The sequence below is a fragment of the Caretta caretta genome, chromosome 20 (assembly GCF_965140235.1).
Source record: "Caretta caretta isolate rCarCar2 chromosome 20, rCarCar1.hap1, whole genome shotgun sequence".
NCBI lineage: Eukaryota > Metazoa > Chordata > Testudines > Cheloniidae > Caretta > Caretta caretta.
The window spans coordinates 16,659,942-16,730,246 of NC_134225.1; the positions used below are offsets into that span (position 1 = coordinate 16,659,942).

The 70,305-nt window shown below is 54.2% G+C and overlaps 1 protein-coding gene across 2 annotated transcripts; it reads right to left on the bottom strand.

Moving 5' to 3' along the window:
- Positions 1–25,540: 25,540 nt before the first annotated feature.
- LOC142069674 (syntaxin-binding protein 2-like) lies at positions 25,541–45,407 on the bottom strand. Of its 2 annotated transcripts, XM_075121652.1 has the most exons (20): positions 45,264–45,407; positions 44,597–44,662; positions 42,709–42,758; positions 41,672–41,753; positions 40,995–41,071; positions 39,946–40,024; positions 39,107–39,210; positions 37,816–37,964; positions 37,399–37,483; positions 34,350–34,480; positions 34,099–34,206; positions 33,044–33,101; positions 32,470–32,535; positions 31,663–31,743; positions 31,188–31,326; positions 29,760–29,866; positions 29,154–29,243; positions 26,810–26,895; positions 26,247–26,404; positions 25,541–25,710 (listed from the first exon to the last, which is right to left on the bottom strand). In XM_075121652.1, exons 2-20 carry the CDS (start codon positions 44,631–44,633, stop codon positions 25,631–25,633), a joined length of 1,767 nt encoding a protein of 588 aa, XP_074977753.1. In that variant the 5' UTR covers positions 44,634–44,662; positions 45,264–45,407; the 3' UTR covers positions 25,541–25,630. The 2 variants fall into 2 exon arrangements, with proteins under 2 accessions (XP_074977753.1, XP_074977752.1); XM_075121651.1 differs by lacking the exons at positions 25,541–25,710; positions 26,810–26,895 and having other exon boundaries at positions 26,311–26,404; positions 32,470–32,586; positions 45,264–45,403.
- Between the last annotated feature and the right edge of the window lie 24,898 nt (positions 45,408–70,305).

A 70,305-nucleotide genomic window follows, 5' to 3' on the forward strand; every position in this document is an offset into this window, starting at 1 on the left:
TGTGAGTGGGGTGGGGTGGGGTGGGTCCCTCCAACCTTCATCTGAAGCGTCAGGGATTGACCATAGCAGGAGATGGGACACCTGGTAGGGTGGACCAGTGCTCTAAGATGGTTCAGAGAATCTGTTTCCTTAGCTGTCCTGCTCACATGCTCAGGGTCCAACTGATCTCCAGAGTTGTGGGTGGGAAGGAATTTCCCCCTGGTCGGATTGGCAGGGACCTTTGAGTGGGAGGATGGGGCACTGATCACCTGCTAGGATAATCTGAGTATATCTGACCTAATCAATTCTTGACCATTGCAAGGGCCTCAGGCATTGGTGGAACCTCAGTCTCTCCTGTCCTCTGCTGATGGCACACAACAGTTTTGTCTCCTAAAGACTGAAATGTTTTCGTCCAAGACAAGTTTTGGGGTTCAGGGTAGGGTTGCTAGGTGAAATTTAGTGGCCTGTGAAATACAGGAAGTCAGACTAGATGATCTAATGGTCCCTTCTGGCCTTAAACTCTAGGAAACAATGAAATAGCTGGTGTATGAAAAAAACCAGGATTTGATCTCCCATGTATCTCTTCGCTCTGGGCAGAAGTTCTCCAGGAGACTTAATATTTCACAAGAAATCTGAAATGCCGTATTTATCTGTCTCCATTGTAACAGCATTCCAAGCATGAAGGAGGAACTAACAAGATTTCCCCTTCCCAGGAAAGACTGCCCATCCGTTATGCAAATTGCATCCTTCAGTTGTAACACCCAGATGCAAACGGAATCATAACTGTAACCTACACTGCCCATCCGTGTGGGATGAGGAGCACGAGTGTTGCTAAGAAATGTGACCCCATGCTTTGTACTCTTGCAGTTAAGATATTAGCAGAGCTTCATTTAGACAGCTAGAGGAGAAGTCCTTCTGCCTTTTTTGTTCTAATTTCCCCTCTCTCTGATGGAGTTGGCTCCATGGATGCAGAAGACACAAAATGAGGGCCCATAACAAACATAAAACAACTGGGAGAAAAGAAGGAAGACCTCCCCCATAACATTCCCTAGAAACTCAGATTCTCAGGAAAGTTTCCAGGTCCAGAGGCTGTAGGCCAACTCCTCAACTGGTGTAAATCAACACAGCTACAAGGAAGTCAACAGAGGGACACTGGTTTCCAGCAGCTGAGGTTCTGCTCATACAAAAGGAGAACATTACAGCTAATCTGTATGCCTATGCTTTCTAAATGTGTGTGTGTGAATATAGAATGGATATAGAGAATACAATGCTGACCCTTACCTCTGTCGGTTACCTCCTGCTCACTCACAAATTTATTCATGTTTTAATCTTTCCTCAACACTTCCTCCAGTCCTTTCTCCAAAGAGCTCCAGTACTGATAGGCAGCTGGCCTCTCAGGCTGTCCTGTCCTGTCCAGGATAGCCAGTTCAGATTATGCAAGCACTATTATGACATCGCTGTGACTGTGACATAGCACATAAACTGCTGCTGACCAGGTAGGTGCTGTGATGACATGGACAAGAGCCTCAAAGGTATTTAGGCTCCTAACTTGCACTGAAATCAATAGATGTGAGGAACCTAAATACATTTCAATATCTGGGCCCATCCATGTACGCAGTCCAATAGGTGGCTAAATTTGCTCCAGTGTAGAATTTCTCATTCGCTCTAAATCATTTTGAATTTTGGTTCCGTCCCTCTCTCAGTTTGCCACACTTTCCAATATTGGTTTTACTGGCAAATCTGCTCCTGGTTGAATGGATAGAAAATAAAAGCACCGAACAAAGAAAGAGAAGAAACTGCCTTGGAGAATGCACAGTGACACTTGAGTGTGGTTGGTTGGTTGGAATGCACAGTGACACTTGAGTGTGGGTGGTTGGTTTCCTTTGCTTTTTAATTCGGTTGATTAAAAAGCTTGATGAAATCTTATTGGACTGTATTACAAATATTGATTTTATATTGTTTTACAATGAATTGAAATTTATTCTTCATTTCCATGTCCCGCCAAACAAATCAACTAAATTATTTTTTGTTGTGTTTAATACAGTGTGGTGTCATATGTATGGCCATATGTAGAGGCCACACTTGATTTTGGAGATGATGTTGCCTTCAAAGCATTCAGGGTGATGACACTCTTTGCAGTAAACCATATGGAAAAAGAATTCCAATGACATGTGTCCTTTGCTATGTATAAGTGATTTTGTGCCTTACCCTTTCTGATTTTGCCCTTACACGGACATGCTATTCTTTTGTACTCCTCCTTAGTAATTCGTCCATGTTTCCCCATTTTGTAGGATTTCTTTTTGATTTTCAGGTCATTACAAAACTTCTGATGGAGCCATTGGCCTCTTACTATTCTTCCTGTCTTTCCTTTGCATTGGCACTTGTGCCTTTAATATTGTCTCCTGGAGGTTAAACTGCCAGCTTTCCTGAACTCCTTTATGCCTTAGACTTTTTCCCCATGGGTCGCTACCTACCAATTCTCTGAGGATGTTAAAGTCTGCTTTGGCAGTCCTTCTCCTGTCATTCTCACTCCTTCCTTTCCTTAGAATCATGAAATCTATCCTTCCTGATCCCTTTCACCCAAATCACCTTCCACCTTCACATTCACCACCAGCTCCTCCCTGCTGGTCAGAATCAAGTCTAAAATGGCTGTCCCCCTGCTTACTTCCTCCATTTTCTGAAACAAAGCATTGTCCCCAGTACATTCCAGGAACTTATTGGATAATTTTGGGTTTTACCGTATTCCTTTTTCAGCAGATGTCTGGGTAGGTAAAGTCCCCCATTACGATCAGGATTTGTCTTTTGCATATTTCTGTTGTTTGTTCTAGAAATGCCTCGTCTCCCTCCTCTTCCTGATTTGGTGGTCTGTAATAGACCCCCTACCAGGACCTCACCCCTGTTTATTCCCTCTTTTATCTTTACTCAGAGACTTTCAACTGGTCTGCTTCTCACCTCCTTCTGGACCTCAGAACAGGTTTACAATGCAATATGTCCTCTCTTTTTTTTCCTGCCTGTCCTTCCTCAACAAGCTATAGCCCTCTATACCAATAGTCCAGTCATGAGATTTATCCCATCAAGTATCTGTGATGCAGTTAAGCTCAGTTAAGATTCATGCACTAAAACTCCCAGTTCTTACTGCTTATTCCCCATTATTATTACTCCTTGCTTGTGTGTACAGACATCTAAGACGTTAAGCGGATGTCCCCATGGATTTCCCTCTTGTTTCTCTGGTAATTCTACTGCAATTTTCCACATCTACTTCTCCCCACACAGCTAGTTCTCTATTAAGGCCACCTTTTTTTTACCAGATGTCAGGTTCACATACTTCCATTTACCGTGACTAATCTCTTAAGCTAGCGGGGATGGCCACGCTATAAAAATATTTCTGTAGATCACCATGTGATTATTTGCATTGCAGTACTGCCTCACAGTCCCAGTCACAGAGCAGGATCCCATTGCGCTAGGACCTGTACAAACAGAGAACAAGATGGTCCTTAACTGTCATTAATTAATTAACACATCTTAACAGCACAACAAACAGACAAGAGGATAATAAAGCAAGCAGAAAAGCCCCCTTTGACCAGGTACCAGCAGATAACTAATATAGTGCTACCTATTTCGGGAACTTTCTTCCTGAGTCAGGGTCTGATGTGACTCAGCCCCTGTTCCATGCCATTGTGTAAACTGGGGACTCGTACATTTGCACAAGATGGAAAGTATCCAGTGGCACACAGTTGAGGCCTACTCCATTTTTAGTACATAAACAGCAGGCCGCTCTGCAAGAAGCTAAGGGCATGGTCAGCACAGAGAGTTTGCCTGTCTCTGTGCTGGTGTTCTGCACCCCTCACAGTCTACACCTGGCTCCATAAAGTCGGGCCTTTCAAAAATGCAGCATCAGGTAGGAGCGCAAGTAATTGTAAGAATGCTTGCTCATTGCAGCTGTTAACATCCGGGCAAGGCATCCACATATAAGTCCACTACGGATGGACCAGTGATGGGAAGAGTGTTCATGCATGTGACAAGTAACACCATGAACTATGTCATGCCACAGAACAAATTAAGATCAAGAACAGAACAAGAGTATGTGTGGCAAAACCATGACAAACACTGTGCAGGCATCAAGGAGCTCATAAATTAGCACATCATCACCCAAACACTGCCACAGCTTGACTTAGAACTTGGGCAACAGTAGACCCTCAAAAGGAGGAGGCCACAGCTTTACACCCGTGGTCACTGTGATGTTAACTGGCTGCATTTGACAAGAGCTGGATCAGAGGCTGACTTTGAGTGTATTTACAGGGGGCAAGGTTTTCACAACACAAGCCTTGTGCACACACGCAAATAGTGTTCTGCAGCAGTGCAAGTTGAGCTGCAGCAATGAGCAGCGGGATCCTGCTTGGGCTCGTAATTCATACACTTCTCTCACGAATGAGGATCAACAGATTAACCCATACTGAATGCAGCTTGACAATATACCATCACTTAAAACACATTACAGTCAGAGAGGATGATAAATATTCCATTTATACACATTATGTACAAGGCCCGAAATGACTGAGGATGCAAGAAAACAAAGCTGGTAAATACAGAAAATGCATTTGTCATAAATATAAAGGGAAGGGTAAACCCCTTTAAAATCCCTCCTGGCCAGAGGAAAAATCCTCTCACCTGTAAAGGGTTTAGAAGCTCAAGGTAACCTCGTTGGCACTTGACCAAAATGACCAATGAGGGGACAAGATACTTTCAAAAGCTGGGAGGAGGGAGAAAAAACAAAGGGTCTGTGTCTGTGTCTGTCTGTCTGAAATCAGTGGAAGCTAGGAGCCTAAATACCTACTGTAGAATTTGACCCAATAACCACAATAATACTAATTTGCATTTCTAGAGAGATTTTCTTCTTCAAAGCATTTTACACACATGTTTTCTAACTCTCTGCTTCAAATAAAAGCCATTATTGACAGACAATTATATTTTCCCGTCACAGCACAGACAAATAGGAGAGTGAAGAGAACACAGTTTATTAATGGGATTTTAAGCAGGTTCTCGTATGGAAAATAATTAAAGATCCAGCACTCAAAAGATGACTCTGCTTAGCTGTGTGCCTTGTGGCTTAAAGCAGAATTCCAAGAACATTACTTCGCTTTTTGAAATGGTTTCTCAATTCATGACAACTCAAAATATCTGCTTCCGCCTAGTGGTGCGGGTTTGCATAACATGTGTTGTTTGTATTCCCTGTTTTCGATATCTTTGCCTAAAAGATAAAATACATCCGAATCTACTGAGACAATTCACACTTCTGCACAAAGCCACAACAGCACTAAGAATGTATATCTTTGTTAGCAAATAGGATCATTAGGGAGAAGGAAAAGGATAATCTCAGAAAGAGGCTCTCTCTTTCTCCTTCACTTTATTCTATCTAGGTTTTTCTACTGTTCTCATCAATGAAGTATCTGAGTAGCTTCCTCTAGTACATTAATAATATGACTCACATCTGTCATGGTCATATCTTTTATTGGACTAACTTCTGTTGGTGAAAGGAGTGCACAGAGTTCTCCTTCAGGTCCTTGAAAGGTTATTTCTTTCACCAACAGAAGTTGGTCCAACAGAAGATATTACCTCAGCTAGGGTGACCAGATGTCCTAAGTTTATAGGGACAGTCCAGATATTCGGGGTTTAGGCGCCTATCAATCCCACCCCACCCCCATCACGATTTTTCATACTCACTATCTGGTCACCCTATCCCTCCCCCACCTTGTCTCTCTAATAGCCTCGGAATGACATGGGAGTTTGTTCTCCTGTCACAGGCTGTCCCCTGAGAAAGCTCTATCTACTGCACAGACAAGCCTCATCCTTCTAGTAGAACACTTCATGGTGCCTGAGAAATAGGCCCTGTCAGCCACACCCCTAATCCCAGGGATTTACCTGATATTTTAGATATACTGGGCCCTGGCCACTGAGCCCCTGGAAGAGAAGGACTGCGACCTGGAACCTGACTTGATGTGTTCACGTTGCAGAAGTATGTACACAGTGTCGGAAGGCAAACAACAAACAACACTTCAATGGTCACTGAATGAGGGGCCTGTGGAAAAAAATACTACCATTGTGCAATTCAAGACTGTGTCAAAATGCACGTGCACAGTACTCAGACTCCCTGAATCCTGGCATTTCCGAACTTTCCATTGCTCAGTTTTGCAAACTTACTAATTGTTATTTTCATGCAGATTTTTATGTATTTGTTGGGCGTCTAAAGATATAAAAATACAGACATCGGTTCATATCATTGTCGTGCAAACATCCCCATTTCATTGTTTGTTTTTAAAGAAAAAAGTACAGGACTAGGTTCTGGCAATTTCTGTATTGAGCTGTAAAGAAAGATATTTTTAAGGGTTTTGAACTGTCGAAACAGAGGCACAGAGATTGTCTCACACAGGGAGGAGTGGGTGATGCAGTGCACACTTTCCCAAGCCAGCAGAGCTGCTGGACCCCAAGAGATTCCCCCTCTATTCCTGAGTCAACCTTTGCCAGAAGCAAGCAGACAGAAGGACAAAAGTAGCTCTCCATTTTAATAAAGGCTCTTGTAACTTCCTGGGTAAACTGGTCCCTTCCATTCTTTAGCTGACTATTACTCAGGCTCTTTTCTTACTGGCAAACTTGAATTTTGATTTTTCTACGTCATGGCCAGTCTTTATCATCTCTCTTGTAAACTTGAATATGCCAATCCCTGAGACGACATACTTTCTTGTTTTTTCCTGATTTGGCAATCCTAGCTTTGGGGATTGAGCTCCCATTTAAGGTACTTTTAATGATGACCCCCAGTCCTTTATTTCATCTATCAGGATGTTCAAAGAGAGCAGCTACCCTTCACTGAACGCCACTGCTCTGACTTTGGATTCCCTTGTAGAATGTGTGGGGCTGGGGTAGTTGTCTCAGCTGGATTCTTAATCCAGAGGAAAGACGCTCTCCCCTGTTCAATCAAGATCAGAAATGGCACATAGATTTGGGAGAAAAAGTACATTTTATTTTTACTCTATTTTCTTAGTTCTCAAAAGGAACAGTACAACAAAGATAAAAACATTGTGAATAATCAATATAGGTATTGATGTATCTCGTCTGAAATGGGACAGCTGCTCTTCTACTCTCGGGATGGATGCTATGTCAATAGATAAGATAAAAAGACAGGCCTAACTGAGAGACTGAACCCATATGAGGGCCAAATTCTGCTCCTCGGTTACATGAGTATGTCGCTCCCCGACTAGGGCCCAAATCTGTGTAAAGAAGAGTACATCTGGTCCCAAGGGAGTATCGAACAACTTCCAAACTGTATAAGAAGGGTGGTTGAGTCTAAACTAGAAAGACAGTTCCAAATATGGACCGCAGTTCAGGAAAGCAGCCTTATTCATCCCAGCATATGATGTAAGAAAATTCTGAAAATGTGGATCTAAGATCATGGTCATAATTTAAAAAAATTAATTGACACAGCAGACACCATTCACATTTGAAACATAAAGTAGCTTAAAACTGTCCTAGCTTGAAGTGGTGTGAAACTGCTTCAGGAAATGTGGTCCTCTTACAAGTGTAGATGTGAGGTTGCACATATGGTAAAGCCATGTATACAGAATACATGCTGATCTTAATCCTACAAATTTCCTAAACACTATACAGAATATCTAATTGCTTATTTTTAAATCCTAATCAGAGGAAAATTAAAATGATTTGTGCAAATAATTGAATTCTAAGGATTGTGTAACAACAAACACTCTTATTTTCTAGATCTACTGAGAGCTAGCTCTGAGAGAACAAAACAGTATTTTCAGTGTTTATGGGTCTTTACTGAAGCAGGTCTATTCTTTATCGAAGAACAGGAAAAGAAAAGAATTCACAATATTGTTATCCCTTTTGACATGAGTAATTCGTGAATATTTTGGGTCTTGTGAGTTGTCTCCACTGGGGGAGAAATGGATGATGGAGTCAGGTATTTTTTTGACACAATCCTGCTTATTTACAAAGAATGTACACAAAGTTCTATTTCCCTAACGACAGCAGGAATAGTTTCTTGGCTCACAATTCCAAGCCTCTTTCTATCCAGCAGTCTACCCTAAAGCGCGCGTGCTCTCTCTCTCTCTCTCTCTCTCAACTTTTTCTGAGATCACACTACAAATACTTCTCTGGGGCTCCTTTGTGCTTCTGCGGTGTCACACTCCCTCTCTTCCTCCCCCCCGCCCGAACCCCATCTCCCTGCATTTGCATTCAGACCCTAGTGAAAGCCCCTTCCACTGTATGGCTCAACTCCTAGTCCAACTTTACTTGATGGTGACTTCTATTAAGTCAGCCATCTGTTCCACAAAAGAGCTTGATTGTTTTTACATTGATCCTGAATAAAGGACAACTGGTAAGCCCACCAGCTTCAATAAGGCTTCCCCTTTCCCCAGCATAACTACCTGTTTTCATGTTGTTTTTATAAATCTGTATCTTGTACATGTCCGCAAAACCCACAGCATTCTTTTATTTTTACGAACCTGAAACAGGATATTGAATGCATAATTTCAGTTACACCAATGTAAATCTGTGGTAATTCATTAGAATTAGTCCATATTTATCCTGGTGGCAAAATAGGTTAGCACGTCACTAGAGAAAACATGACACTTTTTGATAATTGTTATTGTTGCCGGCACCCAGTGCCGAGAGGCTAAACAACAGCTGAGGTTGGTTTGCTACCCGCTGTGCTACACCCAATAATCACAACGGGGTGGAGAAGCAGAAAAGTTTATTTGCAGCTGCAAAAAGGTCCAGGGAGAATAGAATCTCCAATCCTGCACCCAGAGCAGGAAGTTACACAGGCTTTTATACATCCTTTTTCCCAGCATACCTATCCAATAGCAAGCTGCCCTAAGTATCCATATAGCCAGCCAATCCAGTTCCCAGCTAGTGCCCTTGTCCTCTGTATCATTTGTTAAACTATACATAAAGCTGCTTTATTCAGCATTGTTCTTCCATATCTGCCCTGTTTGGCCTTGTTTAGTTTCAGGCAGTCTGACTCTGCAACATATTGTTGCAGATCCTCAGCATAACTGCTGCGAGTGCCTCCAGACGCGGGGGCCAAGGACACTTGGGCCTAGTATGCAGAGCTGCTGCGAGTGCTTCCAGGCGGGCAGGGGGGCAAGGGCGGGGGAAGTACACCTGGACCTAGTGCGAGGGGGCCTCATCGACACTCGTGGTCTTCCATCCCCTCGAGTTACCTAGTGGCCATGCCCCAGTGTCCCCACTGAACTCCCACATCTGAACTCCCAGCCAGAGCCCGTACGTGCTCCACCACTAGAGGCCCTGATGCAGCAAGCCACCCCATACAGCAAAACAAAACTACTCCCCACATGGCATTAGGATGGCAAACGATAATAGAGAAAGATAAGAACTTGCTCTAACAGGGGTTCTCCAACTTCATTGCACCACGACCCCCTTCTGACAACAAAAATTACTTCGCGACCCCAGGAGGGAGAACCAAACCCTGAGCCCGCCCAAGCCCTAGCTCCCCCGGGCCAGAAGGGGCCAAAGTCAAAACCCAAGGGCTTCAGGCCCAGGCAGGGGGCGGGGGGAGCTGTAACCTGATCCCAGGGCTGAAGCCCAAGTCTCAGCCCTGCTGCCCAGGGCTCAGGCTTGGGCTTCAGCCCTGGGCCCAGGCAAGTCTAACTCCAGCCCTGGCGACCCTATTAAAAAGGGATCCCGACCCACAGTTTGAGAACCGCTGTGCAGTAACATGCACTGATTATTGGTGATACTTGGTTTCCTCACAAAGACATGCACAAGGTTACATGGAACTCACCAGATGGTTAAACCACAAACCAGACTGAACACATGCCAGGAGACCAGGTTGTAGGCGGTCAGGCATAGTGGTCAGAGTGGGAGTCATACCTAGTGGTGAGTGTCCAAATGCCAAAAGCAGGGATTGAGACAGGGCCAAAACCAAGAAGCAGGGCCAAAGATTAGAACTAGAGTCAGAATCCAAATGCCAGAGCCAAGAATCAAGTAGGGTGACCAGACAGCAAATGTGAAAAATCGGGGTGGGGGTGGGGGGTAATAGGAACCTATATAAGAAAAAGACCCCCAGATCAGGACTGTTCCTATCAAATTGGGATATCTGGTCACTCTAGAATCAAGAGAGAGTCGGAGTCAGGAATCAGAGCCAAGGGTCAGAACCGGATCACCGGGGCCAGGGAAGAAGGGAGCAGGGCTTGTTCTGAGGAAGGAGCAAGGCTGGGTGTAGGACAGGATCTGGGCTGAAGCTGTGGAGGAGCAGAGCAAAAGCAGGGCTTGGCAAGAGCTGAGCCCAGGGAGGCAGAGAATCACTGAGCACCCAGCGAGCGACTGCTGCTGCTGAGTTTAAGAACCAGGCAGCTAACTTCTTCAGCCAATCTGGCAGGGTGGTCCAAGCAGGCTAGTGTCGGAGGATGGTGCCGTGGGGAAGGCGAGCAGAGCTTCATCATCATGGGCTTGCTTCTGGACGGCGCCGTGCCTTGTGGGGCCGGAGGTCTATCTTGCCTGGTGGGAAACTGCGGTGCCATCATAGAATCATAGAATATCAGGGTTGGAAGGGACCGCAGGAGGTATCTCGTCCAACCCCCTGCTCAAAGCAGGACCAATCCCCAATTTGTGCCCCAGATCCCTAAATGGCCCCCTCAGGGATTGAACTCACAACCCTGGGTTTAGCAGGCCAATGCTCAAACCACTGAGCTATCCCTCCCCCTAGCAATCAAGTCCCTGGCCACCTCCAACGTGTCTAGGATGGAAGGGAGCTCCTGCTCCTCCACCTGGCACTCTCTAGCAGGAGGGTCCTGCCAGAGGGTGGGGAAGGGCCAGGATAAGTGTAAAGCAGCTCTGAGACCTCTGCCCATCATAGAGGAGCCTTTCCAGAGGGTGGCCATGGACATAGTGGGGCCCCTCAGCAGGGCAACCCGGTCGGGGAAGAAATACATTCTGGTGGTGGTAGATTTCGCTATGCGCTACCCCAAGGCAGTGGCCATGTCGTCTATGGAGGCAGACACCGTGGCAGACGCGCTGCTCTCCGTTTTCAGCAGAGTGGGGTTCCCCAAGGAGGTCCTTACAGACCAGAGGTCCAACTTCATGTCAACCCTGCTCCAGTGCTTGTGGGAGAAGTGTGGGGTCCGACACACCTGGGCCTCGGCGTGTCACCCTCAGTCCAAAGGGCTGGGGGAGAGGTTCAACGGGACCCTAAAGATGATGCTGAAAACCTTTATGGACCAGCACCCACAGGACTGGGAGAAGTATTTACCCCACCTGCTGTTCACATACAGGGAAGTGCCCCAGGAATCCACAGGGTTTTCCCCTTTCAAGTTGTTGTATAGGAGGAGGGTGAGGGGACCCTTCGACTTGATGAGGGACGAGTGCGGGGGGAAGGCCTCCCCCGATGGAGTATGTACTGACCTTTCTGGAAAAGCTCGCGGAGCTCATGGGCTTGGCCAGGGGAAACCTAGCCAGGGCACAGAGGAAGCAGAAGGTCTGGTACGACCGCTCAGCACGTGCCTGCTTCTAGGCTACCAGGGACCAGGGGATACTTCTCATCCCCATGAGGAAGCACAAGCTGCAAGCTGCCTGGGACGGCCCCTTCAAGGTCATCAGACAGGTAAATGAAGTGAAATATGTAGTGGAACTGTCCATCTGGGCACACAGCCACCAGGAGCACCATGTCAACATGATGAAGCCATACTGGGACAGGGAGAAGTGGGGGCTGGCTGGGTGTGGGCAGTGGGAGGAGAAGGGAGAGGATCCCCTGGTGGGACTCCTCCCTGAGGTGGGGGCTGACCCCTCGCTGGAATCAATTCTTCTCTCAGACCAGCTAACCCCTGCCCCGCAGGCAGAGATCAGAGAGGTGCTGCCTTCACACCGGCAGCTGTTCTCCAGCCGGCCTGGGCTCACTAACCTGGCTGTTCACCGGGCAGAAACAGGAGCCAATCTTCCCATCAGGTGTTCCCCATTCAGGGTCACTAGGAAAACAGCCCAGGACCTGGAGAGAGAGGTTGGAGACATGCTGGCTTTAGGGGTGATCCAGCCGTCCTCCAGCCCCTGGGCCTCTCCCATGGTGCTGGTCCTCAAGAAGGACGGGTCGATCCGGTTCTGTGTGGATATGGGAAGTTCAGTGCCATCACCGTGTCCGATGCCTACCACCGATAAAATCTCTAGACAAGTTGGGGGGGCGCTGATGTGATGAAGTGGGACTGTTCTTAATGGTTCCTCTGAATAGTGTGGGGGTGCCTCAGTTTCCGTATGCAGTTCTTAAGTATCTAGGTGGTGGGATAAGGGTGTATGATGACTGCAGAGCCCTAGAGGGCAGGTGTGTGCAGGAGTCTGGACACAGAGAATGGCCAACACCCTGTTTCCTGGCCACTGATGGCCTGGGCCCTTCCCCCCTGCAGGGTGAGAGCTAAAGGGTTGGAGAACAAGGGAATCAGGTGACCTCCTGGCTCCGGAAAGGAACAAAGCCCAGAGGAGGAGGGGCTGGAGGGAGTTTCAGTTTGGGGCTGGCTGGGACATGGAGTAAAGGGCAGACGTGGTTGTCTGGCTCACTGCCCCCCAAAATGGACCCAGCTGAGGGGTCCTGTTCTCTGCACCTACAAGCTCTGTTTTAGACCATGTTCCTGTCGTTTAATAAACCTCTGTTTTACTGGCTGGCTGAGAGTCACATCTGACTGCGAAGTTGGGGTGCAGGACCCTCTGGCTTCCCCAGGAGCCCCGCCTGAGTGGACTCACTGTGGGAAGCGCACGGAGGGGCAGAGGATGCTGAATGCTCCGAGGTCAGACCCAGGAAGCTGTGTGAGCTGTGTGTCCTGCAGACAGTCTGCTCACAGACAGGAGACTTCCCCAGAGTCCTGACTGGCTTCATGGGGAGCAGTTCCAGAGCATCGTCCGGGGACTCCATGACAGCTATCAAATCCCCCCTCACTCTTCTCTTCTGCAGACAAAATAACCACAGTTCCCTCAGCCTCTCCCCATAAGTCACGTGCCCCAGCTCCCTACTCATTTTCATTGCCCTCCACTGGACTCTCTCCAATTTGTCCGCATCCTTTCTGTAGTGGGGGCCCAAAACTGGACGCAATACTCCAGATGAGGCCCTCACCAGTGCTGAATAGAGGGGAATAATCACTTCCCTCGATCTGTGGGCAATGCTCCTACTAATGCAGCCCAATATGCTGTTAGCCTTCTTGGCAACACGGGCACACTGCTGACTCATATCCAGCTTCTCATCTGCTGTAACCCCAGGTCCTTTTCTGCAGGTCCTTTTCACCAGTTCCTTATCCACCTTTCAATTCTCATATTAGACCCCATCTTCTCCAATTGAACTAATAATTTCCCAATTGTATCAAATGCCTCACTGACATCCAGGTAGATTAGATCATTGGTTCTCAAACTGGGGGTCACAACCCGGTTAAGTGGGGGGGTCACGAGCCCCAACCCCAGCGCGCGGCTGTAAGTTGCGAGCCCCGACCCCTGCGCCAGGCTGTCAGCTCCGACCCCTGTGTGGAGCTGCGGGGCTACGAGCCCCAACCCGGGCACACGGCTGTGGGTCCCGACCCCTGTGCTAGGCTGTGAGCCCTGACCCCGGTGAGCGGCTGTGAGTCCCGACCCCGACCCCTGGGCCGGGCTGTGAGCCCCGACCCCGACAGGGAATCGTGGTTGTGAGCACCGACTCCAACCCCCATACAGGGCTGCAAGCCCAGACCCCAACCCTGGCCAGGAGCGAGGCTGTGATCCCTGAGTCCGACTGCCACATGGGGTTGCAAGTCCTGACCCCAACCAGGAGTGGGGCTGTGAGCCCTGAGCTGGGGCATCCAGGACGCTGTGAGCCCCGATCCCTGTAATGGGGTTTCAGGCGGAGCCCGGCCATGCTGAGGGTTATCAGCCGAGAGCACACACAGGGTTGTCAGCCCCGAGCCCCGCCACCCTCTGCGTTTTAGTCTTAATTTAAAAGCAGTGAGTAAAGGTAAATTCATTTTAAGCCATAGGGTTTACATTTAGTATTTAACATAGTGTTAAATATCAAAAATGTGTTTTTAATTTTTAAGGGGGGGGTCGCACTCAGAGGCTTGGTGTTCGAAAGGGGTCACCAACACAAAAAGTTTGAGAACCACTGGATTAGATCTACTGCATTTCCTTTGTCTAAAACCTCAGTTATCTTCGCAGAGAAACAGATCAGGTTGGCCTGGCAGGACCCACCGATTGTAAAACCAGGTGATATTTTATCCCAGTTACCGTTCACCTCTTTGTCCTTCATTACTTTCTCTCTCATAATTTGTCCCAAGACCTGGCAGACAGTTGAGGTCAAATTAAAAGGCCTGTAGATACCTGGACCACGTTTTTTTCCATTTCTTAAAAATAGGAACTATATTAGCAATTCTCCACTCCCCCGCCCCGAGTTTACAGAGTCATCAGAAATCCTTGCTATTGGGCTTGCAATTCCATGTGCCAGTCCCCTTACTCTGCATGGATGGAGCTTATGGGGTGCTAGGGGCTGCAGTGAGTGGGGTGGGAGGACCCAGTAGGGGGCACTCGCCCCTTCTAGTCTGTGCCGGCCCCAGCATAGTGCTCAATTTGTGCTATTTTGGGGGTTGTAAATCTAAGCTCCTGAGTGCTTGTCACTAAGGAGCCCATGTGCAGCGCAGCCTGGTCATAGAATCATAGAATATCAGGGTTGGAAGGGAGCTCAGGAGGTCATCTAGTCCAACCCCCTGCTCAAAGCAGGGCCAATCCCCAATTTTTGCCCCAGATCCCTAAATGGCCCCCTCAAGGATTGAACTCACAACCCTGGGTTTAGCAGGCCAATGCTCAAACCACTGAGCTATCCCTCCCCCCTGGCTCCCTGGCCCAGCTCCCCACGCTCTGTTCAGCACAGTGCAACTAGATGTGGGATTCTTCACTTGTCCTAATCTACTGTGCTGTGTGGCTGTTAAACAGCTGCTCCGTCCCACCCCAGAGGTGGCTGCATCTCACTGCTGGGCAAAGGATCCCTGTATAAATAGCCCCTGCGCCCCACCCCAGAGGGGGCTACATCTCAACCCCAGGGATGAACTGAGTGACTGGAATACAAGTGACTCTAGTCCTGGGAGTGACCAGGGCTGCTGGGCCTCTTGCCAGGGAGGTGGGCAAGAGATTGGGGCCCTGAGGTGGTGCAAGGCCGGGGCCGAGATTCTTCTGGCCGTGGGAGCCCAGTGACTCAGTCAGTGCCCTGCTCCCAGCCAGCCCTCCCCATTCACCGAGCCCTTCGTGCCAGCCATGTCGCTCTGAGGCGCAGTAGGTGCCACTCGATAGGTCACCTACAATCACACGGTTTCTTTTCGGTGCCTCGACTGGGCAGCGGGTAATGAGAGGTGGATAACTGATTCTCCAGGCCAGGACTACAGACCTGCTCCCCCGCTGCGCCAGGGATGCCCCGCTGGTCCCATCTCTGCCCCAAGAGCCTCCCCCTGCAGTCCCTGGCAGGGAAGGGATTGCCCCACTGCCAGCGCCCAGCAGGCCTATGTGTGACATGAGTTTGGGGGTCTCAACCCCGTCCCTAGGGGGATGGGTCCATGCTCTGACGGGGATTAGCTGACAGCCAAGGACTGGCCAAGAGTGCCCTCCCCGCCTTCTCGGGCAGGGCAAGGGGTGGAGTACAGAGTGATCTGCTGTGGGGCCCAGGCCCTCAGTCTCTGGGGCTGGCATCACTGCCCCAGCAATGAACCTCCCCCAGGGGCAGGGAGCAGCTGCCGGGTCCAAAGCATCCCAGCAAACACTGGCCATTCGGCACCAGCCAGGGGAAGGTCTCGCACCCAGGCCATTCTGGATCAGAAGCGTGTGTGGAGAGATGGGAGCTGAACACGGACCCCTCTCCAAACTCCCAGCAGCCCCCAGGGCCTCATCCCTGCGATCCCTCTACCGCCATGGGCACAGGGACCCTCAGCCAGCCCCCCCATAGGGCCCAACAGTGGGGAACCCAGCCCCTTACCTGGCTGGTCCCTCCCACGGCCCTGACGCTGGCCCCAGTTCAGCCCCGTTCCTCCACTCTGCAGGGCTCTGGAGAAGCCTCCACTGGCAGCTTTGCCGCTGGCGCTCTGTGGCAGCTCCTGCCGAGGCCCCAGGGCCCAGGCCGGGCAGCGCTGCCCTCCCAGGGGGCTCGTTAGCCAGGGCCATGCAGAAGCCTGGGGCCCAAAGGCCAACCATGGCTCCCCAGCCGGGAGCAGGTTTCCTTGACACCTGGGTACCCCAGGGGGCCAGATCCTAAAGAGCAGGAGGGGAAGATGCAGAAAGAGGAGAGCTGTGCCCGGGGCCGTGGAGCGGGGGGATGGGACAGAGCGACGTTTAAACCAGAGGGGCAGAGGGCGCGCCCCATCTTCCTGAGAGCCCTGGGCTGGCCTGTGCCCCCTGGCCCCAGGGGTGGGGGCTGGAAAGTGACTTGCCTTGCCCCAGAGTGCCAAGGCCACTGGCTGTACCAGAGAGACAGGGCAGCTGCAGGAAACCGCCCCCCCCTCCCCCTCCGAGCCGGGCTCTGTGGGGCCAGGATTCAGGCCTGGGGAACTTTGGGCCTTGTGGAGGGGACTCCAGCACTGGGGAAAGGGCCAGCTCGACTGCCCCAGAGCCCAAGGCTTGCATCACAACCCCATCCCCCACGCCAACGGCCCTGCCCTGAAGGGACCCATCTAGGGGCAGAGCGGAGCTCAGGCTCTAGCCCCAGCGTGCCAGTCCCACAGCCGGCAGGCAACGCGGGTGCTGTCCCAACAGGAACTGGACTGAGCCCCTCTCCACAGTCACCACCCACTGTCAGACACTGCTCCCCTGGGACAGATTCGAACCCGTGACCCAGAGGGGAGAGACGCCCCCTACACTGCCAGCCCAGAATATTATTATTCATCTTACATAGCACTGTCCAGCAAAACACTTCCCAAAGGAGGTCAGTATCATCATCCCCACTGTACACATGGGGAAACTGAGGCAGAGGGCAGGGAAGGGATTTGCTCAAGGTCACCCAGTGGCAGAGCCAGACATAGACCTCAAGTCTGCTGCATCCCAGTTCAGTGCTTTACCCACTAGGCCACACTGCCTCCCTTGACTCTGTGGCCATAGCTCGGGAGCGGCTTTCCCTCCACGCACTGCCAGGGGGAGCCATGAGATGTTTAGTATTGTCTGTCCCAAGTGTGGGGAGGCACGAGCCACTCCGGGTCCCACACAGGTGCCTCTGTCCAGATGGCACGAAGGCCGAGCGGGCCCATCAGCTTTGGTGCCCCTCTTGCCCCCCAACATTCAGAAGTCACTAGTCAGGCCTCAAAATCATGAGATTTGCTTAAAAAATCACAAGATTTTAATATTTGTTTGCATTCTGGCGTGGCTGTGTTTGGGAGATGCGAGGTCTGGGGCTTCTCCTCCATGCCGAGGGTGGGCACTTTATCTAACGAAAGTGAAGATTCTTCGTTACTGATCCCATTCCAACTCACCCACCCACCCACTGCTGGGCTCACCATGCAATGATGGGCATTGGCAACGCTGGCCATTTAAGGGTTAAAGTGTGACAGGGTGTTGGTCTACCCTGGCACTAGAAGGGCAGCAGGAAGAGCAGCAGCCCCACAATTGAGCTGCCTTGGAAATTTGGGGGTGTGTGTGGAACCCTTATGGTTTCACCCCTTGCAAAAAATTTTCAAAAGCCAAAAATATGTATGTGTGTGTGTGTGTGTGTGTGGTTTTTTTCATCCCCTCCCATCCACTTTCCAGTGGCAAATGAGAAAAGGACAAAGGGCAGAGAAATGGGGGAGGGAGGGGTAATTTTTCGAAGGCTTTTTTTAAATTGCTCATCAAAAACCTGAAATGTTTAGAAAGAAGCAAATTTTTTCTTCAACACTGTCAAGAAAAAGGCCAATTTACCAACAAAAAAGCTCAGGCTTTAGTTAAAAGAGGAGCGAAAGAAGCAGGGCTGAAATAGGTACAGAATATAATGAAAGGAGGGGGGTGCTCCTATTTGCCCCCCCTTCACCTGCCCCAGTGTTGCAAGGGCAATGGGACGCTCTGTGAAAGCAAATGTCAAGGGAAGTTACATAGTTAGCCAGGGGAACTCACTGCCACTAGATGTCACTGACATTGCGAGCCTGGCAGGATTCAGACAAGGATGGTGGGGTAGCAAGGGTTTCAGGACAGAATTTAGAAAACAGGGCACAAGGCCACTGCTGACTGTCAGGATGAGGGAGATATGCCCCCCTCCCCCGACTGGTTATGTCATCATTAGCCACTAGGAGGGGGTTCTTGCACCTTCCTCTGAAGTAGCTGGTGCTGGGGTGGCTGGCCCCATTGATCTGATTTGGGGAAGGAGGCAGCAGGGAGAGGGCAGGGTACTGGGCTAGATGGGTCCTGTGACGCTAGCAGACCAGGTGCCAGCTCATGCCCAGGCCTCACTAAACACTGACAAATGCAGAGCTTGACCCAGCCTGTGTGTTAGCTGTGTGACAACAGCTGCTGATCAGCGTGTGTGGAGTGTTTCGACTTGTGGAATTGCTTGCAGGATTGATCTCTCCCATAACCTCTGTAGCCCGGGGTATAAAGTTAGAATGAATGTTTGCATCATAAACCTCTGTAACTGCTCTACACCACTGAGTTTGCAAGGCAGCTTGCGTCCACCTAACACTGCGTCTACACTAAAATTTGGCTCCCGCTGATGTAACTCACCTGCTTTGCCGACTTAATCATGCCACTTCCCCCAGTCAGCGTAGTTAGGTCAATGCAGCGTCAGTGTACGTACTGCGTTGCTTACATCAACTGTCCCGCAATGCCCCACACTGACAGTACAATCGATACCACACACCACAGACACAAAGAGCCAGGTGTACACACACACAAGTGCTGTAACTACTGTGGCGGCTGCATGCAGGGCAATTTGATTTTGTAGTGTAGCCGTGGCCTGTGTAACTCCCCCAACAGGGGAGAAGTATGAATTAGTGTAAAGTGCTGGGCCTGCCCATTGAAACCAAACGAGCCATTGCGAAACATCCTTACTGATTGCCTCTGTTGTTAGATATTTCACTGCGTGTGTGTGTGTTCTCCCTGTGTGCTGCCCCAGCTCTGTGCAGACAGCCAGCACAGCAGACCTTGAGTGAACCGCCCAATGACCACAAGATCCGTTAAGGGACGAAGGTACCCGGCCAGGTTTATTGTTGACAAGGCATGCTAATAGCACCTGGCAGACTCTACGAGGATACTAAGACACGTATGCCTGTGACAATGGACGCAGCTCAGTGAATGGTGGGACTTTCCATTGCCTTCTTGGCTGGACCAACACATTCTCTCAGAGATACCCTGATACAAACAAGCTGCCCCTCTGACTTAGATACTGCCCTCTGACCTGGCTAGTTATTGTCCACTTTTTTTGTACATGTTGGTTTGATTAAAACATTTGTATTTATTACGTTGCTATTTGACCTTATCTTTTAGGAGGGCTCAGTGTGTTCCTGTTATCCTTGGGGAATGTTTTTGTGCCATTCTTGATATTGTGGTTTTTGTACCATGCTTCTGGAATGTGTTTGTGTGAGTCCTTTGTGGCGAGCACTGTCCAGGACTGCGCGTTTCTGCACGATCAGCGCTGGGCTGGCCAGATTCTGGGAACGTGCAAGTGGGCAGGGCCTGATGTTTGCTCACAGCAGGGAGAGGGGATACTGGGCTGGATAGGCCCTGTAGGAACCAGCCAGGCTGAGTTTCCTGCAGGGCAGAGGGAGGTGATTGGGCCTCGTTAGATGCAGCCTGGGGGGCTGGCTGTGGTGAGGGGGTCTTGGGCTTTGGGGGGGTTCTCTGCAACAAGCTGTCTCTGTGACTGATGCTGATCACACTACGCTGCCCCCTTCTTAAAGCCCAGCCCAGCAGCTGGAGCCCACCCAGTAATTAGGAAATGAGATTTAATTTCAGGCAACAAAATGCCACGAAAGTGGCGGGTGAGCCGGCTTTGGGCTGTGCGGTAAGATGATAAGCAGCATCACACGTGCTGGTTGGTTGCATAAGTGTGAACTTGGCTCAGGCTGGTCGCCTTCCCCACCCCCCGCCCAGCCCTGGAGGTTGGGGGCCGACTCTGGGGAGGGCTGGGGAACGAGATGCTGGGTCCCTGCCCGGGAGAAGGGGTGTGCGCTGGGCATCATTCTGGGATTGCTCAGCCCCCAGCATGGCCTGGCCCAGGGCAGGGACCCAGCAGTCCATACCCACAAGGGATGGGCAGGTTGGGGACAGGGCTAGCTCAGTTTGGGTTTGGTGAACTCTGATCTTTAGACAATATTTCCTCTAGGGCCCATTGGATGCACCCGTACTGCCTACAGGGGGCACTGCTGCTGCATGGGGGTATCACCCACCCGCACCTCCTGCCTCCCACTGCCCCACCCCAAATCACCCCGTGGCCCCTCCACCCATGCACTGTATACAGCTTGCAGATACTGTAAACCTCTCCCCCTCCCTGCTACCCCCACTGCCTCCCCTCAGCCCTGCTGTAAGCCCCCCAAGTCACCCCGCTCTGCCCCAAACAATCTCCCTCCAGCAGGGTCTGCATGCAGGTCTCTGCAGGATGAGCTCTTCTGCAAGCCTGGCGCAGCTTCACCTGTCCCTGGGTCCCAGCTCCGCCCTAGTCATGATCCCCCCAATCCAGGCCCAAAGGTCTTGGGGGCCCTGGCACAGCTGGCACTGGGAGACAGGGGCATCTTGGCACCCCATTCCCACCAGCCCCCAGGGCTGGGACCAGCAGTGATCAGCTCCCCCAGGCTCACTGCATGGGCTGATGTGTGCAGCCCTCTCCAGCTGCCCTCACCAGGGCCTGGGGCAGAGCATGGCAGAGCCAGGGCAGAGGGGTTGGGCCTGTCTGCTGGACCCACCCTCCCTCCTGGCACCGACCAGGCCCATGGCCAGCTGTCTCAGGCCTGCACCCCCCTCCTGCTTCTGGGGGCAGGCTGAGGGGTACAGCGTGTGTGGCTGGGGTGCCCCTTGCTCAAGGTGCAGGCCCGGGGTGCACACGGAGCCCCGGTGGCAGCCCAGCTGTAAGGGCAGCCATGGGGGGAGCTGGCGAGCCCACAGTCGGGCAGGTGTCTCCACCGGAGCTTTTTAATTCCGCGCCCCCAATTCGCCGCCCACCTGCTTGGCAGCCGCGCAGCAATTATCCAAATGGCTGTTAATTGCGGCTGATAATTCCCCACGGGGATCAGGGATGGAAAGCTCCGCAGCTGAGCAGATTGGGGCTGGGCCCGAGCAGCAGATCCCAGGTGCCAGGGTCTCTCACCCCGTCCACAGCAGGCACGCAGTGCTGGCCGTGCTCCTGTGCCCAGCAGGGAGACAGGAGCTGGCCCAGGGGGAGGGGAAACGGGGCCTGCTGGGCTCTATGGGACTGACCTGTGCCGGGGCACATTCCCCAGCAGGCTGCGTGTGCCATTATTAGCAGGAGTATGAGGGGAGAGAAGGATGGGCAGAGCCAGGGGGGCTGGGAGGCAGGACTCCTGGGTTCTGTGCTGAGCTCTGGGAGGGGAGTAGGGTCTAGGGGTTAGATCAGGGGCTGGGAGGCAGGACTCCTGGGTTCCATGCCCAGCTCTGCCCCCAAATCCATGTGAGTCACTCCCGCTCTGGGTGCCTGTTATTGAGGTTTCATGTCACATGGGTGCTGCTGGGCATTTTCCAAGCCCCCTGGGGGGCTGGGATCGTCTTTTGCCAAGCCTGGGGCACTCTAAGGCTGGCAGGTGCTGGGGAGCCATGGCAGGGTGAGATGGGTAGGGGCACAGGAGGGGTGCAATGCAGAGTCTGGGCTGCAGGGGGGCGCATAGGCTGAGAGTGTCTGACCTGGCAGGTCCCCTCCTGCTGCGGAGAGGAACTGCATTTTCTCCCTCTGCCTGTCTCCCACCCAGGGCAGCCCCCAGCTGGGCTGGGAAGCAGCCGCCTGCCCTCCCGTGAACCAGCCAGGGGCACTGGGCTTGAAGGGGTGCTAGCCTAACATGGCCTAGGCCAGGCCCAGATGATCACAAACAGGGCGCGCCCAGCCAGGCCATCCCTGCGCCAAACCTGGCTCAGCCCAGGCCCCAACCCATGGCTGCACGGTCAAGTCAGTGCCCTCCAGCTCCCCGCCCTCCCCAGCTGCCTGCAATAGCCGTGCTACTCCCCCCCTCCGCCCCCGCCCCCCGCCCCAACTGGCCTGGCTGGGACACCGCAGGTCAGGGCGGGAGGGGTCACAGGCAACCAGAGCAGTGACTCTGTGCATCACAAAAATCTCCCAGGACCTGGGTAAGCTGGGTTTGGTCCTTGGCACAGCACAGCTCACAGGCCTGAAGCCTCCTTCCCACCTCATGGGGTGCGCGACCATGTGTGGCTGGCTGAGTGCCCCCTGGGCACCAAGGGAGCAGGGGATGGGCTGGGAGAGGGCAGGAGGGGCCACAGCCTGCGAGCAGGTTGAGAGGAGAAGTTAGACAACCCCCAACCCTCATGAGTGATGGGTCTGATCCCCCACCACGGTCACCCCTGCTCTGGGCCCTGATCCCCCATACTCCTCCGGGACCTGGGGCAGGTCCTTGACCTGGCACTGGTCTCTCACTGTCTCCAGCTGGTGGGGGTGGGGTTGCTGAGGGCGCTAACCCCCATGCCCAGTGACTACAGAGGCAGGACGAGTCTCCGAGCTGAGCCGGGGGAGCAGGGTGCGGGAAGGGTAGGAGAATGGGGCTCTCTCACAGCCCCTCCTTGGCTCCTTTCACCCTCCAATGAGGGGGGGGTTGGGGACACTGCCACTGCACCCCCAGCTGTTGGCACAGGCTAGAGGGTGCCAGAGGGGAGCCCTGGCCTGGCTGGCGGGACGAGCCTACACAGCTGCTCACACAATGCAGTTGCCAGCGCAGGAATAGGGCCCCAAGAGCTGGGGGCCAGCAGCAGCCGGGTTGGTGGGACCCTGGGGCAGCTCTAGGCACAGGAGGATGGAGGAGGTGGGGGTTGGGGCAAAGACCAAGCCCTAGAGGGGGACCAAGGAGGCAGGTGTTCTGTCCCACATCTGAGCGGGAAGCAGGGGCTAGTGGTTAGAGCAGGGGCTGGGACGCAGAGGGCTGGGTTCCAGCTCTGATTCTGGGAGGGGCAGGGGCTGGGTGGGTATGGTTCCCTGTGGGGGCCAGCGTGGGGGCTGGGCCCTGGTGCTCGCTCAGTGCCTGTCCCAACCCCACACTTGATGGGGACCCCATAGCTAGCTTGAGGGGACTCCTGAGGCTCCCTCCTGGTCCCCCTCGCACACGGACAAGAGGCAGAACAAGGCACTAGGAGCAGGGGGCCACAGGGAACTATGTAGGTTCTGGGGCACGGCTGGGTGAGCCAGCACTGCACCAGCAGGGGGCGACCACAGGCCAGAGCAGAGCTGCCCCCAGGCCCTAGTCCAACAGTGAAAGGAGCAGCCACTGCCCCACCCTGCTCCCAGGTGCGGGGAGGCAGCGCTGGCCTGGTGACTCGGAGCCAGGACACCTGGGACCTGCAGCAGGGCTGGAGGGGGAGTTGGGGAGATCCCGCTCCCTGGGCCCTCAGCCACCCGCCCCGCCCTGTGCCCTCCCTTCCCCTGCCTGTGAACAGCAGCAGAGACCTCGGCCAGTCTTTGGCAATGCACTTATAGAATCATAGAATCATAGAATATCAGGGTTGGAAGGGACCTCAGAAGGTCATCTAGTCCAACCCCCTGCTCAAAGCAGGACCAATTCCCAGTTAAATCATCCCAGCCAGGGCTTTGTCAAGCCTGACCTTAAAAACCTCTAAGGAAGGAGATTCTACCACCTCCCTAGGTAACGCATTCCAGTGTTTCACCACCCTCATAGTGAAAAAGTTTTTCCTAATATCCAACCTAAACCTCCCCCACTGCAACTGGAGACCATTACTCCTCGTTCTGTCATCTGCTACCATTGAGAACAGTCTAGAGCCATCCTCTTTGGAACCCCCTTTCAGGTAGTTGAAAACAGCTATCAAATCCCCCCTCATTCTTCTCTTCTGCAGGCTAAACAATCCCAGCTCCCTCAGCCTCTCCTCATAACTCATATGTTCCAGACCCCTAATCATTTTTGTTGCCCTTCGCTGGACTCTCTCCAATTTATCCACATCCTTCTTGAAGTGTGGGGCCCAAAACTGGACACAGTACTCCAGATGAGGCCTCACCAATGTCGAATAGAGGGGAACGATCACGTCCCTCGATCTGCTCGCTATGCCCCTACTTATACATCCCAAAATGCCATTGGCCTTCTTGGCAACAAGGGCACACTGCTGACTCATATCCAGCTTCTCGTCCACTGTCACCCCTAGGTCCTTTTCCGCAGAACTGCTGCCTAGCCATTCGGTCCCTAGTCTGTAGCTGTGCATTGGGTTCTTCCGTCCTAAATAACTTCATTGGCCCAGGCACATGCCCAGCAGGGCAGTAGCCGGGGGCAGGGCCAGCACTGACTTTGTGATAATGGGTGGGGGGGGGCAGGGGCTCAGAGCTGCGAACAAACAAACTCTCCCCCTGCGCCCCCCACCCCCTGGAGGTCACTCCCAGTAAAGGAGGTCACTGCCTTTACCTGGGATCACTCCTGCCAGCGCTTGCCCCAGCACAGCCCGCCTGGCAGGCAAGAGGGAGAGGATCTCTAGGGCCCGTGGGATTCAGGGGGTGAGGCTTGGCTCAGGGCTTGATCAGACCCAAGGGGGCTGGAGCTGGCTGCCTCAGATGGAGCTGGGGCTCCAGGTGCCCAGGGCGTGGCTCTGATACCCAGGGAAAGGCAGTGGGGAGGTGTCTGCCACTGGGCAGGGGCATTTGATCCAGGCCCATTAGGTGGCGAGCCCGCTCTGCCCTGCTGCTAGGGTGACCAGACAGCAAGTGTGAAAAATAGGGACAAGGGGTGGGGGGTAATAAGAGCCTAGATAAGAAAAAGCTCCAAATATCAGGACTGTCCCTATAAAATCGGGACATCTGGTCACTCTACCTGCTGCTGACCAACCCTGGATGCGCCTCCTACGCAGTCCTGGCTCCACCCCCACTTACTTGGGCACTCTGACTGCAACTCCTGCTAGGACCCCTCCCCCCTTCAGGAGCCGAGGTCCCCACTGGGGGACAGGGCCAAGAGGCCAGGGTGCCAGGCTGTGATGGGAGGGGTGCAGGGAGCCAGGGCTGGGCCAGCACCTCAAGGCGGTGAATGGGGATGATATGGGGGCAGAAGGGGGGGTGTCTCTTTAACTCTTTTCAGACTGGACAGACACAGCCTGGGGCTCAGTGGCTGGGTCACACCCCCCCCCCCAAAGCCAGATGCTGGAAGCAGCTTCTGTGCGCCCCCCATCGCTGGCAGAGGGGTGACAGGAGGGGGAGGGAAAGGGGCTGTGCTTTGGGTCCCAGGGAGGGGAGGTAGGAATGGCTGAAGCTGGTAGATAATGGAGCCTGACTCTTCTCCTACCCAATCGGGGGCAGGGTGGCCACGGGGCACAAAGGGTAATGGCCCTAGAGGCTGTGCCAGAGGGAGGAAGCCTGGCCTGCACCCTGCCCGAACAGCCAAGCAGCCTGGGGGTCCTCCCCCCGCCCAAGAACTGACACCGCAGCCAAGAGTAGGGGGGAAGATGCCTTGTTGAGAAGAGCAGGTGGAGCTGGGGGCAGCAAACTGTGGGGGGCAGAGTCTCTGGGGGGAGGGGGCTGCTTCTAGGCCTCCTCGGGGTCCAGCTGGTTGAGGGTTTGGATGTCATCCAGGAAGAGCTTGGGGGTCAGGATGTGACTGGAACCTGGGGGAGAGAGAGGTGGTTGGCAGTGGTGGGCACAGTGAGGCAGGTATGTGGCTGGCATCACCATCACCCCCATTCTTGCAGCTGGACCCTGCTCTAGTGCAGGGGGGGAGGGACTGTCTCCTATCCCCCTTGGCCTGGCACCGCACCCCTCGTGCCGCTGTACCCTGCACAGCCAGGCAAGAATCCATGCGCTGACAGTGTTCCTCACCCTTGGGTCTTCGAGGGGTGTGTGCAGGGGTTGAGCCATATCCCTATGGGAGTTACTGGGGGTGTCTGACTGGGGCCCCACACATGGTCCCTGGGCAATGAGAGGCCTGGGGAGACAGAGGCCAGGAGATCAGGCGGCTAGATACAGGCCATGTGGGGCAAGCACATCTGTTCCCAGGCCCCTGGGTGTGGGAGGACAGAGGGTAGCATGGGAGCCCTGTGGGTGCTGGGCAGGCAGTTCTAGGGTCTCCCCCTCCCAGGGGGTCCCAACTCTCCCTGACCTGAGCATTCCAGCCGCCCTTTCCCCCAGGACTCGCCCCACTCACCGATCACCACCTCCCACTTGCCCTTGATGGCCGGGGTCACTTCGTAGGCACAGCGCATCTCAGACATGGACACCCCACCCAGCACGTAAATGATGAGGCGCGGGCCCGTCCGGTACTCGGCCGCTGGCTTGTTCTTGTGCCAATGCCTAAAGCGGGCGCTGGGGGGAGAGAGGGGCAGTGTGGATACCAGGGGCTCGCTGAGGGAATGCCAGATGGAAGGGCAGGGCCTGGAGGAGGCTGCGGGGCAGGCCCTGCCCAAGGGAGTGGGACAGGAGTCCCAAAGCAGGCAAGAGGGAGTAGGGGAGGGTGGCACCTGCGCTGGGCTGGGGGTCTGTCTAAAGCTCGGCCAGTCCCTTTCCTCCATCCTGGGCCCTGGTGTGTTGAGGGACTGCTGGGGCGCGGGGGACATGGTAAGAGGGTTCCAGGGCTCCAGGCTCTTGGACATCCCCTCCCCCGTAGAGGGCAGGGTCCTGACCACACACTCCCAGGCACAGAGGCTCCTACACTCTGGGGTGTGTGTGTCAGGGCTCTGCCACCCACAGCCCAGCCAGGCTCAGCCTTACCTGACAGCATCCTGGGAGCTGGTGGTAGGGACCGGGTCCGACAAAAAGGGCCACAGATTCTTGTCCAGTTTGTCCTCAATGATGTCCTGGCAGGGGGTGGGGGGAGGACAGATCAGCAGGGGCCAAGCAGCAGGAACCTTGGATCTGGTGGCCAAGCCAGGCCCCATTGGGGTGGAGGGGCTGGGACGGCTCCTCACTGAATGATTGACAGTCCCTGGGGGGAGCAGCCTGGGGTCCCCTTTCCAGGGGGGGGCATGGGGAGCCAGCAAAGAACACGCTGACTCCTCCAGTGATGCCCCCCCATCTCCCCACATCCCCCTCAGCTGCTCAGTGCCCTGCTGTGAACTCCCCACCCATCCACCATTATGAGGAGGGCGGAGACCTCCTGCAGCCAGATCCAGGGCCCCTCATTTGCGGGGTGGAGGGAGAGAGGCAGGGGGCTGCCCTCAGTGCCCCTTTCCTGCTGCGGGCAGATCCAGGCCCTGCCTCTTGCTCCATGAGGTGTGTCCCAGGCACGCAGGGGGCCCAGGATATGATACATCCTAATGCCACATAATAGGGGCTTTTACATTAGTCTGCTGCATTGACTTGTACAGGGAAGCTTAAGGCCTGCCAAGTTGTGGCTGGCGCAGAGAGGGGGCACCCCGATTGGATTAGGCGTGGGATTGAGGCTACCGCAACTGCCTACCCCAAAATCCCACAGGAGGAACCATCACAACACTGGAACAAGGGCCTGGGAGCCTCCCACCTGTGATCTGCCAGGGACAGGAGCTCCGGTCAGGGGGTTAATTCTTGGCCTGGAGGAGCCCCAAGCCAGTAGGTTGAAGGCAACTAAGTGTGCCCCCCCACCCTCTTGAGGAGTGCCCCACAGGACAGGGCAATGAGGGGCTCAGCCCCCTGCAAGGGTTAGGGGATGGAGTGACCATGTCACCTCTCACAAGCTAAGCAGGTTTGGGCCCAGGCAGTGCTTGGATAGGAAACCTCTAAGGAAAAGCTACTGGGTGCTGGGGGGTGCGAGTGAGTCAGCAGAGGGTGCTCTATGACCCCAGTGCGGCGCTAGGGGACGCTGTACTGCAGGGAGCAGGCGGAGGGCTCAGCAGGGGGCACTCTCCCCTGGCAGTCAGTGTTGACCCCAGTGTGACGCTAGGGGGCGCTGTACTGCAGAGAGCAAGCGGGGCGGGGGTCTGCAGGGGGTGAGACCAGTACTGTGCTGCAGGGGTTCATCCTTTAGATGAGCGTCAAACAGCTGCTCCTCACTGGAGGTTAGGCCAAGGACCCTGCCAGCCATTCAGATTCCAGTGCCAGTCATGACAGTGTGCTGCCTGGATCCCCTGCACTTCCAGCCCCACACACTGATCACCTCCTGCCCTAGACTCTCGGGCAGTGCTGCTGGGCGGCTGTTAAGAGCTGCCTGCCACTCCTTTGGAAGAATTCAGCTCCGGTGAGGGACCGCTGTATAAACCGCCCATGGCCCACCCCAGAGGTGGCAGCATCTCAGCACCGAGTAAGACAACTCCCCTGCACTCGTGTCTATGATTTAAGACCCCTAAGGACGGCAGCAGGAGAGGACTCTCTGATGAGCCCCTCACATGGCTACAGCCCTGCACAGATACAAAAGTGTGGATGTGCATCAGCCCGCGATCCACAAGCCGCCTTTTACCTGTATCCGCATCCTCACCGGCAGCAGCTAGCGAGGTTGGGGAAGGGGTCTTGCAGGGAAGGGGCAGCGTGGAGGGGGCGGGGTCTCGAGGAGAAGGGGCAGTGTGGGGGCGGGGTCTTGAGGAGAAGGGGCAGTGTGGGGGCGGGGTCTTGAGGAGAAGGGGCAGTTTGGAGGGGGTGGGGGCTTGGGGGAAGGGGTGTCTCATCACGTGCCCTCCTGGGGGGTCACGAGCAACAGTACACAGCAGCAGCAGAGCATGTTGCATCACAGTGGGGTGGAGGGGTGGGGCGCCGGGGCCCCACCCACTCCAATCCCAAATCCTGCTGCCCAGGAGCTGGTGGGGACACTGGTGCTGCTCGAGCTGCTGGACAGGAAGCAGCGTGGCGGCGCGAGTGGGTGCTGGACAGCCCCGACTCCGACCTGTCGCCCAGCCACTGGCTGCGGGCCAGCGGCCCCGAGCGCGCTGCGTCCCCCAGGCTGCCTGAGCCGGACGCCACGGGCCAGGCGCTGCTGGGGAGTAGAGCCCTGCATGGTTGTATCTGCAGCTGATCCACTATCCGCAGAAATGGTGCACAGATATGAAGGGCTCTACACATGGTTGACCCCAAACCAACCCCTCCCCCTTGGGCCCAGCCTGCCAATTGCAACCCCACCCCCAAGGCCAGGAAGCAGATGGCCCGGTACCTCCATGATGTCCTTAAGCATGGGGGTCCAGCGGGAGAGCTGGTAGCTGGATTCCAGCCGCACCTTCCTCTCCGGTCGCAGCTGCCCGCTCTGGGGGAGGAAGGGAGAGGGGGTGAGAGGCAGCAGGGAGGAGGTGCGGGGTGGGAACGGGGGCAGACAGGGAGAGCGCTGCCTACCTGAGTCGCGCCAGCCAGGCTGGCAGGGGAGAGGCAGAGAAAAGAACAGAATGGATCACTGAGCGAGAGAGAGAGAGAGAGAGAGAGGAGGCGAGAGAGACTGATGGGAGAACAGAGCTGCTTCCCCCCATTCGCCGCATGGCCACCCCAAGCAGTGGTCACCAGTTCCAGCTCGCTGGCGATCTGAGGTCCTGACTTCCAGTATCCTCTGCAGGGGCAGAAGAAGTCACCCCAGATGGGGAGTAACTCAGGGGTCACCCTCATATGGGGAGGGCGTCACCCCACTGTACAGGGACAGAGGCCACCTCTGTGCTGGGAGTAGGTCACTGCCATAGAGGGGCACCTCCAGGATGGCCTGGGCTCCCCTGTGCAGCACAGAGCTGCCCCCTGGCATGGGTACAGCTGCTGGCCCCTGGCCCCAGTCCCTTACCCCAGGCGTGAGAGAGATGCCCAGGAACTTCAAGTTGTTGATGATGTCTCTCTGCTGCTGGATGTTGGCATGCTGGATCAGCTTGGTGAGGTTCTCCTTGTCCACACCTGCACAGGGACAGACAGGTCAGTGCTAGCACCCTGGGACGCACCCACAGCCCAGGCACATGAGACCGTGGCCCCAGGAGTCCTAGTTCCCCGATCAAATCCTGAGATCCTGCTCTTCCCACCCCTCTCAGAGCTGGGGGTAAACCCAGGAGTCCTGGCTCCCAGCCCCCCTCTAACCCACTAGACCCCACTGCCCTCCCAGAGCTGAGGATAGAACCCAGGAATCCTGGCTCCCAGCACCATCCGCTCTAACCCACTGGACCCCACACAGTTAATGATCGAATTTAGGTTCTTGCTGCTCCTCCCTCAACAGGTTCTCTCGGGCGCTGGGGTCAGGGGTCTCTCTAGTTCCCCCTGGCAGTGCAATGGGAGCCCCCATCCCCCTGATCTGGGCTCCTCCTTCTGCGGCCAGTCAGGTGCAGAGTCAGAGCCAAGGCCTGGCTCTTAAAGGCTGTGAGGCCTTGAGCTGGAGGGAGGGCAACGTGCCCCACCCCTGCCCCCCCAAACCATTTACTGCTGCTTAGTGCAGACGGGGAGGCCTGGCAACTCCACAGCACCCCCTGCCAGGAAACTGGGCAGCCAGGCAGCCAGAGGAGCCCCATGAGGGCACCCTGGCCTGAGCAATGGGCACAAGGGCAGTGCCTGAGCAGGGTTACAGGAAGGGCCCCGGAGCAGGGCCCTGCCCCACCGAGCCAGCATGGGATAGGAACCGATGGGGGAAGAGGGACTGTGCCAAGTGTCAGGGTCAGGGAGGTTCCCCAGGCCCTGGTGAGTTTGGGGAAGGGGCTGGATGCGGCAAGAAGCAGGGAGCTGCTGCAGGGATGACACAAGGGGTGGGCAGGGGACTGGTTGCAGGAGGCTCAAAGACACAACATGGTATCTGAACAGCCTGCAGGAAGGGAGGGAAGTCCCCCCTCCCTGCAGAGAACGGGCTGGGGGGCTGCTCTGGGTGTGTGTATCCATCCTCCCTCCCTCCCTGCAGAGAACGGGCTTGGGGGAGCATGGAGGGTGGACACTGCTCGGAAGACAGTAGCAGGGAGCAAAGGCCGCCAGATCTGACCCCAGATCGGAGCATGGGCGTGGTGCACTGGCAGGCTTGCAGGCACCGAGAGGTGGGCAGAGGGAAGACAGGGCTGTAGAGCCAGGCTGGACACAGGCCCTGGGAAGCGGCTGGCCGGGGGGCGCCCTGCATAGCAGGAGGGCTTGCCAGTCTGAGCAGTGCTATTCCCCACCAGCCCCACAGGCCTGGGCCCCACCTTCAGGAGCACCCCCCTGCAGCAGCAGGCCCCGCAGTGCTCCCCCTGCAGGCCTGTGGCATTACCATTCTTCAGGAAGATGTAGATCAGGATGATGCGGATCTTGTCGTAGGCCTGCACGCTGGGGTCCAGCAGGACAGGCAAGATGATCTTCATGGGGTCCTTGATCTTCTTCCCGTCCACGTCCGTCCCCATAGCCAGGTCCTGGGGGCAGGGGGAAGGGGGCGCACACACAAGGCCCAGGTCAGGCCACTCTGCTTCCTCCCGCCCACGCAGCAGGATGGGAGATGTGACGGCCCCCTGACCCACAGCTCGCCTACCCCGTGCCAGGGCCCCCTCCTCCCTGGGGTCAGCTCCCTCTGGGGTGAGCAACTGGCCCCCAGGGAGTAACCCGAGCCCCATGTCCTCCTTCTGCACCCCTGGTGCTGCATGGAGGGGCTGACCCTGGCTCCAGCGAGCCTGCAGCTCTGAGACCCCTCTCTCCGGGCTGAGTCCATGAGCCAGACTCTGCCCCAAGCCAGGCTCTACCCACAGACCCACCTGCTCCAAGCTGCACAGCTTCTCCACTGTTCCTTTGAAGTGCTGCATGCAGTGCTCGGCCAGGTTCAGATGCGTGGAGTACTGTGGGGAGAGACCGGGGCACAGGGGGAGTTTACCGTATCACTGGCTGGTCCAGAGCACCTGCACCTCCCAACCCACAAGGAGGGCCCCTCGGCCAGAGGGGCAGCCTCAATTGGCTGTAGAAGCCGAGCATATAGGGATTGTTTTGCCCAGCCACCATATAGGGCTGCCACATAGGGATTGATGTGCAGCCACCTCTGGGGTGGAGCGGGGCAGCGGGAGGGGAGGATCAGAACGAGGGAGCAGCTTCCAAAACAGCCCATGGCTTCTCTATTAGTCACCATGAGGTTGGGGGCTTGGAGACCAGCAGGTGTCGGGGTACCTGTGCCAGTGGCCAGGAGCTTTCTGTCGGCACATGGCTCAGTGGCACCAGGAGTGGCTCCAATAGGCTGGTTTGGAAGCTCACCAAGGCCCTCTCCCGAGAGCTGCAGCAGCAAGGCACGGGCTTTACCCAAGGGCTGCCCTTGGTGGGGCTAACGTGGCAGCTCTGGGCACTGACAGGCAGGCTGCTGCCCATGGTGCCACACAGCACCTGGGGGGAAAATGGCTCTGCCCAACAGGACAGGTCAGCAGCTCTCATCAGGCAGTAAAGCGGAGTGCCACAGAGTGCTCTGCCCCCCAAGAGAGTCCCTACTGTCCCTCACCAGCCCCACAGAGCACCCTGCCCCTCCCATCAGCCCCACTGAATGGCCTGCCCCCTGCCCACTAAAAGCCCAGCCCCGTTACCCTGTTCAGCTCCTTCTGATACTGGGGCATCTTCTTCAGGATCTGGGACAGGTCCTCGATGTTGGCCTGGAGGGAGGCGGTGGTGAGATCCCGGCCGCTCCCAGCGCTTGGAGCCCCCTGCAGGGCAGAGGCAGCAGGGCGGGTCACTCAGGCCATGCGTGGCTGCGGCTTAGGTTAGACCTGCCCTTTCCAGGCCAGCTGGAACGAGACGGGAGCCCCGCAACCCGAGCACCCCTCAAGGTGTAAAGCAGCAGCGGGCCAGGGAGATGCCAGCGTTGGCTCCCTGCAGCTCTCCCTGCGCGGTCCCGATCCTGCTGTCTGACTCCGCCCCGTGGGCCTCTGCCCTCCCCCACTGTGGGGAGCTCCAGAGCTCTGGCTGGCGGGCAGGGGACTCCACATACACCTCTAAGCCCTTTACAGGCAAACCCTGGGAGCAATGGGACAGCCCCCCTGCCCCCGCCAACCCCTCCTGGGGCAGCAGGGAAGCCTCCCCTCCCCATCAGTGGCAGTGGGATGGGTCCCCCTGTCCCTCCGGCCTGAACTCCCCAATCGCTCCCCCCAACCCCTGCCGCACCTTGTCCGTGGTCAGCCTCTTGCTCTCATAGAAGGTGCGCAGCAGCTCCGTCACCTTCCTGCAGCAGGGAGAGGGGTCAGGACGGAGCCAGGCACTGCCTTGGAGGTAGGGGGTACCCTGTCCTATGCTACAGGGGATGGAGCCCCCGCCCCACAGGCACCAGGGTTCTCTGCCTCAAGAGCCTCAGACAGGCTGGGGGAGGCCCTCTTCCTAAGTTACCCCAAGGCAGAGTTCAGTGCACCTCTGGGGGCTCCTGGCGCCCTGCTGGGGGGGCCTGGGGGCAGCGGCAGGCCCAGCAGGAGGTCGGTGAGGGACTCACTCAAGGGAGCTGTAAGGTGCATGGGGAGACCCTGGGATCGGGGGAAGACAGTGTCCAGGCGGATCACCAAGAGGAGATGTGGACAGTGGCTCTGGAAGGGAGCGCTCAGGGGTCCTTTGGGGAGAGGGGCTGGGTCCAGGGGGTCTCAGCACTCAGAGAGGAGTATGTCTGAGGGACAAGCTCCAGCACTGGGTGGGAAGGGGAGGGGGGGCCCTGGCACTGTGCAGGAAAGGGGTGTGTTGCGGGGGGTGGGTGTCCCTGCACTGGGTGGGAGAGGAGTGTATCCAAGGGGTAATGGGGTTCCAGCACTGGGTGGGAAGGAAAGGGGAGGGGTGTGTCTGAAGGGGAGGATGGGGGAAGTCCCGGCACTGGAAAAGAGGGGGAGGGGTGTGTCAACGGGGTGGGCTGTCCTGGCACTGGGTGGGAGAGGTGTGTCCAAGGGGAGAGTCCTGGCAGCGGGCGGGGAGGGGAGGGCTGTGCCAAAGTGGGGGTAGGGGGTCCCAGCATTGGGTGGGGAGGGGAGAGGTGTGCCGAAGGTGGGGGGGAGTAGCAAGACCCGGCACTAGGCAGGGCACAGAGGGGTGTGTCCAGGGGTGTCCTGGCATTGGGTGGGGCATGGAGTGGTGTGTCCGGGGGGGGGATGGGTCCTGGCCCTGGGTGGGGCACGGGGGGGTATGTCCAGTGGATGGGCGGGGCATGGAGGGGTGCGTCAGGGGGCAGGGCCGAGCGCGCTCACTTGGAGACGTCAGCGATGTGCATGTGGCGTAGCTGCACCCAGAGTTCGTCGTCTTCGTCCAGCAGCGCCTCTTTCTCCTGCGAGTCGCTGATACCCGTCGTCTCGTACCTGCAGGGGGGAGATGGGGTCAGGCTGCGGCACCCCTCGCCCGAGCGTGGGGGCTGCGGAGCAGTGCAGGTGCCTGGGCCACATCCCCCCCAGCCCGCCTGAGGAGGGGTGCGGGGCGCCCCCTGCTGGCAGCCAGGCCCTACTTGTAGGTGTCTTTCTCGATGCTGAGCAGGTCGTAGGCCATGGCCTGGTAGGTGAGCTCGTGCAGCAGTGGGGACACCAGATCGAAGCTTCGGTCCACGATCAGCAGCTGAGAACGGGCTTTGTCGGGGCCCTGGGGCAAAGGAGAGAGAAACCCGTCACCTCCTGCTCTGGCAGAGGGTTCCTGGCCTGGCTTACACGGCACAATCCAATGGGCCCTGGTGGCCTGAAACTTCACTACCCACCCTCTCTGTGGCCCAGCCCCCAACCCCAGGGGGAAGCCAAGAGACACCCCCCAAGCTAGCTGGGACGTGCCCTGGGGTCCTGCCCTGACCAGCTGCACTGCAACGCCCCCTGCGGGGACGGGCTACCTGCCCCTCATGCAAATAGCAATGCCCCCCTCCCCCAAGCATGCTCTCTGCTCGTGCCTCTCCACCAACGGGAGCATGCCCCTTACAAGGCAGCTCCCTGACTGCCCCCTGCTCCATATGCTGTGTGGGGACGGGGGGAACTACACCAGAAGGGCCTGGCTAGTCTATCATTAACCAACACCAGGCCCAGAGACTCTTTGATACAAGGTCCCAGAGGGGGACGACAGGACATTATCCCTATGCCCCACCTTGCATCTGAGCTGGGACCCCATATGAAGCTCTAGCTCCCCAGTCCCAACCTGTGTGGCCCCCCAGCATCCAGTTGGACAGAGACCACTCAAATGGTCAGCATCTCAGACCCACATCATGGGGGGGCTGGCCCAGCACCCGCTTCCTGCCTGATCAGCATGCACTGCCCTCTTTGCGCAGCAGGTGGCGATAGGAGACCAGCCCTGCGCTCTCATGGCAGACGGCTCTGAAACCGGCTCCAGCAGCCCCAGTGGAACCCAAGCCCACCCAGGAGCACCTCGGCAAGGGGCTGCGTCTGCTCTTTGCTGGGTAGCACAGACAGTCAGGGGTGGGTGGGGTGGGGACGTACAGCCCCTGATGCTATCCCAACTGTCCCACCTCACTACGTGGCCCGATTTTCAGCCACGCTCGGGAGCAGAACGTCGGACCGGCCACCACCCATCCGCCTGGCAGGTCTCCACAGCCTCTGGGTAAATGGGTTGAGGCTGACGGGGGAGCGCCTCTCTTGGAGGAGTATCTGGCCCCCACCACTGTAGCACTATCATTGCTGCATCCTGCCCCCCCATGCACGTGGGGCTGGGCAGGGCTGTCACCCCATTGCAGAGGGGGATGGAGGCCCAGAGGGGCTGGGTGACTCACCCAAGGTCACACAGGGAGTCTGTGGCAGAGCAGGGACATGAACCCAGAGCTGGCACCATCATTCCCCTCTAGCCCTACCCAGCCTGGATGGGTTGCTATGCTCAGCCCCCGCCCCCACCCCCCACGGGACTCTGCTCACACCCTTTGCCAGTTCGGCTCTGCTGGAGGGATCCCCGAGTGCAGATGGGGGCTGGCGTAACCACCGGGTCACCCCACCCTGCCCAGAGCAGAGGGGTGGTTAGTGCACTGGTGGGTGCCACAGCACTGCCTGTCCCAGCTACCCCTCAGGGCTGGCAGCTGGGAAACATCAAAGCAAGAGGGACTAGTGCAGACAAGGCCCCAGGGTGCCGGGACTGCGGGCTGGGTGGCTTTGGAGACCAGAACAGTTGGGTTTCTTAGGCACCTGGACCCCAGCCTGGGCAGCCCAGCCCACTGAAGGTTAAAGCAAGAGGCCGTTCTGGTCAGCCCAGAGCCTGGCCGAGCTGCAGAGAAACCTGTTTTCAGCTCCGGGTCTCTCACTCAGGGCCTGTCTACATGTAAACCACTTCAGCTGCTCCGCTTCAGTGACTCCGCCTTTCCCATACCCCCAAGCGACGCAGTGGCACCGACCCAATTGCCTCGTGTAGACCAGGCCTCGGCCTGACCTTGATCAGTTCTCAGGCGAGAGCTCCCAGCTTCCCGCACTCATCCCCCAGCTCAAACCTTCCAACCCTGTGTTCTCGAGCTGGGGGCCCTGCTCCAATTCCCTGCTGGGAGCATCCAGCCAGGAGCCATTGGAGCCGGCACGGTCTTTCTGGCCCCCAGGCTGATCTGTGTTGGATTCTCTTCATTTCACCAAGACAGGGAGGTGACACCCCCCACCCCCGGCATGACTCTTACCTTCCCCAAGAATCCTTCCCTTTCACCCCCTGCCAGAGAAGCCAGGAAATATATAGGGAAACTGAGGCACGCATCAGATTCATAAAAGATATTACAAACATTCCCAGTTGGTCACAGGTGCACAGTCTCCCAGCAGCTCAGCAAAGGCTGGAAGCAAGAGCAGAGGCAACAGGAGGGAGAGATCTGGGCAGGCCTTGGATTTTACATCACTTTGCTTCTCCTAGGGGGGTAGGAGCTACTGGGTTTCCCGTGTGAGAATCCAGGGCAGGGTGGGTTTGCAGCTCCCCTCTGCTGGGGGTGGAACGGGGATGGCAGGAGCTAGGGGAAGCCCACAGGCCAGGGCTGACTTGTGGCTAAGGCTTGGGAGAGCTGGGTTCTATTCCTGCTCTGGCAGACTCCCTGTATGCCTCAGTTTCCCATCTGTAACACAGGCCACCCTGCCTCCCCTGGGAGGCTGAATTCATTAGTGAGATTCTGATACCATGGTGATGAGTGTAGGAGCACACACAGACAGGAGTGTCCAGGTGTGGAAGAGGCTCTGTGTGTGAAGCTTAGTTCTCTGACCGAACTGCCCTGTTTATAAACAGAGAGATTGTGCTGGGCACACACTTCCCCAGTTGGTGCCTCAGTTTCCCCATCTATACAGAGGGGATAAGGACATTAGCCTTTGTAGAGCACTTTGAGATCTGCCCACAGCCAGTGTTAGAGAAGGGCTGGGGCCATTAGTCCAGCCACACAGGGAATGCTATTGTTCTGCCAACCCCTCAGGATCTCCAAGGGTGTCTAGACCCCACCCCTCCCCCCGCCAGGATCTCCGAGCAGGTTCTAAATCACTCCTCCTTCCTTCTACTTCTCATGTGCTCCCCCGTGGCTCTGTCCCATGGCAAGGGTGTGGCCGACACAGCTCGCTCACCTCTCCCATGCTGGGCTCGTATGCCTTGAACGCCTTGAGTTTGGCCAGCACAGCGTGCGCCAAGTGGAAGTTATCTTCATGGTCCCTGCAGCAAAGACAAACCCTGTGGGTCAGAAACAGCTCCTCCCCGAGGGGCACACGCACTTCCTGTAGGAGGTAACCAGGTACCCTCGCCCTTTGGGCACACTCACTTCCTGTAAAGGATGGCTGGGTACTTCTCCATGGCTCACTCACTTCCTATAGGGGATAGCTGGGTACCCCTCCCCCTGGGCACACTCACTTCCTGTAACAGATGGCCAGGTACCCTTCTCCCTCTGGGCACGCTCACTTCCTGTAGAGGATGGCTGGGTACTTCTCCATGGCTCACTCACTTCCTATAGGGGATAGCTGGGTACCCCTTCCCCTGGGCACACTCACTTCCTGTAGCGGATGGCTGGATACTCCTCCAGGGTTTCACACAATGTGGCAATCTGCTCTGCCAGCATCTCCAGCTGCTTGTTCTTTTCAAAAAAGCGGTGGGGGCTGAACCAGTTGTGGAAGGTCTTTGGCTTGTCCAGGGAGTACACCTTGGGGACGGGGGAGAGCAGAGATCAGACCCCGGTGCCAACTGCTTGCAGCCAGGCCAGCTGTGTCCCATATCGCGCCCCTAAGATGCGCTGTTGGATCAGGCCAGCCTGGTGGAGCTGTAGTGAGCCCCTAGTGAGGGAGAGATCCCTTTGCCAGTGCCACTCCTGTTGTGGTAGAGGGATAGCGAGCCAGAGATTCATGCACCAGCCTGGGATGAAGATGCCCCAGGTTCAGGTCCTTACTTGGCTGCAGACCCCCAGGTGCCCTCAATGTTGGGGGAGGGGGCTTGGCGACGCTTCTAGTCTGGTGAAAGCCCCAGCATAGCCACGGGCAAACCCGGCATCAAGGCGCGTCTGCCGCTGTCGCTTATTTCACTGGCCGAACAGAACGAGCCATTGGGACAAACGTGCTTGGACACCAATAAACAGTATCGGCCCATGAAGGGTTTGCTGGCGCAACGGGACAGGTGAGCCAGCAAAGCCTCCTGACGGACACTCAGCTTATACCAGCCAAAGCTTCTCTTGGCACAGCTGGCACCGGTACCCCAGATGAAATCAGCTAGAGTGGCGAAAGGACTGCTTTGCCAGCGTAGCGGCATCTACCCAGGGGCTCTGCCACCACAGCTGCATCAGTTACAGGGGGGATTTTTTCTCTCATGTCCCTGTAACAAACCCATACCAACAAAGCTTTTGTGTGTAGACCAGGCTCATGTCTCTCTGTGCCTCAGTTTCCCCATCAATGCAATGGGGCTGACACCACAGTCCTGCCCCTCGGGGCAGGAGGGGGGAAATCCACTGATGACACAAGGAGGGGATGGGGTGGTTGGGTAAAGGGCAGGCGTGTGGAGTATCGGGCTGTCTTGCAGGCCTAGTATAAACCATCAGTAAGAGCTGGTAAAGCCAGGGAGGCAGGGCCCTCCTCCCCCATACATCTACCATCCCCACCAGGTGCAAGCCAGCGATTCCACCTCTCACAGGGTGTGAGCAGCCAGCTAGTCCCTGCTGTCCTGTGCTGGCGTCAAACCCGGGGCCCTAGAAGGGAAAGGTTCCCCCGCCAAGCCACATGAAACAATAAGGGTGTGGTGTTGTACGTCACCATCCGCCCCGCGGACCTGCTCCTCCAAAGCCCGGCCACCCCTCACCTGGCTCTCATAGGGCAGGAAGGCCATGTTGATCTCCTTGAGGGTTTTGATGACCTTGGTGATCCGTGACTTCCTCAGCTCCTTGAACAGAGGCTCAGGACAGGCTGCAAGGCAGAGGCAGTGGGTGGGAGTGACAGGCACAGGGCTCAGGACCCCCAGCACAGCGCCAGCCCCCACGGACGGGGCCAGGACGGGCACAGCAGGGGCAGTAGTGCTGCACGCTTGTGGGGAACCTGGGCAAGCCAGCAGGGCCACACAGGAGTCAACGATGAGTCCAGCCCCCCCGAACCAGAGTCATGCCGGGTTCTCGCCTTCTGCAGCATCAGCAGCGAGGGGGAGCCACAATCTCTCCGATGCAGCCCCTATCTCACACCCTGCCCTCAGCCCGCCCGCAGGGCTGAGTGACCGGAGTGTACAACTCAGGATGATGCACAAGGAGGAACGGGGACTTGGGTTCCCCCTGCCGCTGTAATGGGGAGAAGCAGATATGACCCTGACACACTGGGTATTCTGGTGGTGTCCCATCCCCCCACCGAGTTGGGACTGATGGAGCAATGCATGCTGGGAATGGTAGCAAGAGGCCGCCTTTCTGGGCACACGCTGCGGGTGTCTGTGAGCCGTGCTGGCTGGAGGCAGGCCCGTGGGGGAGAAGGGGGGGGAAGGGATAGGTGGGGTCATTCAGTCTGGCCTGCTGGGGCTGCATCCCCCTGCAGGAGGGCAGAGCATAATCAGGGTGCTGCGCACTGGCCTGCCAGCAGAGAGAGACCCCCCACACACAGGCTCCAGTGTGCTGCTGCCCAGGCTCCCAGCTGGGGGATCCCCGGACCCCCAATACTCACGGCTGAGGAAGAAGACGTGAGCTGCCTTGTAGTTGAAGGTGGGGGTGCCCTGGAAGTCATTGATCAAAGCCTGCACGGACTGCAAAGCGGAGAGAGGGGCGTTGTCAGCACTTGCCGAGGCCCCTCCCTGCTGCTCAAATGGCCCAGCCCATGCCCAGGCCCTGGGGACTCAGGGCCTAGCATGATGCCATCGGGAGGTGGGCTGGTTTTCACCCCCCTGGCTCTGGGCTCCCTCCCTGCCTGGAGCAGGGCTTGTGCCCATGTGCCCGGGACATCCTCAGGGCCCAGCCACATCTCTTGCTGGCACAGAAGTGTCCATGCCCGGCCACAGATGAGGCCTGGCATTGCCTTGCTGCTGAACTAAGTGGGCTCTGAGCAGTGTCCAGGGAACAGCCGGCCGAGCAGCAATCCCAGGCAACTACCATCAGGGCCCCCTCCCTCCCCGGGCGCCATGCTGGGCACCTGCAGCTTCGCCACGCCAGCTAGCCTGGCAGGGTGTTTGGAACCTGTTCAGACCCCTCGACCGGCCATTGTGACAGGTGAGAACCTGGCTGCCCTGTCCCAAGCCCCAGGCCCCAGCTCGCAGTCCTCTCCTACAGCGCTCCCTCCGCGGGCAGCCCCTGCGGGTTCTGGGCTTCACCCTGCTCTGCCAGCGCCCCCTGCCCCTGGTCTCCCTCCACTCACCTCGCTGCTGCAGATGCAGGAGCCTCCTCCCCAACAGCCCCTGCTCCCTGAGCCTCTGCCTCAGCGAGTCTCCTTCGCTTTGAGTCTCAGCTGAGGTCGCCTCTCTCCACCTGCTGCACCTGCCCATCCAACCCCCACAGGACTGCACTGTGGAGAGGTCTGGGGGACAGTCTGTGCCTCACGTGGCAAAGAACATGAAGCCCAGCTCTGGGGAAGCAGCCTCTTGGGGAGCCCTGACTGGCCCCATTCCCATCCTGACGTTGTGCTGCGCATCCCCCCGGACAGTGCCACCTCCAGGCAGCACTAGGAGCTGTCCCGGGGTCTCCCCTGCTCCCCATCCAGTTGCCCCAGGCCCGAGCTCCTACCTCCTCCACTGGGCTGAGCAGGTAGACGGCCTCCAGGCTGGGGATTGGCTCCCGGCACTTGTTAATATCTTCCACAACTAGGAGAGAGCAGACACTGGGCGCGGGTCAGTGTGTCCTAGCCACCCGCCCCAGCCGCTCTCCACCAGGATGTGGGGAGGGGAAGCCAAGGGGCACAGTGATGTTCGCTGGCAGCAGGCCGGGGCGTTCCAGAGGCGACAATGCAGCAGCCGCTTCGATGTGGGGCCGTGGGCTGCGATGCTGCCACAGTATGGAGCAGGGAAGGAATGGCCCTCTGTACTGTGCTGGGGGCACCCCGCTAGAGTGCTGGCTCAGCTCTGTGCCCCTCAACCCCAAGGGCTCCTCCACCCTAAAGCAGGGAGCCAGCATTCGCCCTCCCCAGCCAGGTCCCTGCCCACAGCATTGGGGAGGAGCAGCGAGGAGTTAGCGGGAGTCTGAGAAAAGCGGTGAAGAGGCTCCACGGGCTGAAAGTGCCGGGCTAAGGGAACTAGACCTGGCTGGGAAGGTACCGATAGCAAGGAGGGCGTCTAGGGGGCTGCAAAGCGGGGAAACTAGATGCAAACGTGAATGTAGACAAGTCAACTCCCTGACTGTGAGGTGTATCCAATGGGGAGGTGAGCCCTGGCGGGGGGAGCAGACGGGAGGGAGGGGCCACTCACGTGTGATGCCTTCGTCTACGATGTCGGACATCGTGCAGCATGATGAGAGGATGCGCGTGCTGGGGTGGTCCATGATCAGCACCTGGGGTAGCGAGAGGGGAGCGCTCCACTTCGGATGAACTAGTCACTGCCCTGAGCTCAGCTGCCCACCATCATCATCCACAGCACAGCCAAGGGAGCAGAGCGACTGCTAATGGCAGAGCCCTTCCACAGCCCTTTCACAGCAGAGCAGCAGGGCCGGTACCAAGTCTGCACTTTGCTGAGCTGACCGTGCTAAGGACTGCGTGAGGAGCTACAGGGAGAGCGGCTCCGAGCAGAGTGGCTGGTACGAGATGTAGGAGACAAACCTGGGACACCCGGCCATTCAGAATGGTTCCATCCTCCTAGACTGGAGATCAGCCTCTTCGCCCAGGTGACAGGGTGAGTGCAAGAGGCAGGGACAGAACAGGAGTCCTAGCTCCCAGTCCCCTGCTCCGATCCACCAGATATCCGCTCCCCAGCCCTCGGACAGAACCAGGATCAGGGCACAGAGAAATGGAACGAGGGGAGTCTCCGTGTTCCCCTAGGAAAGCCCTGTAGGCCATTGGCCCAACATCTCCACCACCTTCCTGCCGTGCCGAATGCTCCCTCTGCCGCACCGGCCTAACCCGCTGCTCCACATCCCCCAGCCCAGTCCATGCCGGGGGCTCAATAACCTGCCTGCCCAATGGTGCATACTGCCCCCATGCTTGGCACTCTCCTGCTCCTCCTCCCACCCAGGCTGATTCACTGGTCCCAGTGGTCTGATCCGGTGTGTGTGTGTGGGGGGAGATATGGGGCTAGCTGGACAAGCTGGGTCTGATCCAGCACAGTGGGAAGGCAGACATACCCAAGCCTAGCTGGGGACGGATGATGGGCTAGACAGAGCAGGGATCTGATCCAGCCTGGAAAAGCTCAGGTTCCTAATGAATCTCAAGAGGCTGGAGGGGAAGGAGCATGATATATGGATACAGCATATCCCCAGGGGGACACCAGGGCAACAGGTTAGGCCTGCTTACCTTCCATTCTCTTTCCTTCTTCACGCTGTGAAGGACAACGCTGAGGATCTCTGCGAGTGAAAGAGATGAGGATCAGTGGTGGGGCTCGGATGGGACGGCTGTGCCCTGAGCCAGGACCCACTGGCTGGTGGAAGGACCCCTCGGGGAAGTGGCTCAGAGGCTGCTTTCAGGCCAGCTAGCGATGTGCTCCTAGCCGAGCCCCCAGTCGGCGATCGTGGTGGGGTGACAGGCTAGATGGGCCATGGGTCTGATCCCCCTTCCTTTCTGCCAGGCTGGATACGAGCACAGCTGAACTAAGGATCTGGCCCCGTGCAGCAAGAGAACAGATCCTGTCCAGCACCTCTTGACTGGAGGGGATCCAGGGACCCTCTACAGTGTGTGGGGGACAACAACACAACAAAGACTTCAAATCCTGAGTCCTGCACATAGAACCCCTCCAAGGCATGCCCCGCTCAGAGAACTGCCGGCCTGTCTCCTGGGCACCTTCCACGGCCCAGCTAAGCAATTAGATAGTCAGCTCTTTGGGCCAAGCACCATCTTTTTGTTGTGCCCAGCATAATGGTACCCTGACCCATGACTGGCGCTCCTGGGCACTACCGTAATACACCTAATGAATAATGTACAACGCCTTGCAAAATGGGGCCTTGGTCCATGACTGGGGCTCCTGGGTGCTACCATAATACATCTGTTTGTTTTACCCCTACGAAGCACCTGATTCTGGCTGGCCCCGTAGGGCAATAGCCCCACGACCCTGACCTGTGCTCTCACTCTCACTCCCACTCCCGGTAGCTGGTGTGCATGAGTGCACTGCCCAACACACTATGTTTCCACCATAACTCAAGCAATGCCTCTCCCTACCCCACCTCTAGCCCATCAGGACTTGGCTGCTCGGTCCTAATGAGGCTCCAGGGGCTATTCTGCACCAGGACGCGCTGGCCTCCCTGCTGCTTTCCTGCAGTTCCTTTACACCTGCGGCATGCGGACGCCCCGTTCACCGGGGCACGTGGAGCTCTAGTGCAAGGTAAGGGGCCGGCAGCACAGACTGGATCCAGACATGGTGAAGGCAGACATGAACCTGCTTTCTCCACGCAACTCCGCCCAGGCATTTCGACCCTGAACTGCAGTTACAGCTCCCCACGCCAGCCCTGGGCTGCCCCCACCAGCTGTGCCAGTGCCCCTCACTACTGACTGGAGCCCCTGCAATCCCAGCCCTTTCCTCCCCCCCATTCCCAGCTCTGCCAGTGCCCCTCACTCCTGTCCGCAGCCCTCTGCTATGCCAGCCCTGGTCTGTCCCCCACCAGCTCTGCCTCACTCCTGACCCGCAGCTATTGCAGTCCTGGGTTCCCCGCCTCACGGCTCTGCAGATGCCCCTCACTCTTGTCCGCAACCTTCTGCTATTCCAGCCCTTTGCTCCCCCCCGATTCCCAGCTCTGCCAGTGCCCCTCACTCCTGTCCGCAGCCCCCTGCTATGGCAGCCTTGGGCTACCACCCACTCCCAGCTCCGCCGGTGCTCCTCACTCCTGACCCGCAGCTATTCCAGTCCTGGGAAGTTTCGCCTAGTGCACAAAATATCCTTGCACCGGCCCTGGTGGGAGTCATCCTGATGGAAAGAGATGACGACGATGATGCCCCCCCAAAGTGCAGCTCCTATGGGAGGGGGCAGCCCTTGGGGGTGGGGCAGACAGCCTCCTCCCCTTCCTGGTGTATGACAGGCAGGCGGGGGGGAGCTCTCTGCTCCGACTGACTCCTAATCCTCCCCAAGGGTGAGACACCCCCAGGAGCGCCCCTCCCAGGGCCCCCCAACTGGGCCCTGCCCCCCCAGACCCACACCCAACCAGACCCTGCCCCCGACCGGCTCTGCACTCAGACCCCCCGGCTCCGCACTCACTCTTGCGCACCACCGCCTTCAGCCCGGACGGGGCCATTTCTGCCTCTTGCCACGTCCCCTTGAGCCCTATGGGTAGAAGTGGGACTCAGCTGTGTGCGGGGTGGGGCTGGAGTCAGGACTCCTGGGTTCTGCCCCGGCTCTGCTCCTGACTTTGGGCATGCCCTGGCCTCTCCCTGCCATGCTCTGGGGAGTGTCTGTGACGCTGGGCGACAGCCCCTAGCGACGCTGAAATCAGTCACTGGTGGACGGGCCCAGCCCCCCCTAGTGTCACTGATGGACGGGCCCAGCCCCCCCAGTGACTGATTTCAGTATAAAGCAACTGGGGTGCTGGCGGGTCGATGTCTGCAAGGCTGAAGACGGCCGAACGCCGCAGCCCCCCACTTCTGGCGCTGCGAGGGCTGGGCCTGGGCACCAAGGGGCAGGCGACCGGTGACAGGGCCACACAGGTCCCCACTGAACCCCCACCTGGTCACGTGGGGCGCAGAGGGAGGCGGGGGCCTCGGGCAGGGTTAAAGCGAGGACTGGGTTGGGGTCGTGGGGCCTCAGCCCACTCCAGTCAGGGCCCCCCACTGAGCTGCAAGTCCCCCCTCCAACCAGCCTCCCCCCATCAGCCAGGCCCCTCGCCCCCCCTCCACCCAGCCCCCCGCAGCCAGGCCCCGTGTTGTACCCAGGAACAGGAGCAGGTCGAATGGAGCGAACGGCCTCTGCCCGTCTCGCCCCGTCGGGAATGGCGTCCTTCAGCGCTGCCGGGGGCGGGGAGGGCCGGAGGGAACGGACTGTACCACTGCTCAGCCAGTCCCGGCCCCTCCTGCACGGAGCGGCGGGAAAACATGGTACAGTCCCAGCCGGGGTGGAAACAGTCTGAGGTAAAATTGTCCTGGGAGCTGCCAATGGCGGGAAAAACCGGTTGGATCCAGTTATGACTGGGCCATGATCACCGTAAACAACAAGATGGCGGTCACAAGATGGCCGTTCAGACGCCATCTTGGATTGCTGCTCTGTCTTCACAAACTCCATATTGAATTTAATATACACATATTTTAACAGACTATAATCCTATAACAAAACACACCCAACAGTGTACAGAGCAGTATAAACAAGTCATTGTCTGTATGACATTTTAGTTTGTCCTGACTTCGCTAAAGCTTTTTGTGTAGCCTGTTGGTGTACCCCCTGGAAGTCCTCTGCGTACCCCCAGGGGCACCCGTAACCCTGGTTGAGAACCACTGGGTTAGAGAAACGTGTGTGTGTGTGTGTGTGTCTAGGAATCAGGACTCCTGGGGTCTATCCTGACTGCGAGCGGAGTGAGGTCTAATGGTTAGAGCAGAGAGCTGGCAGGTAGGATTCCTGGGTTCTAGTCCAGGCTATGCAATTGATTCATTCTGTGACATGGTTCGTTCTGCCTTGTCCTCCTGTGACATGTGGAGCGCAAAGACCTGCCCCAGCCCTTCCCTTCCAGCTGGGTGGTGCAGGAATTAATGGCCGTAGAGCCTGGGCTCTAAGATCCTGGAGCAAAGCGTCCTGGAGAAGGAATTTGTTCCCCAAGCTTGACTGGCTCCCTGCCCCATCCCTCCCTCCGTCAATCAGAACGAATCCCTCATGGCAGAGCTGTTGTCTGGTTACCCGCAGTGCAGACCCAATCTATTGTGTCCTGGCTGCTGTTCAGCTCAGGTTAACAGCATGGTCTGTTTCTGTGAACTCCCCCAGAGCTTTCGAATGGAAGTGAGAGTCTTCTTCACATCCTGCTCTAAACTGTGAGGAGTGTCGCTCTGTGGCTGTTCAACAGCTGCTGCATTCCTACCCCAGAGGTGGCATCATTTCAGTGCTGGGTGGGTGATCCCTGTGTAGTGTTGTTGAGTGCTGTGGCACATCTGCTATGCTCCATCCAGAGCTGTCTGCATTTCAATGCCAGGTGAGTGATCCCTGTATTGTGTTGTGCGGGGGAGGGATACCTCAGTGGTTTGAGCATTGACCTGCTAAACCTAGGGTTGTGAGTTCAATCCTTGAGGGGGGGTGCATTTAGGGATCTGGGGCAAAAATTGGGGATTGGCCCTGCTTTGAGCAGGGGGTTGGACTAGATGATCTCCTGAGGTCCCTTCCAACCCTCACGTTCTATGATACGCTGCTGCGCTCCACCCCAGAGGTATCTGCATTTCTGTGCTGGGCGAGCAATCCGTGTGTTGTTATGCAGGTACTATGCTCCACTCCAGAAGTGGCTGCAATTCAGTGCAGGGTGAATGAAAGTCCATGTCTCATTTTGCAAAGCATGGGTTCTCCAAGCAAGGGTGCTGTCTGTCCCATGTTCCTGCTCAATAGACTCTGGATTCTTAGCATCAGCGGAGCTACATTTTGAGCAGTGGTGGAACCAGGAGGCAGCTGGGTCATAGAATCATAGAATCATAGAATATCAGGGTTGGAAGGGACCCCTGAAGGTCATCTAGTCCAACCCCCTGCTCGAAGCAGGACCAATTCCCAGTTAAATCATCCCAGCCAGGGCTTTGTCAAGCCTGACCTTAAAAACCTCTAAGGAAGGAGATTCTACCACCTCCCTAGGTAACGCATTCCAGTGTTTCACCACCCTCTTAGTGAAAAAGTTTTTCCTAATATCCAATCTAAACCTCCCCCACTGCAACTTGAGACCATTACTCCTCGTTCTGTCATCTGCTACCATTGAGAACAGTCTAGAGCCATCCTCTTTGGAACCCCCTTTCAGGTAGTTGAAAGCAGCTATCAAATCCCCCCTCATTCTTCTCTTCTGCAGGCTAAACGATCCCAGCTCCCTCAGCCTCTCCTCATAAGTCATGTGTTCTAGACCCCTAATCATTTTTGTTGCCCTTCGCTGGACTCTCTCCAATTTATCCACATCCTTCTTGTAGTGTGGGGCCCAAAACTGGACACAGTACTCCAGATGAGGCCTCACCAATGTCGAATAGAGGGGAACGATCACGTCCCTCGATCTGCTCGCTATGCCCCTACTTATATATCCCAAAATGCCATTGGCCTTCTTGGCAACAAGGGCACACTGCTGACTCATATCCAGCTTATATCATATCCAGTCATTGGTGGTTCCACCTTCAGTTCTACCTATTGGCTTGAAAAGGCACCACACGTATACCTAATGGCTGCTGAGGGGGGCAGTTGCCCCCCGGCCCGCTATTAGCTCTGCCACTGATTCTTTTTAAATGTTCATTGTGCTGCTTCCACCAGCCACTTTGATTTTGTTTTCTTTTACAGACCCAAGCAAAACGCAAGCGGCAACCTGGCTAGAAGCAGATCCGTGGAATTGAACAGACTCATCCAATTACTGAGCCTTCCCAGAGCCAGGTGCTGCCCTCACGATACATCAAATGTAGAGGACCTGCTAAGCTCCCATTAGATGTAGCCTAGAGCCAAACGCAGGCCAGGCAAGGTGGCTTCGCCCATGGAGTTCAGGTCCAGGGATTCAGTAGGGAGTAAATGGCCAGCACTGGATGCTTCAGGTTTTGGTGCCCACCCAGAGACGGCTGGGGGCTGATTTTCAATTACACACCTGCAGCTGGCCCAGGCCAGCTGACTCCCGCTCCCGGGACTCGGGCTAAGGGGCTGTTTAACTGCGGTGTAGCCTTTGGGGCTCAGGCTGGCGCTTCAACTCTAGGACGATGCGAGGTGGGAGGTTCCCAGAGCTCGGGCTCCAGCCAAAGCCAGAACGTCTGCACCACAAATAAACAGCTGCTCAGCTCGAGCCCTGTTAGCCGGAGTCAGCTGGCCTGGGCCAGCCGTGGGCACATAACTGCAGTGTAGACACACCCTAAGTGCCCACAAGCCCCCCTGGGAGCTGCGGGTATTTAGCACCTCTGAACTCTAGGCCCCAGGTGTCTCAACGTGGGCACCCAAAGTTAGGGGCCATTCAAAATCTTCTTGCCACTGTCTTCCCCCACCCCACACTGCTCCTCAGACGTGCCTGTTAACTGCTGGAAATGGCCCACCTTGATTATCACTACAAAAGGTTTTCTCCCCCCTCTCTCCTGCTGGTAATAGCTCATCTTAAGTGATCACTCTCCTTACAGTGTGTATGATAACACCCATTTTTTTCATGTTCTGTGTGTATATAAAACTCCTGACTGTATTTTCCACTGAATGCATCCGATGAAGTGAGCTGTAGCTCACGAAAGCTTATGCTCAAATAAATTGGTTAGTCTCTAAGGGTACGTCTACACTACAAAATTAGGTCGAATTTATAGAAGTCGGTTTTGTAGAAAGCGTTTTTATACAGTTGATTGTGTGTGTCCCCACACAAATGCTCTAAGTGCACGTAGTCGGTGGAATGTGTCCACAGTACCGAGGCAACTGTCGACTTCCGGAGCATTGCACTGTGGGTGGCTATCCCACAGTTCCCGCAGTCTCCGCCGCCCATTTGAATTCTGGGTAGAAATCCCAGTGCCTGATGGGGCTAAAATATTGTCGCGGGTGGTTCTGGGTACATATTGTCAGGCCCCCGTTCCCTCCCTCCCTCCGGGAAAGCAAGGGCAGACAATCGTTTTGCGCCTTTTTTCTTGAGTTACCTGTGCAGACGCCATACCACGGCAAGCATAGAGCCCGCTCAGATCACTTTGGCAATTAGGAGCACATTAAACACCACACGCCTTATCCAGCAGTATATGCAGCACCAGAACCTGGCAAAGCGATACTGGGCGAGTAGGCGACGTCAGCGCGGTGACGTGAGTGATGAGGACATGGACACAAACTTCTCTCAAAGTACGGGCCCTGACAATGTGGGCATCATGGTGCTAATGGGGCAGGTTCATGCGATGGAATGCCGATTCTGGGCCTGGGAAAGAAGCACAGACTGGTGGGACCGCATAGTGTTGCAGGTCTGGGACGATTCCCAGGGGTTGCGAAACTTTCGCATGCATAAGGGCACTTTCATGGAACTTTGTGACTTGCTTTCCCCTGCCCTGAGGCACAAGAATACCAAGATGAGAGCAGCCCTCACAGTTGAGAAGCAAGTGGCAATAGCCCTGTGGAAGCTTGCAATGCCATACAGCTACCAGTCAGTCGGGAATCAATTTGGAGTGGGCAAATCTACTGTGGGGGCTGCTGTGATGCAAGTAGCCAACGCAATCAAAGATCTGCTGATATCCAGGGTAGTGACCCTGGGAAATGTGCAGGTCATAGTGGATGGCTTTGCTGCAATGGGATTCCCTAACTGCGGTGGGGCCGTAGACGGAATCCGTATCCCTATCTTGGCACCAGAGCACGAAGCCGGCGAGTACATAAACCACAAGGGGTACTTTTCAATAGTGCTGCAAGCACTGGTGGATCACAAGGGACGTTTCACCAACATCAACATGGGATGGCCGGGAAAGGTACACGACACTCGCATCTTCAGGAACTCTGGTCTGTTTCAAAAGCTGCAGGAAGGGACTTTATTCCCAGACCAGAAAATAACCGTTGGGGATGTTGAAATGCCTATAGTTATCCTTGGGGACCCAGCCTACCCCTTAACGCCATGGCTCATGAAGCCGTACACAGGCAGCCTGGACAGTTGTCAGGAGCTGTTCAACTACAGGCTGAGCAAGTGCAGAATGGTGGTAGAATGTGCATTTGGACATTGAAAAGCGTGCTGGTGCGGTTTACTGACTCGGTTAGACCTCAGCAAAACCAGTATTCCCACTGTTATTACTGCTTGCTGTGCGCTCCACAATATCTGTGAGAGTAAGGGGGAGACGTTTATGGCGGGGTGGGAGATTGAGGCAAATCGCGTGGCTGCTGGTTACGCACAGCCAGACACCAGGGCGGTTAGAAGAGCACAGGAGGGCGCGGTGCGCATCAGAGAAGCTTTGAAAACCAGTTTCATGACTGGCCAGGCTACGGTGTGAAAGTTCTGTTTGTTTCTCCCTGATGAAACCCCCCGCCCTTGGTTCACTCTACTTCCCTGTAAGCTAACCACCCTCCCCTCCTCCCTTCGATCACCACTTGCAGAGGCAATAGAGTCATCCTTGCTTCACATTCTTGCATTCTTTATTCATTCATCACACAAATAGGGGGATAACTACCAAGGTAGCCCAGGAGGGGTTGTGGAGGAGAGAAGCACCAGGAGGGGTGGTGGAGGAGGGAAGGACAAGGCTACACAGCACTTTAAAAGTTTAAAACTTTAAAACCTATTGAATGCCAGCCTTCTGTTGCTTGGGCAATCCTCTGGGGTGGAGTGGCTGGGTGGCCGGAGGCCCCCCCCACTGCCTTCTTGGGCATCTGGGTGAGGAGGCTATGGAACTTGGGGAGGAGGGCGGTTGGTTACACAGGGGCTGTAGCGGCGGTCTGTGCTCCTGCTGCCTTTCCTGTAGCTCAACCATACGCTGGAGCATATTGGTTTGATCCTCCAGCAGCCTCAGCATTGAATCCTGCCTCCTCTCATGACGCTGCCACCACCTTTCAGCTTCAGCCCTCTCTTCAGCCCGCCACTTACTCTCTTCAGCCCACCACCTCTCCTCCAGGTCATATTGTGCTTTCCTGCACTCTGACATTGTCTGCCTCCACGCATTCGTCTGTGCTTTGTCAGTGTGGGAGGATAGCATGAGCTCAGAGAACATTTCATCACGAGTGCATTTTTTTCGCCTTCTAATCTTCACTAGCCTCTGGGAAGCAGAAGATCCTGTGATCCTTGAAACACATGCAGCTGGTGGAGAAAAAAAAAAGAGACAGTGGTATTTAAAAAGACACATTTTCTACAACAATGGCTACACTCTTTCACGGTAAACCTTGCTGATAACATTACATACACAGCACATGTGCTTTCGTTCCAAGGTTGCATTTTGCCTCCCCCCACCACGTGGCTAGACCCTTCCCCCTCCCCGTGGCTAACAGCGGGGAACATTTCTGTTCAGCCATAGGCAAACAGCCCAGCAGGAACAGGCACCTCTGAATGTCCCCTTAAGAAAAGCACCCTATTTCAACCAGGTGACCATGAATGATATCACTCTCCTGAGGATAACACAGAGAGATAAAGAACGGATGTTGTTTGAATGCTAGCAAACATACACTGCAATGCTTTGTTCTACAATGATTCCTGAGTACGTGCTACTGGCCTGGTGTGGTAAAGTGTCCTACCATGGTGGAGAGAATAAGGCTGCCCTCCCCAGAAACCTTTTGCAAAGGCTTTGGGAGTACATCCAGGAGAGCCGCAAATGCCAGGGCAAATTAATCATTACACATGCTTGCTTTTAAACCATGTAGTATTTTAAAAGGTACACTCACCAGAGGTCTCTTCTCCGCCTGGTGGGTCCGGGAGGCAGCCTTGGGTGGGTTCGGGGGGTACTGGCTCCAGGTCCAGGGTGAGAAACAGTTCCTGGCTGTCGGGAAAACCGGTTTCTCCACTTGCTTGCTGTGAGCTATCTGTAACTTCATCATCATCATCTTCCTGGTCCCCAAAACCTGCTTCTGTATTGCCTCCATCTCCATTGAAGGAGTCAACAACATGGCTGGGGTAGTGGTGGCTGAACCCCCTAAAATGGCATGCAGCTCGTCATAGAAGTGGCATGTTTGGGGCTCTGAACCGGAGCGGCCGTTTGCCTCTCTGGTTTCCTGGTAGGCTTGCCTCAGCTCCTTAAGTTTCACACAGCATTGCTTCGGGTCCCTGTTATGGCCTCTGTCCTTCATGCCCTGGGAGATTTTGACAAATGGTTTGGCATTTTGAAAACTGGAATGGAGTTCTGATAGCACGGATTCCTCTCCCCATACAGCGATCAGATCCCGTACCTCCCGTTCGGTCCATGCTGGAGCTCTTTAGCTCCCTGAGGCCAATACCGTCTAATTGCGTCCATAGTACCCCAAATTCGACCCAGCAAGGCCGATTTAAGCGCTAATGCCCTTGTCGGGGGTGGAGTACGGAAATCGATTTTAAGAGCCCTTTAAGTCGAAAAAAAGGGCTTCATCATGTGGACGGGTGCAGGGTTAAATCGATTTAACGCTGCTAAATTCGACCTCAACTCCTAGTGTGGACCAGGGCCTAGTGTGGTTGCAGTTCTACATCTTTATACCAGTGGAGCTTCTTCCGCTTCTCCTCTAGGAATAGCGATCCCAGGACTAGCACTCCTACACCAGCATAACTGCCTCAACACGAGGGTGCATCACTTTCACTGTACTGGTATAGCCAGTGGCTCAACCCTTCTATTTGATGCCTTGGCTTCTGACTCTGAAAACATGGTCGTCATCTTCTGTAACCTTGACATAACTCAAGCATAGCATGTGACATTACAGCAGGACCTGCTGTTTATAAATGTAGTACCTTCCCCGCCAGTATTGTTGTCATTCCTGACTCTCTCTCTCTCTCTCTCTCTCTCTCTCTCTTGAGGCTCTCTGTGAGGCTCTTGCTATGGGAAGGAGCAGCCTGGAGAAGAGTTGAAGCTTTTAAACTTTGTCAATATTTTTAAACTTGTAGATTCCTTACCATTGGGGTGTTGGGGTGTCCAGGTGGAAGGGGTGTCAGGGTGGAAGGACTGTCTAGCCTGTGTTATACAGGAAGTCAGACTTGATGGTCCAATGTCCCATTAAATTCTGTGAAATTATGTAACTGGAAAATGGCCCTTCCTGAGACGCTGCACTGGCCTCACCCGGCATCTCGCCAAGCCCAGGCCGGCTGTATGTTCGTAGGCACGTTTCTTCCAAACCAGAAGTGGGAAACGTGATAGGCTGTGAGGCCAAGGCCAAGGGAACCATCGAGAGCTCAGCAGGGCTGGAGGATCCTCAGGGCTTCGGGAAGAGAGGAAGGAGCAAACCCCTCCCTTATCAGGGAAAATGAGGGCCAGTGAAACATGCCCAGAGCTAGGGAATATAAACGCCAACTCAGGAAAGGTAAGGACACTGTGAGGCAGGGTCTGAACCTGTGCAGGGAAGAGCCCTGCTCCAAGAACACAGCCTGTCTCGGGTGAGTAGAGCAGTGCCATCAGCCTGTCCCGCAGTCAGGTAATGCCCAGCCTCCAGATATGAGCTACAGACAACTCAGAGTCCTGGCAGCAAAGCTGAGAGAGAGCATCTCTCTCAACCCCTGTCCTGCGCTGCTCTCCAGATCCCCTCAGACCTTGATGTTCCTCCTCTCCCATCTCAGCCAAATCCCAGGGGAATCTGTGCTCGGGGCCAGGCTGGGACAGAATCTGTCCTGCAACTTTTGAGTCATGGGCACAAATCCACTTTCTGCTTAAAAAAGAATTCCAACTTTTCAGTGGCTGGGGCTGAGTCCCAAAGAGCAGAGCAGAAGGGCTGTGAGTTGCAGGCAGGTGGAAATGCTGAAGGGCTGCGAGCCCCAGGCCTGGCGCAGACGCTGAAGGGCTGCGAGCCCTGGGCCCAGCCTAGAGGCTGAAGGGTTGCGAGCCCCGGGCCCAGCCTAGAGGGTGAAGGGCTGCGTGTCCCGGGCCCAGCCTAGAGGCTGAAGGGCTGCGAGCCCCGGTCCTGGCGCAGCTGTTGAAGGGCTGCGATCCTCGGGCCTATCGCAGCCAGACATCCTGGGCCCTTTCCAGTGTAACAGCTGGGGGAGAGAAGAGGGGGTGCCACCTCAGTTTGGAAGGGAATTTGTTATTCAAAAGTATCTGCTCAAGATGAAGCAGTCATCGGATTAGGGTTGTTGGCTTGAGCTGCACAGCCTCAATTCTCCCTTCCTTTCTCCATCATCCCCAGGGCTACTGGCTCCATCTTTATCTCAAAATCAGGCAAATCATAGATTCCTAGATTCCAGTGACAGAAGGGATCATCTAGTCTGGTCTTCTGTATAGCACAGGCCAGAGAGCTTCCCAAAAATAATCCCTAGAGCAGATCTTGTAGGAAAACACCCAATCTGGATTTTAAAATGGTCAGTGATGGAGAATCCATCACAATCCTTGGTAAATTATTCCAATGGTTAATTACCCTCACTGTCAATCATTTACACCTTTTTGCAGTCTGAATTTGTTTAGTTTCAACTTCCATGTTATACCAATCGCCGGTAGATTGAAGAGCCCATTATTAAATATTTGTTCCCCATGTAGGTACTTGGAGACTGTAATCAAATCACCCCTTAACCTTCTCTTTGTTAAGATAAATAGATTGAGCTCCTTGCCTGTATCACTATAAGACATGTTTTCCAGTCCTTTAATCACGCTTGTGGCTCTTTTCTGAACCCTCCAATTTATTAACATCTTTTTTGAATTGTGGATACTGCAACTGGACACAGTAGGGATCACACCGGTGCCACTATTGAGGTACAGTAACCTCTTTACTCCTACTCAAAATTCCCCTATTTATGCATCCCAGGATCACTCGAGCTATTTTGATCACTGTATCACACTTGGAGCTCATGTTCAGCTGCTTATTCACTTCCACCCCCAAATCTTTTTCAGAGTCACTGCTTCCCAGGATAGAGTCCCCCATCCTCTAACTAAGGCCTACAGGTTTTGTTCCTGGATGTATACGTTTACATTATCCATATTAAAATTAGGGCTGTCAAGCAATTAAAAAAATTAATTGCGATTAACTGCGCGATTCAAAAAATTAACCGCGCGATTCAAAAAGGAATTACGCGATTAATTGTGCTGTTAAACAACAATAGAATACCATTTCTTTTAAATATTTTTGGATGTTTACTACATTTTCAAATCTATTAATTTCAATTACAACACAGAATAAAGAGTGTACAGTGCTCACTGTATATTTATTTTGATTACAAATAATTGCACTGTAAAAAACAAACAAAAAATTATTTTTCAATTCACCTCATACAAGTACTGTAGTGCAGTCTCTTTACCATGAAAGTTGAGCTTACAAATGTAGAATTATATATATATATATATATATATATATAAAACTGCATTCAAAAATAAAACAATGTAAAACTTTAGAGCTTACAAGTCCACTCAGTCCTACTTCTTGGTCAGCCAATCGCTCAGACAAACAAGGTTGGTTACAATTTGCAGAAAATAATGCTGCCTGCTTCTTGTTTACAATGACACCCGAAAGTGAGAACAGGCGATCGCAGGGCACTGTTGTCGCTGGCGTTGAAAGATATTTTCGTGCCAGATATGCTAAAGATTCATATGTCCCTTCATGCTGCAATCACCATTCCAGAGGACATGCTTCCATGCTGATGATGGGCTCTGCTTTTGATAACAATCCAAAGCAGCGTGGACTGACGCATGTTCATTTTCATCATCTGAGTCAGATGCCACCAGGAGGTTGATTTTCTTTTTTGGTGGTTTGGGTTCTGTAGTTTCCGTATCAGAGTGTTGCTCTTTTAAGGCTTCTAAAAGCATGCTCCATACCTTGTCCCTCTCAGATTTTGGAAGGCACTTCAGATTTTTAAACCTTGGGTCGAGTGCTATAGCTATTTTTAGAAATCTCACATCGGTACCTTCTTTGTGTTTTGTCAAATCTGCAGTGAAAATGTTCTTAAAACGAACATGTGCTGGATCATCACCCGAGACTGCTATAACATGAAATATGTGCAGAATGTGGGTAAAACAGAGTAGGAAACATACAATTCTCCTCCCAAGGAGTCCAGTCACAAATGTAATTGATGCATTATTTTTTTAATGAGCATCATCAGCATGGAAGCATGTCCTCTGGAATGGTGGCTGAAGCATGAAGGGGAATATGAATGTTTAGCATATTTAGCATGTAAATACCTTGCAACGCTGGCTACAAAAGTTCCATGCATTCTCACTTTCAGGTGACATTGTAACTAAGAAGCAAGCAGCAGTATCTCCCGTCAGTGTAAACAAACTTGTTTGTCTGAGCAATTGGCAGAATAAGAAGTAGGTTAGGTAACCAAAAAAAAATCTGCATTCATAAGTTACACTTCGAGGTCTAGTGGGTATGAGTGGGAGGGCTGGGGGTGGGAGTCAGCACTCCTGGGTTCTATTCCTGGATCTGTGAGAGAGGGTTGTCTACTGTTTAGATCAGGAGATGGAGAGTCAGGACTCCTCCTGGCTTTGCAGCTGACTCCCTGTGTGACTGAGGGCAATTCCCCCCACCTCCCCCGTGCCTCAGTCATACGGGGATAATGACACCGACCCAGCTCCTGGGGGTTGGGGCTGGATTCATTCCAGTCTATACAGCACCTCTGAGGGAGGTGCTAGGAAAGGGCAGGACATAAGTAACCAACAGACACTAATGGGATGCACCATGTGATTCTCTTTCTGTCCCTAGCGCGTGTGACTGTGGACCCCAACACAGCCAATGCCTACCTGCTCCTGTCCCGGGATCAGCGGAGCGTGAGGGTGGGCAACAAGAGGCGGGACGTCCCCAGTAACCCCAAGCGGTTTGACACGTGCAGCTGCATCCTGGGCCGGCAGAGGTTCACAGCCGGGATGCACTACTGGGAGGTGGAAGTGGGGGACAAGCCATGTTGGACACGGGGGGGTCTGTGAGGAGTGTGTGAGCAGGCAGGGAATATTCACGGCCTCACCAGCGACTGGTTTCGGGACGGTGTGGCTGCACAATGGGGATGAGTATGCAGCGCTCACTTCCCCCCTGCCCGAGCTTATGCTGAGAGTGAAGCCTCGGCAGATTGGCATCCTCCTGGACTTTGAGGCCGGAGAGGTGTCCTTCTACAACGTGACTGGCAGCTGTCACATCTACACCTTCAGTGGCATCTTCTTGGAGCCCCTGCGGCCATACTTCTACCCGGGGGTGCGGGCAGGCAGCCTGAATGATGCCCGATTGACCCTCCAACAGGGAACACAGCAGCCATGAGCCAGTCACAGCCACCTTGGCACCTTGGGCTTTCAGGACTTACCAATGAAAGGCTTTCTTAACAACACATAATTCACCAGCGGAACTTACTGCCACAGGATATTGAGGGGGCCAAATGTCTAGTGGGATTCAAAAAAGGATGAGACATAGCTAGGGATAATCCAAATATCACCAGCTAGAGAGGGCAGGAGACACAGGACTATAAAACCATCTCCACAGGGCAGGAGCCAGCCACTGACTACAGGGGGGCACATTCCCCAAAGAGAAGGTTATTCCATAATTACACACTGCAGGGTCTCTGGTACCTTCCTTGAAGCCTGTGATTATGGAGACAGGATACCTGGCTTTTGGGCGCTGCAGTGAGCTAGCACAACAAATCCTGTGCTCTCTGGGTGCTGTTAGAGCAAGAAATTGGTCACTGAAGCTGATAATCAGCCACAGAGCAGGAGCACTGACCCACGATAAATGCCCCCACACTGCTAGACCTTCCTGCACAGCCCCAGTAGGGGAGTCTCCATCCAGCATTGCCATTCCCCAGCACTGGAATGCAGAGTCAGCAGCATCTGCAGGGAGGCCTGGGGAGCAGGAGGGGATGGGTGAGAGGACCTGAGGGCCTTGCTCAGTTTGCAAAGAATCCAGCTGCATCATCTTTAGTAGGTGGTGTGGCTGGTGGAGACCTTGGGTCTCTGGCATGTCGTGCTCCTGGCCTAGCTGCTTGGTTCAAGGTAGAGCATCGCTGCCTGTGTCCTGTAACCTCCAGCAGCCAAGCTCCTTGGGGCAGCCAAGGAAACATTGCCTTTGGCTACCCTTGTTTTAAAGGGCTCAGGGAGCATGGACACGAGGATGGAGTCGCGTGTCTGTAAAGGGTGGGGCCTGCCAACACGAGCGAGCCAGCTCCAATCGGCAATTCGCCTCTGACCTAGCCCCCCTTCTGGTGAAATACCGAAGCCTTCCTTCCGCTGGATGCTTCTGAGCCCAGCTCAGCCCGTGGGCCAGAGCTGTCCACAGCCCTGTGCGTGTGCTGTCCCTGGTCTCACTGACGGTGTGCGTCAGCACGCAAACCCAGTGCAGACTGCAAAGCCTGTTGGCCCATAAACCTCAGCTCTCTAGGTCCTTTTCTCCCACCAATAAACAATGCATTCCAATAGCCTTGTATAAGCTGGCAAAGCATCCCTTGTGATCTGAGAGCTGCTCACCCCCACCTTCTGGGGGAAGGGGGAGAGCTAGGAGATCCAGTCCAGCTGGAGCTGTGGTGCTCTCAGGACTCAGCACTCTCATGGGCCCTTCGTGTTGCATGTGTGATTCAGGGACTACTATGACTGTCTGATGGAGCTGCCCATTCCCTAGCCCTGTGTGCACCTCTCTGTGATGGGACTTCACCCCAAGAAGCCAATGTGCTGCATGCAGCTAAATATTCCAGCACCCCTCCAGCCCCGGTAATGAAGGCAGAGTGAGAGGAATTTCATACACAGAGAACCCGCTAGACTGTTCCGAAGCTAGGCAGAGAGGGTGGGACAAGGGGGTCTCTGAGGCCCTCAGGCTGGGCCTAGCTCACTGCCATGCCCCTCTCAAGGAGTGGTTTTGTCTTCTTGACATATATTCACCCTAACCCAAATAATGACAGGTTTCAGAGTAGCAGCTGTGTTAGTCTGTATTCGCAAAAAGAAAAGGAGGACTTGTGGCACCTCCGAGCCAGGCTCCGGGCAAAGCGTTGGTGACTGGGAGACCCAGCGTGTGAGTGATTACCCCAAACCTTCCTGCAGGCGCCGGGGGACTGGGTGGCACCTGGAAAGACCGTGGAGGTGTTTCCTTTGGGCCAGGCGTGGGGCTGGGGCTGCTTTGCAGCCGAGGGCGGTGGGGGGGCTGCGTGGGGGCTCCCGCATGGGCCCTGCTGCCCGCCAGGGGACGGACGGCTGGGCCTGCACACGGGGCCTGGGTTTATACCTGGCACAGACACAAGGGCTAGCGCCGCACAGCAGCTCGTGAGGATCTGACGGGCTCCATCCCCAGCCGCGCCCTGACGTGGCCCAGCTCTGTGCCTCAGTTTCCCCCTCTGTAGAACAGGAGGATAGCGACACCAACCCTCCGGCTGTCCCGCTGCAGGACTGGGCCCTTGGTGGCATGGTTCTGGAGGAATAGCTTCATGCAGCCAGGGAAGGCTGGCATCAAGCTGTCTGTGTTTTCAAAGGCCCTCCAGCTCCCTCCCCTCCCCCTGCACTCTGGTGCGGATTACAGGGATCCCGGCACGGTTTTTTATTGGGAACGCTTCCCAGCCGCTGCTCCAGGCCCAGAACACGGTGTGTTCACTTTCAAAGCTTGCACTACGTCTGTTAGCCTTTTACAAGGCCAAGACAAGAGCTGGGAACCAGCCAGGGCTGGAGCTCTCCTCCATCTTCCTTTCCCGGTGTGCCAACCAGCCGGCTGCACCGTGCCACAGCCAGCAAGTTCCTTTCCCTTAACGCTCAGTGGAAACCCTTCCTGCTGCCCCTTGCCAGCCACGCCAGCGTCACTCCCACAGACCCTGGTCGTCGGCGGGTGGGGGTCAAACCTGGGGCCTCTGGAGCTTAGTGCATGACTCTATCGCATGAGCTAAAAGCCCCCTGGCTGGTAGCGACGGCTGCAGAGCAGACTCATCTTCTCTCTCTCTCGAATGGTCTTGGTGCCACTCGATGGGACACAACACCACACCCAGAAGGTGCGTGGGTTACATCAGCTGGCGGAGGAGTAACTTTATGTCGAGCTTCAGATCCCCGTCTTGGGCTTTGATTGATTGGGGAGGGGAGTCCCCAGGCATGCTGGGGTGGCTGGGAGGAAATCGAAAGGAGCTGTTTGTGCTGAATTGCCCCCCCCCCGTCACCGCACATTCTCCATCACAAACCCCGGGGCAGCAGCAGCTTCCAGTACACTGGGCTCCCCACAGCTCCCACCGGGGTAGACCTCAGCTGGGGCAGTTTGTCCCAGCCCTGTTCAGGGGCACAGCACATCTCCAGCCCCGTTCCTGGAGCCGTGGTCACTGACACGAGCAGTGGATCTGCCCCAGTGACTTCAGTGCAGCTGTGGGACTCAGCGCTGCAGAAGAGGAGGCCCTAGGTAACTAGCAGCTGAAGCGCCAGGATGAGAACCCTGGGCCCAAAAGCCGCCCTGTATGACGTCCCCAACCGCTGTCCAGAGGAGAGCACTTGCCCTGGCTCTGGGACTAGGGCTTTTAATCTGCTCCGGGTGGCTCCGTTCCCCAGCGGCGCAGGCTCGTTCCTACCAGAGGGGTTTATTGCAGTCTCTGTTTCCCTCCCGTTAACAGCAGGCAGGAGGGAGGGAGAAGCTAGGAATTGCACACCCGCCCAGCAAGGCAGGTCGGTCTTTCCCAGAGGCTTGGGGAGAGGCTCTGCTTTCACTTTGGCCCGTTCGCTCCATCTGACGCTGTTGTGGGCCGGATGTAAACCAAGCTGGCTGGGTTTCAGTCCAACACTCATTGCAGGGCCTCTTGGAGAGGCACCAAGTCCCAGGGTTAAACAGGGTGCCCTGGGGCTCCCAGCTCCCTGCACAAACAGCAAAATCTCATACCCAGTGTGACGAAGGGGGACTGTTCTTAATGTTTCCTCTGAATAGTGCATGGTTCCTCGGTTTCCCCTAGGCAGTTCTTAAGTATCTAGGTGGTGGGGTAAGGGTGTATGATCGTTGCAGATCCCTAGAGGGCAGGTGTGTGCAGGGGTCTGGACACAGAGAATGGCCGACACCCTGTTTCCTGGCAACTGATGGCCTGGGCCCTTCCCCCCTGCAAGGTGAGAGCTAAAGGGATTGGAGAAGAAAGGAATCAGGTGCCCTCCTGGCCGGGTAAAGGGACAAAGCCCAGAGGAGGAGGGGCTGGAGGGAGTTTCAGTCTGGGGCTGGCTGGGACATGGAGTGAAGGGCAGACGTGGTTGTCTGGCTCACTGCCCCCCAAAATGGACCCCCCAGCTGAAGGGTCCAGTTCTCTGCACCTACAAGCTCTGTATTAGACCATGTTCCTGTCATCTAATAAACCTTCTGTTTTACTGCGAGAAGCAGCGCGGGGCGAGGGATGTGCTGGCCACGGCTTCCTGCAGCCCCCGTTGGCCTGCAGTGGGGAACCGCGGCCAGTGGGATCCGCGGTCGGCCAAACCTGCGGACGCGGACGGTAAAGAAACTGGCCCGGCCCACCAGGGGGCTTACCCTGGGGGGCTGCGTGCCAAACGTTACCGACCCCAGTGCTACAGCAATTTCCCGTACAGCAATGGCTCTTACAAGACAGAGTAAGTTAGAACAACCCAGAGTCTAAAGCTCAGGTGTATTTGAGGATCTGGGCCAGTACTTGGCTGGTTCTATAGTAATGACCCCTGAGCAAGCAGTGTAATGTACATGCTTATCACTGAGCTTGTCCAGAGGCTGCATAGAATCATAGAATATCAGGGTTGGAAGGGACCTCAGGAGGTCATCTAGTCCAACCCCCTGCTCAAAAGCAGGACCAATCCCCAATTAAATCAGAATGACTAGATGTCCTGATGTGTAATAAAAACACTTCGAGTCATAAAAAATCAACCCAGCCTACTTTACAGGGCCTGATCCTTCTCTCCCTTACAGCATCTGAGCAGTAGGAGAATGGCTAATACGGGCCAGTATTATGGTTGTTGTATTCTATTTATAAAAGTATAATACTGGCCAGTATTATAGTTGCTGTATCGTGCTATAAAACAACAAAATAAATAGAAAAATAAAAAATACAAATGAATGTTTTGAATTAATTTGGGGAAAAGAATTTACAGCACAGTACAAGGATTTAAAACATTTAAAACATTCCTTTCTTTCTCTCCAGTATTATAGTCTCTCTTTTTCCAATTTTGGGTCACAGGAGCGAGTAGTATAAAGGCCCTACCATCAATCAAACGATAACCCCACCCCTTGACCCTGTAAGCCCTGCACACAGGTCACTGGAAGTCCCACCTCATGGGAGTATTACTTGCAGGGTCAAGGCGGACACATGTCCAGAAGCAAGGTGTGTCATGTGACCCCTGTAAGAACTCCTCCCACTGTCCTCTGCTGATCAGGATGGATTTTGCCCTGACAGGAACGACTCGAGAGAAGATTTGACCAATCAGGGGGAGTTCCGGGGTTTGTGTGACCCCTCTAAGAACTCCTCCCACTGCCCTATACCAATCAGGAAGGGTTTCAGCCACTGGGGACCACCCCCAGAGGAGATTTGTCCAATTGGGGGGAATTCTGGGGCGGGGTGACCCGTCAGGAAGTGGCTCGTGTGACCCCTCTAAGAACTCCTCCCACCACCCTCTACCAATCGCGATGGGTTTTGGCTACAGAGGACAACCCCGAAAGGAGATTCGACCAAAATAGGGTGGGTTCTGGGACGGGGTCAACCGCCCAGAAGAGGGTCGTGTGACCCGTCTAAGGACCCCTTCCAACGTCCTCTGCCAATCAGAGTGCAGCACCATCACCTCATAAGTCCCAGCGCTGGGAAGAGGAGGCCATCTCTTACCAAGAAGACGTGTTTTAGAAATTGTGGAAAGGCTGAGAGGAAACGTGGACTCCTTTACCACTCCTGTGAGACCTTCAGACTTTGTTTTAGCCCCGAGGACCTTTGGAGTTGTGTGGAGAAAGCGCTACAGCAGCGACAGTTCTGAAGAGGATGAGAGAGAAGCCAAGGGGATTCCTTTGGCCCAGCCATTGATGGATATGCCAGAATCCGACCCTGAAGCCCAACTGCTCATGAGACACCCCCATGAGCATGGTGGCCTCTCGTCATCCACCACCCTGGAGGAGGAAGGCCATCATGGTGTGGGGGAGGCACTGGCAGACAAGGTGAATGGAAAAGACGTAGCTCAGGTAAATGAATGATTAAGAAGCGACGGTCGATGATTGGGTGTAATGGGGTTAGGAACCAGGGGTTGTGTAAATCTAAAAACAAGCAGTGGGAACTTACGCTTGTTTCTTGTCTGAAAATCTCTCGACAGCTTGACGATGCCTTTCGAGAGGACCCGGAGGCCCTGGACGGCGTTGCATCAAACAGCGAAGGTGAACCAGGCCCGCCTTGGTTTTGCTCAACGCCGCTAGAAATTGTTGAAGATGACTCCGAGGAGGACGGCTATGAGGAGTTTAGGAGAGGCTTGGCATGGAACTCGCTGAGCCAGTGCCACGTCACGAGCGTAAAAATGTTATGCGGACTATTGTACGCGTTGCTGTTTATGCTGTTCTTCATCACTGTCTTGGGGAAAAGCTTTTTGAAAATGGTGAGGGCTGTGTCATAAATGCCCCAGCCCAATGGCACCATGCCTGTGTGACTTGGACTTCAATGGATAGAAACTGCAAGCTCTGGGGCCTGTGTGCTGAGCTGTGTTTGGAAAGCTTATTGAACACTATTATTGCCATAGGTTATGTTATGCAACGTCTGTGCCTAACCCAAGAACATTTAGCGCAAGCGGTGACCTTGAGAAATGCTGTGCAATTCAGTGGAGACCCTGACCGTGTTTTAAAGAAAATGTCCAAAATGGAAGATGCCTGCTTACAGCGTTACATTGACCGTCTGGTCCACACAAAAACTGACAGAACCCTGCTTAAGAAAAAGACTATTTGTAAGAAATCTAAAAGGATTAATTGAGAGAATGATGAGGGGACAAACATGCAATATCAAACTTGGTCACTGTACATTTTAAAAAATTGAATGAAAAGGGCTTTGTGATTATCTGTGTTTCTGTTAGAAGGTCTCTGGCCCTTAAGTGAGCTAAAAGTTTTAATGGAGATCTGGGTTTGTTTTCAAGAAGCTGTATGACTTTTAAATTGAAAAAAAATGGTTTGTGAGAACCTAGCTCTTGTGTCTTTGTGTAAAAGAGACCCATTTACAGCAACAAGCTGTGAAGTGGGAGGGGAACAAATCCTAAAAATGTGTTTACAGTGTAACCCTTCTGCCCATCAGAGTTGGCAACAACAGGGTCTAGGTTCAGTATCTAGGAGTTCCATTCCAGTAACACAATGCAAAACCAGGTCAAGCCCCCACCAGTGGGGCACTGAAGCTCCCCTACGACAAGTTGAAATCACTGAATACTGTGTTAAGTAGTAGGGGGCCTCAGAGCTGGGGCACCATGAACCCAAAGGGAATTCAGCTCTGCAGTCTGTAACCAAACTCCTAATAGAATTAAAATTCTCTCTGATATTACATAAAGGAGAGAAGGTACAATTGGTGTTTGGGGCCCTCAGAAGGGGGCTCACAACTCTAGGCACAAACCTCCATCCTCAAACTCTCTCAATTCACTGGCTTTTGCAATCCTTGTCCCTTGCCTAGCGAGTGCTACTTAGTTGATGGTGAGTCCCTCCGTCATAAAAGGCCAAGTACAGTTCCACTGTCCTTGGTTCACATAATCAGGATAACGACACTTTATTCTTCCTGCCCCAATAACAGAGACACTGGGGATCCCACAGCAGCCAAAGTGACCGTTTGGGCTCCTGTGGGCTCACGCTAGGCGGGGTGGGTGTGCCTGTGCAAACGAGATCAGCTCCTGAAGTCCTTTTCCACAACTCACCACCAGATGTCAGGGTAGAGCTCATCCTGCCTCTGCTTACAACACGAAAACAAAACAGGGATGGTTCAGACATGTGTTTGAGTACAACAGAGTTGACTCATCCTGTTGAACTGAATGGTTTTAACCACACCCCCACTGAATAGTGAAGGTAACTGTGATTCCTTACCCTTATTGCTATAGGGATAAATTTGATGGGTGTGCACCCATAGTAAGGGAGGTGGGTGGGTGAGTTCGGATTAATATGAAATGAAATAAAACCTCAGGAATTCGCAGATGCTATTGGGCAGTTTAAATATAATCCCTGGAGTTGGCAGAACTCTACTGGACAGTTTAAAGGACCCAGGAACTGGCAGAACTCTACTGGACAGTTTAAATATGACCCAGGAGTGGTTTTGAATGCTATGGGTCACTCTTTCTAGCAATTCAAAGCCATTAAAAGTTTAAAATACTATATTTACCAAAAAAAAAACCCAAAACAACCAACCAAAAAACCCCACCACACACATTAATAATCAAGGTGGGCCATTTCCAGCACAAATCCAGGTTTCCTTACAATGTAAGTGATCACTTTAGATAAGCTATTACCAACAGGAGAGTGGGTTTGTTTTTCTTTGGGGGGGGAGAAAACCTGGATTTGTGCTGGAAATGGCCCACCTTGATTATCATACACATTGTAAGGAGAGTGATCACTTTAGACAAACTATTACCAGCAGGAGAGTAGGGTGTGGGGAGAGAAAACCCTTTGTAGTGATAAACACTCATTTTTTCATGGTTTGTGTGTATAAAAACATCTTCTGTATTTTCCACAGTATGCATCCAATGAAGTGAGCTGCAGCTCACGAAAGCTTATGCTCAAATAAATTGGTTAGTCACTAAGGTGCCACAAGTACTCCTTTTCTTTTTGTGTTTTAAACTCTCTCTCTCTCTCTCTCTCTCTCTCTCTCTCTCTGTGTGTGTAAAAAAAACATAGGTGGTTTTTTTTTAAAGTATATGGCTGCAAACTGATAGTAATGGTGTGTTTCAAACTAACAGGGTGTTTTTTTACTGTGCAAAATGTGTTTTAAACTGGATTTGAAAAGTTGATTTTAAAAGCAGTTTGGTTTTTATTTTGCAAAATGAGGTGTATTTAAAAAAAAATGTTTGCGGGTTTGTTGTTTTTTGTTTTAAAGTGGTAGAAATAAACTCAAAACTCCTGTTTCTTGTGCAGCCTGAAATGGATTATTTTGTTTGAAAGCTCTGACTTTTTAAATAGAAAAACACCCTAATGAATATTTTATTTTTAACTTTACAAGACAGTTTCATGTGATTTATAATCATCATCATCATCATCATAATATTGTCTGCTCCACCGTACGGTGAAAACATGAGAGACCCTTAGACCAGAGGGTAAACAAGCTTAAAAGAAAAAGAAAAGAGACAGCTGAAAAGAAAAATTCCCCAGATGGATGGATGAAGCCCAGTAAATATACTGTGTTTGTGAGGTTATGAGGTTTTGTATTTTAAGTAAATACATCGGTGTGGGTGAGAAAGATGGTAAAGTTAAGTTTTGTAATATGTCCCTTCCCCCCTAATCGGGTATGTGCAGTTCTCCTGACAATGCTGTAGTCAAAGCTACAGGGACACCTCCACCAGACCAGCCAAAGAACCAGAAATCTGCTTTGAGACCTTTAACAACTCAAAACAGCACAAGAGTGCAGATGAAGCATCAGGGCAGTCCAAACCTCAATTACGTCAAAGCCAAGGACAAAACAAAAAACTCTGGTGAAAACCAACCACGCAAACACAACACCAGTTCCTCAGCGGCCACCTCCACACCAAGCCCTGAGAAAACCGTGAGTGAAAACGCCCACCTACGATGCTTCGTTCAGAAGACTGAGGGACGTTGTATCCTCGGGGGTTCTAAAAGAACGGTATTCTAAAAAAGGTTTGGGGAAAATATGATGCCTCGTTCAGAATACCGGTGAATGGTGTATCTTCAGGGGGTCTAAAAGAACGGAGGGCTGGAAAGCACATCAACAAAGCAAAAGCTTTGGTGGGTGACTTTTTGAAAAATACTTCAGGATCGCTGAATACTCCAGGATCGCTGTAAAAATTTTAAAAAGAGCTAAAGAGGTAATGGGGAGGGGGGACAAAAAGAGATGCCCTCGACTGGAAGCTCTCAAACTGGCATGTCTGAAAATGGGGAGGTGGAATCAGACTCTCACACAGAGTCTGGTTTAGAAAATTCCCCAGAGGGCTCTCTAGAATGATGGGTCCCCATCTTCTCCCGATGACCCTCACGGAGGCGCCTCGGAGTCTGACTCTCAAATAGCATCTGATGTAGAAGATGCCGCTGATGGTCCCGTAGAGGAACCCCCAAGTAACCCTGAAAATGCAGAGGTGTGTATGGAGAGAGTGAGAAGTTGGCAACGTGAATTACCTAGATTTGGGGGGTCGGTGTATTGTGAGGAATTTCATTTTGTCAATCTTGAGCGAATAAATTCAGCTCAGCAGGTTGTTGAAGCCATACACAGGGGGATACAGTTAGTTCTCGATGACGTTAATGGTAAGGTAGGCCCTGATGATTATGTTCAGTTACATTTAGAGAGCTGTAATTTAACTAAGCCATTGTTTTTGGTCTGAAGAACTAGGGATGAGCTGTCTGCTGAGGATTTCTTCAATCAGACCTCAAAGCTGCCCCAGAGCAATAGAGTTGCATGTCAATGGGACATTGCACCTCGTTGTGACAGTTGTAAAAAAACAGGGGTGGTGACTGCTCATAGAGTTTTAAATTCTATCCTCAGTAGTCAAATCATCCATAAAAAAGAGACAATGTTTAGTAGACCTGACTTACACGGGTACCCATCTGTGTTTTGCGCGTGGACTCTTGGCTGTCATGTCCGACCACAAACCTACGGACGCGGAATCGTTAGCGGAGGCGAGAAAGTTGCATGAGAAACTGGGCTGGTCAGATCAAAAAAAGATTATGCTCAGTGACGTAGCAATGTCTGAACAGCATTTAGGAGTCAACATACAGGTGGTGCTGTACGCGGTGAAAGGGGCTTTTTTAAAATGGGGGGGGGCAGTTTACCCCAAGACTTATTTCATCCTGTTGCACGATGAGCATTACTAGGGGGTTCTGGTTGTGAAAAAGTTGTTTGGAGCAAAAAATTACAGTGAGTTTTGCCCCACGGTGCACAGTCACGGCCAATCTTGCAGGTCCAGCTGCTGCCTCTGCTTGAGCATAACATGCTCAGACAGCGTGGACGTGCAGCTGAGGTCTCCTCGCTGTAGACTGTATTGTCAGTCCAGAGAGCGTTTAGACAGACACATCGACTGGGCGTCGACAGAACAAGTTGAATGCCTGTCTAAAACGTTGTGCGATAAGGGTCAGTCTTACGTGGACAAGCGGCACAGACGTAAAGGGAGGCGCTGTAAGCGGGGACAGGCTTTGATCGCTGGTGATGTAGACGGTCACCTCGGTTTTATGGACAGCCTTAGAAAGCCCGAATCCTCAGAAAAGTGTATTTGTTATGATTCTGAATACACATAGGAGACTGGGTTGCACACTCCCAATTACATTTTTGCTATGTCCCTCAAGCCGGAAAAGTCCTGGGAATTTAAGGGTGATGAGTGTCTTTCTGTGTTTGTTCAGACCTTTATTGGCAAAGAGTTCCGGGTCTACACGTTCCAGGCGCACAATTCCAAAGGTTACGATGCATACTTCATCATTAGACAGTTACTGAAGGAAAAGATGTGCCTAGAACTGATCACTCAGGGTAGTAAAGTAATGTGTGTGGAAGGTAAGGTCCTGGGCATTCGTTTTATAGACTCTTTAAACTTCTTGCCCATGAAGCTTGGTAAGCTCCCGCAGGTGATGGGGTTTGAAGGGTGCAAAGGGTATTTTCCACATTTTTTGAACACTTTAGAAAATCAAAATGACGTGGGGCCTATGCCCGGTGTGGAGCACTATGGTGTAGAAAGCATGATGCCCAGGGAAAAAGCAGAGTTTCTCGACTGGTAGCAGGCCCACAGGTAGGAGACGTTTGACTTGCAGAAAGAGCTCGTGTATTACTGTCAGCAGGATGTCAAAATTTTGAGACAGCCTTGTATCCTCTACAGAAAAGAGATTATGAAAAAGATGGAGAAGGGAGATCTAGTAGAGAGATTTCAGAGGAACAGCCGTGTTAGTCTGTATTCGCAAAAAGAAAAGGAGTATTTGTGGCACCTTAGAGACTAACCAATTTATTTGAGCATGAGCTTTCGTGAGCTACAGCTCACTTCATCAGATGTTTACCGTGGAAAGTCTGCTGCAGTTTCCAGGGTAAACATCTGATGAAGTGAGCTGTAGCTCACGAAAGCTCATGCTCAAATAAATTGGTTAGTCTCTAAGGTGCCACAAGTACTCCTTTTCTAGTAGAGAGAGAACCTGGTAAATTCACCGAGATAAAACTGTGTATAGATCCATTCTGGTACATAACACTGGCATCTGTCTGCATGGCTATGTACAGGTTTATGTTTTTGGAGCCTAACACGGTAGCTCTTCTCCCTCCAGACAATGATCACAGGCAGGAAAAAGATATTCGACCCCATCTGTTCAGTGGCTGTTGTATACCTCTCACAAAGAAACTATACCAATACGGCATGCTTTACAGGGTGGGGAACTACAGGTAGGCTCCTACTCTTTAGACGGTTATGCCAGTGTTGACAGGGTACACACAGCCTTAGAGTTTAACGGGTGTTCTTTTCCACGCTTGTGCCACCTGTCATTGTGAAAAAGCACAAAACCCTATGACGGGGACAACTTTTGGGTTTCTTTATTACAAGACGCAGCTCAAGACCGACTATCTGAAACAACTTGGTTTTGTAGTGAGGACTCTTTGGGAGCAAGAGTGGGAAGTGATGAAAGAAACAGACAGGGAGCTTGCAGGTTTTTTAAACTGAGCCCAGTTGCCCTAGCCTCTCGTGCCTAGGGATGCTCTTTTTGGGGGAAGGACAAACGCTATGCACCTGTATTACAAACTTAACTCCAGGGAAGAAATCCACTATTATGATTTTACCAGCTTCTACCCTTTTGTAAAGAAAACCAAAGAATACCCTCTCGAACACTCCGATATAGTTTATGACAAATTTGGACCCCTTGCAAATTATTTTGGAATTGCAAAAGTTAAAGTGTACCCCACACAAGGCTTCTTTTTCCCATTGTTACCTGTCAGAGTGGGTGGCAAGCTTATGTTCCCGCTACGCCGAACCTGTGTGGAAACCGAGCAGCGGGAGATGTGCATCCATACTGACGAGGAGAGGGCCATCCTGGGGACTTGGTGCACGGTGGAATTGAACGCGGCCATAGCGAAGGGGTACGCGGTGGCAAAAATATATGAAATCTGGCTTTTTAATGAAAAATCTGATGTACTCTGAAAAGACTTCATCAAATGACACCTCCACCAGAAACAAGAGGCTTCAGGGTACCCCATCTGGTGCACAGACGAAGAA

Bases quoted from the DNA above. Each gene is read 5' to 3' on its own strand.
- LOC142069674 (XM_075121652.1), bottom strand. From the start codon at position 44,633: ATGGCCCCGTCCGGGCTGAAGGCGGTGGTGCGCAAGA. The intron at 39,211-39,945 runs GTGAGTATTGGG...TCTGCCTTGCAG, and splicing joins TCACGTCTTCTTCCTCAGCC to CCTGTCCTGAGCCTCTGTTC. The intron at 37,965-39,106 runs GTGAGGGGTGGC...CCCGTCCCCAAG, and splicing joins TCCTGCCCTATGAGAGCCAG to GTGTACTCCCTGGACAAGCC.